Source organism: Erythranthe guttata, chromosome 1 (genome assembly GCF_056151865.1).
Source record: "Erythranthe guttata isolate IM_541 chromosome 1, IM_541, whole genome shotgun sequence".
NCBI lineage: Eukaryota > Viridiplantae > Streptophyta > Magnoliopsida > Lamiales > Phrymaceae > Erythranthe > Erythranthe guttata.
Window position 1 is genome coordinate 7,909,519 of NC_142533.1, and position 50,482 is coordinate 7,960,000.

At 35.4% G+C, this 50,482-nt stretch overlaps 3 protein-coding genes across 3 annotated transcripts; all 3 read right to left on the minus strand.

Annotated features, from left to right (window-relative positions):
- Positions 1–16,661: 16,661 nt before the first annotated feature.
- LOC105948609 (uncharacterized) lies at positions 16,662–20,375 on the minus strand. Its single transcript, XM_088819391.1, has 12 exons — positions 20,002–20,375; positions 19,826–19,910; positions 19,033–19,084; positions 18,918–18,938; positions 18,781–18,834; positions 18,536–18,586; positions 18,324–18,386; positions 17,991–18,056; positions 17,852–17,890; positions 17,534–17,656; positions 17,323–17,415; positions 16,662–17,150 (listed from the first exon to the last, which is right to left on the minus strand). Exons 1-12 carry the CDS (start codon positions 20,111–20,113, stop codon positions 16,848–16,850), a joined length of 1,062 nt encoding a protein of 353 aa, XP_088675517.1. The 5' UTR covers positions 20,114–20,375; the 3' UTR covers positions 16,662–16,847.
- A 4,921-nt stretch (positions 20,376–25,296) lies between these two features.
- On the minus strand, positions 25,297–28,018 carry LOC105948657 (RING-H2 finger protein ATL22). Its single transcript, XM_088819404.1, has 2 exons — positions 27,230–28,018; positions 25,297–25,688 (listed from the first exon to the last, which is right to left on the minus strand). Exons 1-2 carry the CDS (start codon positions 27,864–27,866, stop codon positions 25,528–25,530), a joined length of 798 nt encoding a protein of 265 aa, XP_088675530.1. The 5' UTR covers positions 27,867–28,018; the 3' UTR covers positions 25,297–25,527.
- Positions 28,019–28,625: 607 nt separating this feature from the next.
- LOC105948659 (PPPDE putative thiol peptidase family protein) lies at positions 28,626–34,046 on the minus strand. The gene is made up of 6 exons (XM_012971885.2): positions 33,605–34,046; positions 33,195–33,247; positions 32,348–32,620; positions 29,981–30,268; positions 29,569–29,649; positions 28,626–29,083 (listed from the first exon to the last, which is right to left on the minus strand). Exons 3-6 carry the CDS (start codon positions 32,508–32,510, stop codon positions 28,941–28,943), a joined length of 675 nt encoding a protein of 224 aa, XP_012827339.1. The 5' UTR covers positions 32,511–32,620; positions 33,195–33,247; positions 33,605–34,046; the 3' UTR covers positions 28,626–28,940.
- Between the last annotated feature and the right edge of the window lie 16,436 nt (positions 34,047–50,482).

Sequence of the window (50,482 nt, forward strand, 5' to 3'; positions counted from 1 at the left end):
CCACTTGTTTTTTCTAATTACTTTCACACCAAATTTTAACTAGCAGTACCCTCCTAATCAAGTACCTCTATATCTTTTTAATTGTTATTATTATCTTATCTTCTGTTTTTCAGTCTATTTTCCCTAATTCGTTTTTGCTTCATTTATTTTTGTTTTATTAACATCTCCATCTAAAACACAATGGGTTTCTCCCGACACCTCATGACTTACCCAATTATTATTTCATAATGACAAGTCAAAAACTTTTATATTAAAATTACCCCTAATTTTTCAACCACCCAATTCAAAAAATTGTAAATCTGATATAACCCCAATTTCATCAATTTTAACCCGTTGATCGGTATTGATTTATTTCTTTTACATCACTATATTATTGTGATGACCGCAATATTATTGTGTTAATCGTTATATTACTATGTTCGGCAATTATATTACCACGTTTGACAACTATGTTACTGTATTGACCTGCCAATCTATTTCTGGGATATGTTGTTGTGTTAACCGTTATTTTACTGTGCTAACTGGTATTATACTATGTTGATCGCTATTTTATTGTGTTGACCGATCAACTTTTCTTGTTTTTTTCTCCAGTTATTTGTTGTGCTGACAACAATTATAATGTGTTGACGTTATCATATTGTGTTAAAAAAAAAGCGCGATCAACGTTGTACATCGGTGAAAAAAGTAACGCTAGCTTGCAAAGAGAAGCTAGCGTTACTTTGTTGTACATCGGCAATTATTTCACGATAGGGGGGTCCCGTCGAAATACCAAATCCGTAGATGCATCATCATCGGCTATTTCCTCTCTTTTGTTACCATCAAGAAGAAAGATTTTCCGGCTTCGGCAATTCTTATGCCAAAAGGGAAGGATGACGTCTTTCCAACTAAAGCGGACGTGATGAAGACTCCAAGTACACTTCACGAACAAACTACACCACTGCCGCGGAGGGGATTTGTTCCTCCTATCCTTAAATAAATATTGCATGCTGGAACAAGAGGGGATTGAATAATTCCCTCACGCAGAATGAGGTCTTGGTCCTCATAAGGAGGTATAAGGTGAATGTTTGTGGATTATTGGAGACGAATGTTTGGGATGGGTTGATGGTCCGGAAATTCCGACATTGGGAGTAGGTTAATAACTTCCAGCTTCATAGGGCGGGCATAATACTTATCATATGAAATTCGGCCATGGTAAAAGTGCAAACATCGAGAATGATGGATCAAGTAATTTATTGCAAAGTAACATTCACAAGGCAAATTCAGGTTAGTTTTGTATATGGATTATTTTCAACAGTTTCTGGCAAGCCGTTGTGGGCATCATTATCGACTTTTGGGTAAGGGACTTCTCTGTCATGGTTATGTTTGGGGGATTTTAACACGGTGCGGAGACCGGTTGAAAAATCGGGTGGCAATGTGGTTACCCCTTATATGGTAAACGATATTTAGGAGTGTTGCTGTTTCAACGGTCTGGATGACTTAACTTATACGGGATTTTTTATATACTTGGTCGAACCATACTCTATAGAATAAACTAGACCGAGCTATGGTAAATCCAGAATGACTGCATACGTTTGGAGGAAGCTCAGCGACTTTCTTACCGTTTGGGAAAACATCAGATCACTCTCCGATTTTGGTGAAGTTGGGCGTGGATGGGGAGCCGGTCTCACGCCCTTTCCAGTTCTTCAACATGTGGTCTCTGCATGGGGAGTTCAAGTCCATTATACAAGAAGTTTTGACAGCTGGTCGCCGGGGGAGTCGTCAATGGGCGGTAATCAAAAGTTTAATGCCCTAAACTTCCCTCTCAAGAGCCTTAACCGAGAAGAGTTTAGCCACAAATCAGAATGGGCGGAATGTGCATCTTTGGAACTAGAGGAAACCCAAGGGTAGTTACACGATGACCAGCATAATGTCAGCTTGCAACGGGAAGTCTTAAACCGAGTGGCTAAGGCTAAGTTCTTGACAAATGCGGAAAGAAATTTCTACTAGCAAAAGACGAAGCTACACTACCTGAAGAATAGTGATCGACCTACCAATTTCTTCCATGGCATGGTCAAAAGGAACGCAAAACGGAATAACGTGGTATCTATTCGACGCGGATGGGACGATGGCCACGTCTCGTGAGGAGGTCCATGCAAAATTCCTAAAATTCTTCATGGAGTTCTCAGGAACACGAGAAACATGTGAGGCCGTTGATTTAGATGTGTTGAATTCAGGCCCACAGATACAAGAAAAGGACAGGGAGGCACTGGCTGGGACGATCCTTAGTTCGGAAAATAAGGAGGCATTATTTGATATTTCGGATGACAAAGCACCAGCGCCGAACGGCTTCACTGCCCACTTTTTCAAACCAGCATGGGAAACAGTTGGGCCACTCTTGACGGAAGCGGTTCAAGAATTTTTTAGGAGTGGCCCATTGCTCAAACAATGTGATGATACGGTGCTGGTCTTTATTCCGAAGTCAACACAGAAGTAAGGGACTTTCGACCCATCGCCTGCTGCAATGTGATTTACAAGGTTATGACGAAAGTTCTAACCAACCGTCTAGCATCCATTATGCCAAAGATTATTGACAAAGCTCAATCAGCGTTCCTGGAGGGGAGACTGATCACGGACAACATACACTTGGTGGAACACCTTATACGACACTATGAGAGGAAGAAGATTTCGCATAGGTGTCTGTTGAAGATGGACTTACGCAAAGTATATGACATGGTAAATTGGGAATTTCTTCAAGCTATACTGGAGGGCTTGGGTTTCCCAGTTGAATTCACGCGATGGATTATGCAATGCGTAACTTCAGTGTCATACATGATTTCGGTAAACAATGAGACGAAGGGTGTCTTCCCAGACATGCGAGGATAGAGGCAAGGAGATCCCCTATCACCATACTTATTCGTCATATGCATAGAGTATCTCTCCCGGTAACTCAATATATGCCCGATGGAACAAGAGTTAAATTATCATCCGATGTGCCATATGCACAAGATCACTCCCCTGATATTTGCCGATGATTTAATGGTTCTATCACGATAAGATGTGGAGTCGGTCCGCATCCTCGCCAAGATGGTCTTCGAATTTGGGCAGGCATCGGGGCTCAAGGCCAATCACAAGAAGTCAAACATATTCCTTGCGGGAGTCAAGCCGGGCGATCGAGCAACCATCGAAAATGAGTTTCATTTTGCCACGGGTGTTTTTCCGTTTCGATACCTCGATATTCCATTCAATGCCTCCAAACTATGGATGCTCAATTATCAACCATTACTGGAAAAAATTGAACAAGAAATAGGGGTGTGGACTCGCCAAACACTCCCCTACGCCGGCCTCTTGAAAATTTTGAAAACAGTGGTTCAAGGTACGTGTTGCTACTGGTTGTCAATATTCTCGATCCCCCACTAGATTATAGAGTATATTGAGCAACTTTTTAGGACTTTGTTATGGGGTGAGGCAGCACTGAAAGTAGCATGGCACAAGATGTGTAAATTGAAACGGACTGGGCCTTCTCGATTTGCATGACTGGAACCGAAGTCTTCTCATGAAAAATCTCTGGGATTTCTACTTGAAGAAAGACTCTATTTGGATATAGTGGGTTAACGAATTCTATCTCAAAGGTCGAACCATATGGGAGGGGTCACCGCCAATTACAGCTTTACCCTTATTCAAGAGCATCATCGAGATCCGGGACGAACTGGTGGGAGAATGGGGACTATTCAATTACTTATTGGCAAGCTAGAATCTTGTAAGGAGCTTGGCAAACTGAACGTGAGCAAGGTTTACGATTGGATAAGGGTCAAGGCCCCGATCAAATCATGGGGTAAACTACTTTGAAATTCGTCGATGACTCCAAAACACTCGTTTATTCTATGGATGGCAGCAATGGATCGCATGGCCACAATGGACCGGGTGGAGCGAATGTGTTCTCCAATCGAACACACTAAATGTGTCTTGTGTGGTGTGGTTAACAAAAACAAGAAACACCTTTTCTTTAGATGCAGCATGTCGAAAGAGGTGTGGGACAACATTCGGGTGTGGTTGGGGATTAGCCGGTGACCGACCACATTGGATGTATCACTCAAATGGCTCAAGAAGAAAGTACGGGGAAAGTCGTACCGTAGCAAGATAAAACGATGTGCACTGGCTAGCATCGTCTATCACATTCGGGAGGCTCGGAACAAATGTAAATGTGAGAAAATCGAAACTACTCCGAAAGATCTAACGAAGAAGATCAAAACACACGTTTATTTTGCAATGTTTGGCCAACACCTGGAGCTTGGTGTTTCGAGGACGGGCAGACAACCGAGCAGCCTTATGCACCCATGATGGAAGAGTCGAAGAACTAGTGACTAGGGTTTGGGGTTACCCCATGATATAGTATGTTTTAGTATGTTTTATTTTTCCTTTATTGCATTCTTTAGTAGGTTCTACAATATCCTCACATATGCCTGTTGTAATTGTCTACGACATTTTCGATTTATGATATTTATATTTTGATAAAAAAAGAGTAATAAAAAAATGTATTTTTGGCTTAAAACGGTGGCCAACGGCACAAAAATGTCATTTCAACGTTCAACGGAATTGATAAAAATGTTGTAGAATTAGAGTTTGAATTATGAATTGAATGTAAAATAATGTAGGGCTGGGCATGAGTTGGTTTTATCGGCCAACCGACCCACTTTCAACCCGCTTCTTTTTGAGCTGATAATATTTTTGGACGATAATTTTGTTGTCGGGCTGATAATTTTAACCGACTTTTTAAACAATTTTTTTATTATAAAAATTTAATTGTAATTCTTACTTTTTTTAATGTTAAAATAATATATAAAGAAGTTAAAACTCAAAAACTCAAAACACAATTTTATAAACCTCCTCGTACTATTTCTATTTTATAACTTTTATTTTATATTCTTCATTATATATTTACTTATTGTAGAAGCTTAATACAAAAAAAAAAAAAAAAACTCTTAATTATAAAATTAAGATTTTTACAACATAAGTTTTCCCAAATTTTTTGAATATCCTTTGAAAAAACTTTAAAAAACATGTTATTATTGTAAAAAAAAAAATCAATAAATAGATGGATACCAAACAACCACACATTGTTTACCGGATAAAGTCGATTGCCAACCATTATTCGACCCATAATGGCTGGATCGATAATAATTTTCAATTTTCAACAAACTCGGGGGGTCGGGTCGGATAGGTAATTAGCCGATAATTGCCCGACCCGACTCATATCCAACCATAACATGAAGTGTATTGAAAGGGTTCAGGGTAATTCCGTCCAGATATGTATCTATGGGTTTATATGAGAAACTAATATTTGTAGGGACCTATTGGATAATATTTTAGTACTTATGGGCTTAAAGAAAATTATCCCCTTTTTCACATATTTTTTTGAGGAAACTACAGGTAAATCCCCAATGCAAAACACAAAACGCAGATCAGTTCCTAGGTAGTTTCCCCAAGCAGATCAGTCCCTACCCACGCGCCTAACATGCAGATCAGTCCCTAATGAAATGTACAAAGACTAAAATACCCTTTACTTTATATTAATTTTACATAATTTATTTTCAACCTCCAACGCGCTGTTTGTGTTACACGCTCTTTGCCTATTACATTTCAAAAATCAAACAACAAGAAGGAAGCTAAAAAGGCGCAGAAAAAACAACCGTTATCAGTTTATACCCATTTCCAGACAAAAAAACAACAAAGAAGAAACAAAGAACAAAGAACGAAGAATCAACAAAGACACAGAAAAATAATAAAGTGAAAGGAAAAATAAAAATAAACAAACCCATTTCCAGACAATGGTGAAGCAGAGTAAACAACAAGGTTTGATTTTTTTTATTTTTTTTTCATTTTCTTGGAAACAGACCCATTTGGGTGTTGCTTAAGATTGCAAAAAGGTTTAGTTGTTGTAGCATTGCATGATTTTGAACATATCCACTCGTGAGTATTATGCCTCGACTTTGTTCGGTGTTTCCCCTAATCATTAAATTGGTTCCAATATCTGTTGTTTTGTTGTTTGGGTTTGCAAAGATCATTTATTTGTTGTCGAATTTCATGATTTTGTAACACTTCCCTCCTGGGTATTATTCTTCGGTGACATTAGCATGTCCCCAAAGCATTTTGAGTCCTAACGAGGGTTTCATATAGGATATGGGAATAGGCTTATTGCATTTTTCATACTGGTTCTATAGTATGTGTCATGCGTAGTAATGGTATTAATAGTGCATTTAGATGGTATTGACATAGGGTACTTGAAGTACTATCCCGAAAGCATTTAATCCTAACAAAGGATTGATGTATGATGTTTGATGGTTCTGTAGTATATGTCATATGTAATAATGATATTGCTATTGACTTTGGACGGTATTAACACGGGGTACTGGAAATATAATGTTTGATGGTTCTGTAGTATGTGTCATATGCCACAATAGTATTGCTAGTGCCTTTGGATGGTATGGACACAGGGTACTAGAAGTATAATGTTTGATGGTTCTGTAGTATGTGTCATATGCCACAATAGTATTGCTAGTGCCTTTGAATGGTATTGCTAGTGCATTTGAATGGTACTGACGAGGGTACTGGAAGTATAATGTTTGATTGTAATGTAGTATGTTTCATATGCAACAATGGTATTGCTAGTGCATTTGGATGGTATTGAACGAAAGTACTGAAAGTACTGATAGTGGAACTTTATTGTACGTTGTATTTGTTATAATTGTACTTTTATGTGTATGTAATTATAGGAATTAATGTAAAAGAAGATAGTAGCAAGCTAGCAGTAGGCTGTAGGTGTTCATCGATCGCTTTTGAAGCAACTATGGAAGGTGTGAAAAAGCTGATGAATAAACAACATTATGAAGAACTGAAGAAAAATCCCTTCTGTCACTACATGGACATGCCTAAAATAAACCACAGCTTGCAGGGGTTGCGGCTCTCATGCAAGCGTACAATGTAAAAGATCGGGCTGCAAGACGAAGGCGTGTCAAACCTATGTACTGTTGTTTAATTACTGAACATAAGAGTACGGTAAAGTTAGGGTTATTCATGAATATAGTACGCTTTGTTCACCAAGTAAGTACAGTGTATAAACTTGTAAAATTCGGGTTATTCGTGAATATAGTATGCTTTGTTTATCAATTAAGTACAATGTATAAGCTGGTAAAGTTCGGGTTATTCGTCAATATAGTACGCTTTGGTCATCAAATAAGTATAATGTAAAAACCGGTAAAGTTCGAGATATTCGTAAATATAGTACGCTTATTTCATCAAGTAAGTACAATGAATACACATGTAAAGTACAAGTTATTCGTGAATATAATACGCTTTTTTCATTCATAAAGTATATGTTTGCCATTCATATAATATTTTTACACTCTATATATTATTGTGGGGCCAATGCATCCATATAATCGCATTTCAAGACACAATTCTTCATTTTAAGACTATTAAAAATGAAAAGAGATAATGTGGGAGTCGATCAACATCGATTATGGTAACATTTGAGGAAAACATTAGTTTTACATTTGAGCATCGTACACTTATATGAGTATCTTGTATAGTATATGAGTATCATGTATGAAATTCAACATATTTATGGGATCTTGTACTCCAAACACAACAATAATGCTCACCTACCTGAAAATACTCATTTAAAACATAATTATGCATCTCCCATACTTATTGATCGTTAAAGTGTCAATAAAATTGGTACAACTCAATTCATCGCAAAATATAGTGCGCTTTGTTCCTTCAAGTAAGTACAATGAATACACATGTGAAGTACAAGTTATTCGTGAATATAGTATGCGTTGTTCATTCATAAAGTATATATATACCATTCATATAGTATTATATAGTATTGTTACAATCTATATATTATTGTGGGGCCAATGCATCCATATAATCGTATTTTAAGACACAATTCTTCATTTTAAAACTACTAAAAATGAATAGAGACAATGTGGGACTCGTTCAACATCGATTATGGTAACATTTGAGGAAAATTTGGTTTTACACTTGAGCATTGTACACCATGATTTAATATCATGGTGAAATATTTTCTTCTTTTTCCCCTACCTAGGGTGAAAGTCGGATGGATCGGATCGAAATTAGTCTTTTCAGAAAATTTTCAAAAAATTTCGGTAGTACAAAATCAATTCCAAAATTTTCGAAATCTTAAAAAATTGTTCCAATTACAAAAGGATATATATATATATATATATATATATATATATATATATATATATATATATATATATATATATATATATATATATATATATATATATATATATATATATATATATATATATATATATATATATATATATATTTGTTTTTTTTTTTTTTTTCAGCCATTTTTTCTAGTTACTTTCACTCTAAATCTCGACTAGCGGTACAAATTAATTACCTCTATATCTTTTTAATTGTTATTATTATCTTATCTCATATTTTTCAGTCTATTTTCTCTAATCATTCTTTGCTTGATTTATTTAATGATCAATTTCATATATGTCCGCATGGGTATAGCTCACAAGGTCCTAGGATCAAATCCTGACGGCCACAGTGTGGGAATTTCAACTCCAATGAGGATTGGTTCCTTGTGGGTACCAGGTCCGGGTCCACTACCTTAACGGGCCGTTGAGTCACCATGATTTACATTTCTCCATCAAATACTTGGTTGGCCAAGGGATGGGGGCTCTGGAGGCGAGGAATTTCGCCTTTTAGTACAGTTATATTTATATATTATTTTTTCAGAATGAGTTTATATTATTAAATTTATATAAATATTAATGTTGCTACCGATATCACTAACACATTTTATTATAATTGTTATTATCATGTATTAAACTAATTATTATTTTCATTTTTGAAATACTATTCCGTGCAAAATGATATATAAAATATGACTTCCAATATATATATATATATATATATATATATATATATATATATATATATATATATATATATATATATATATATATATATATATATATATATATATATATGGTTCAAAACTTGTAAGTTACTTTTGCTATTACGTGTTGAATTTGAGATCACCTCTAGTATTTAAGTCATTTGAAAGTGTCGACTATGGCCATTTTTCTTTTATTAACATCTCCATCTAAAACACAATGGGTTTCTCCCGAAAACTCATGATTTATCCAATTATTATTTTATAATGGCAATTAAAAAAAATATATTAAAATTACCCATAATTGTTCAACCACCCAATTCAAAAAATTGTAAATCTGATATAATCCCAATTTCATCAATTTTAACCCGTTGACCGCATTGATTTATTTCTTTTACATCGCTATATTATTGTGATGATCGCAATATTATTGTGTTAATCGTTATATTACCGTGTTCGACAATTATATTACCGCGTTTGACAACTATGTTACTATATTGACCTGTCAATCTATTTTCGGGATATGTTGTTGTGTTAACCGTTATTTTATTGTGTTAACTGTTATTATACTATGTTGATCGCTATTTTATTGTATTGACCGATCAAGTTTTCTTTTTCTTTTTTCGATTATTTGTTGTGCTGACAACAATTATACTGTGTTGACATTATCGTATTTTGTTAAAAAAATGAACGCAATCAACGTTGTACATCGGTAGTCATGCCAGAAAAAAGTAACGCTAGCTTACAACGGGAAACTAGTGTTACTTTGTTGTACATCGGCAATTATTTCACGATGACCGGTCCCGTTGAGATATCAAATCCACCCAACTGGATGGATTTTGTTCAAATTCGAAACGGACAATGATAGGATGACGATAATGGAGGCGGGGAAGTATAATTTCGGTACTTCCACTTTGTACGTTCACACCATGCTTAAATTCTTCAACTTTGGTATTCGGGAGATGGTGTACGTTCCGATTTGGATTACGCTCCGTAATATCTCGGCGGCGTTGAACAACCAAAAGTCATTTAGTATGATTACTCAGAAGATTGGCAGATAGGTCCAAATGGACAAGATCACAAAGGAATTGGGATGTCTTGGTTACGCATGGATTTAGGTGGAGGTGGATGCTACGAAACCTCTACGACAATCATTTACGTTGATTAACTCTCTGAACCAAATATATGTGGTCCCGATCGAATATAGCTGCATACCAGCCTATTGCACTAAATGCAAGACGATCTCTCACACGTCGGAGAAGTGTAGGGCCGATGTTGTGAAGAAACGAAGCCGGGGCTGGAAAAAGGAAGCAACCCATTTGCCACCGGTGGAAGCTACAGCCGCGACTCCCTTTGAGCCTCTAAAGTAGGCATTGGTTGCAATTATCCCATGGATGGGCACCCGCACGGTTTTTGAAGATTCGAGCGTTAAAGATGCATCGGATGTAGAGAAAATAGCCGATGATGATAATCTACGGATTGTTATGAGGCACCTGTGAGAGAAAATGAAGATTTAGAGAAATACCGGGACTTGAAATCTCCTATGGCTCAGACTTCGGCCGATAACCCTTTTGATACCATCAAGAAGAAAGATATCCCGACTTCGAAAATTCTTATGCCAAAAGGGAAGGATGGCGTCTTTCCAACTAAAGCGGACGTGATGAAGACTCCAAGTGCACTTCATGAACAAACTACACCATTGCCGCGGAGGGGCTTTATTCCTCCTATCGTTAAATGAATATTGCATGCTGTAACGTGAGGGAATTGAATAGTTCCCTCATTACGAATGAGGTCTTGGACCTCATAAGGAGGTATAAGGTGAATGTTTGTGGATTATTGGAGATGAAGGTTTGGGACCTGGGAGTTTTGGATGGGATGATGGCCCGGAAATTTCGATATTGGGAGAAGGTTAATAACTTCTACCTTCATAGGGCGGACATTATACTTATTATGTGGAATCCGGCCGTGGTACAAGTGGAACTGGCGGGAATGACGGACCAAGATATTCATTGAAAAGTAACCCGTCTGGTGTCACATTGGTCAATTGAGGTTAGTTTCGTATATGGATTGTTTTCGATAGTTTCTCGCAGGCCGTTGTCGTCATCATTATTGTCTTTTGGGCAAGGGATTTCTCTACTAGGGTTATATTTGGGCGATTTTAACACGGTGCGGAGACCGGTTGAAAAATTGAGAGGCAAGGTGGTTACCCCTTATATGGTAAATGATATTCTGGAGTGTTGCCATTTCAACGGACTGGATGACTTAACTTCTACGAAACTTTTCTATCCTTGGTCAAACCATACTGTATGGAGTAAGCTACACCGAGCTATGGTGAATCCGGATTGCCATTTCAGCAACTTTCTTACCGTTTGGGCAAGGATCGGATCACTCTCTGATTTTGGTGAAGTTGGGCGTGGATGGGGAGCCGGTCTCGCGCCCTTTCCGGTTCTTCAACATGTGGTCTATGCCTGGGGAGTTTAATTTCATTGTACAAGAAGTTTGGATAGCTGATCGCCGGGGGAGTCGTCAATGGGCAGTAATAAAAAAAAATTAATGCCCTAAAGTTCCCTGTTAAGAGTCTTACCCGAAACGAGTTTAACCACATACCAGAACGGGCGAAACATGCATCTTTGGAGCTAGAGGAAACCCAAGGGCAACTACACGATGATCATCATACGCTAGTTTGCAACGGGAAGTCTTAAACCGAGCGGCTAGGGCTAAGTTCTTGACAAAGACGGAAATAAGTTTCTACTATCAAAAGGAGAAGCTACACTACCTGAAGAATAGTGATCGACCTACCACTTTCTTCCATGGCATGGTCAAAAGGAACGCAAAACGGAATAACGTGGTATCTATTCGACGGACGGAAGGGACGATGACCAGGTTTCGTGAAGAGGTCCATCCAGAATTCCTAAAATTCTACATGGCGTTCTTAGAAACACAAGAAACATGTGAGGCCGTTGATTTGAAATAGTTGAATTCAGGCCCGTGGATTCAAGTGGAGCACAGGGATGCATTTGCTGGGCCGATCCTTAGTTTGGAAATTAAGGAGGCATTATTTGATATTTCGGATGACAAAGCACCGGGGCCTGACGGTTTCAATGCCCACGTTTTCAAACAAGTATGGGAAACGGTTGGGCCACTCTTGACGGAAGCGGTTCAAGAATTTTTTAGGAGTGGCTCCTTGCTCAAACAATGGGTTAATACGGTGTTGGTCTTTATTCCAAAGTCAGCACAAGCCCAAAAAGTAGGGGACTTTCGACCCATCGCCTGCTGCAATGTGATTTACAAGGTTATCGCGAAAGTTCTAAACAACCGTCTAGCATCCGTTCTGCCAAGGCTTTTTGACAAAGCTCAATCAACGTTCGTGGGGAGAGACTGATCACGGACAACATACACTTGGTGGGACACCTTATGCGGCACTATGAGAGGAAGAGGATTTTGCCTGGGTGCCTGTTGAATATGGACTTACGCAAACCATATAACTCGGTAAATTGAGAAATCAAGCTATGCTGGAGGCCTTAGGTTTCCCAGTTGAATTCACGGGATGGATTATGCAATGCGTAATTCGGTGTCGTACACGATTTCGGTAAATGATGAGACGAAGGGTTTCTTCCCTGCCATGCGAGGATCAAGGCAAGAGGATCCCCTATCACCATACTTATTCATCATATGCATGGAGTACCTCTCCCGATTACTCCATATACGTCCGATGGAACAAGAGTTAAATTATCATTCGATGTGCCATCTGCACAAGATCACTCACCTGATGTTTGCCGATGATTTAATAGTTCTATCACGAGGAGGAGATGTGGAGTCGGTCCGCGTCCTCGCCAAGATGGTCTTCGAATTTAGGCAGGCATCGGGGCTCAAGGCCAATCACACGAAGTCGAACATATTTCTTGCAGAAGTCAAGCTGGGCGATCGAGCAACCATCGAAAATAAATTTCACTTTACCACGAGTGTTTTTCCATTTCGATACATTGGTATTCCACTCGCTGCTTCCAAACTCTGGGTGCTCAATTGTCAACTGTTGCTGAACAAAATTGAACAAGCAATAGGGGCGTGGACTCGCCAAACACTCTTCTACGCCGGCCACTTGGAAATTTTGAAAATAGTGGTTCAAGATGCGTGTTGCTACTGGTTGTCAATATTCTCGATCCTTCACTCGTTTATAGAGTATATTGAGCAACTTTGTAGGACGTTTTTATGGGGTGAGGCAACACCGAAAGAATAACGGGGACTGGGCCTTCTCGATTTGCATGATTGGAACCGAAGTCTTCTCGTGGAAAATCCATGGGATTTCCACTTGAAGAAAGACTCCCTTTGGGTACAGTGGGTTAATGAATTTTATCTCAAGGGTCGAACCATGTGGTCACTGCCAATTACAGTTTCACCCTTCTTCAAGAGCATCATCATAATCCGGGACAAACTGGTGGGGAGATCGGGGACTACTCAATTACTTGTTGCCACGCTGGAATCGTCTACGGAGCTTGGGAAACTGAACATGAGCAAGGTTTACGATTGGATCAGAGTCAAGGCCCCGATCAAACCATGGCAGCACTGGATCGCATGGCCACAATGGACCAGGTAAAGCGAATGGGTTCTCCAATCGAACAAAGTAAATGTGTCTTGTGTGGTGTGGTTAACAAAAACATGAAACGCCTTTTCTTTAGATGCAACATGTCGAGAGAGGTGTGGGACAACATTCGGGCGTGATTGGGGATCAGCCGGCGACCAGCCACATTGGATGCAAAAATCAAGTGGCTCAAGAAGGAAGTATGAGGAAAGTCATACCGTAACAAGACGAAACAATGTGCACTGGCTAGCATCGTCTATCACATTTGGGAGGCTCGGAACAAGTGTAAATTTGAGAAAATTGAAACTACTCCGAAAGATCTAACGAAGAAGATCCAAACACACGTTTATTCTGCAATGTTTGGCCAACACCCGGAGTTTGCTGTTTCGAGGACGGGCGGACAACCGGGCAATCTTATGCGCCTATGATGGAAGAGTCGAAGAACTAGTGACTAGGGTTTGGGGTTATCCTGTGATTTAGTATGTTTTCTTTTTCCTTTATTGCATTCTTTAGTATGTTCTACAATTTTCTCAGGTATGCCCGTTGTAATTGTTTACGACTTTTTTGATTTATAATATTTACATTTTGATAAAAAAAAGAAAAAAAGTAATAATAAAATATATTTTTGGCTTAAAACTGTGGCCAACAATAGGAAAATGTTAGGTCAATGGTCAACGGAATTGATAAAAATGTGGTAGAATTAGATTTTGAATTATGAATTGAATGTAAAATGAAGTAGGGTTGGGCATGAGTTGGTTTTATCGGCCAACCGATCCACTTTCGACCGATAATATTTTTGGACGATAATTTTGTTGCCGGGCCAGTAAGTTTAACCGACCCATATATATAATTGGATCGGTCGGTGGTTTTCAGTTTACTCAAAAGTCGGTTGGTCAGATAATATCGGCCAACCGACTTTTTTAATAATTTTTTATTTAAAAAAATTAATTGTAATTCTTACCTTTTTAATGTTAAAATAATATACAAATTTATAAACCTCTTTGTACTATTTCTATTTTATAATTCTTATTTCATATTCTTCGCTATATATTTACTTAATGTAGAAGTTTAATAAAAAAAAAAACTCTTAATTTTAAAATTAACATTTTTACAACATAAGTTTTTCCAAAATTTTAAATATCTTTTGAAAATGCTTTTTAAAAAATTTTATTGTTGTGAAAACATAAAAATAAAAAATCAATAAATGGATGACCGATAATACCAACCAACCACCCATTGTTTACAGGACATTGTCTATTGCCAGCCATTATTCGACCCATAATGGTCGGGCTGATAATAGTTCTCAATTTCAGCAAAATCGGGTGATCAGGTCGGATAAGTAATTGGCCAATAATTGCCCAACCTGACCTATAACCAACCCTAAAATGAAGTGTATTGAAAGGGTTAAGGGTAATTCCATCCTAATATGTATCTATGGGCTTATAAGAGAAACTAATATTTGTACGAACCTTGGAGAATCTTTTAGTACTTATGGGCTTAAAGAAAATGGGGCTTAATATATAGGTCTCTGTTGACAAAACTTATTAGAATTGAATGACAAGCTCAACTAAACTTTGCTTCATTACTTTATAAAATTCATTCCAAAGATACCCCTCCACTCACAAATTCAAAATATGCATTGAGTAATTAAACTTCATTTTATCATTTTCTTATTCTCCATTTAATATTTTTATTTTTCCATCAAACGTTTTTTAATTTTGTTTTTATAGAACACCCAATTATCTTTTTTTTCTTCATTTTAGCATTTTATACACCATTAATAAAAAAAAAATCATCTTCTATATATAATATTGAAAATTAAAAAAAAAAAAAAATCTTATTTTTTATTTTATTTTTATAATTCATATTACATGTTTTTTTAATTTTTTTTCTTTAATTTTTTGTTTATCTTCTATCTATCAATAAATGTAGTCATCTATAGTGACCGTAGTCACTATCGTCACTTGTAGGCTTCTAAAACTTGAATTTCACTTTAAAGCACATCCTCTGTCTGTTCATATACACTACTAACAGTCTGTAGTAGACTATGGTATACTATGGTGTACTAAGGTGTATCACAGTATAATATGGTTTACTACAGTATACTATTTCAAACCCTAACAGCAAACAACTCTAAGTCGTCGCCAACCTTAGCAGTAGATACAGCCGCCGCGAAATTCTAGCAGCCAACAGTCGCAGCCGCTGCAACCGTAGTCACCTACTCCCTTTTGGAAAACCTAGATCCGCCACCAACTCCACCTACGAAAATGGATCTCCATAATCTTCGAACCTTTCATCCTCTTCCTCTTCATTCCGTAACCCTAGATCCGCCATCATTGCCCTCACTGCCATAGTCATCGCCTCCCATATCGCCATAACCACCCCCATCGTAAATATATCAAGCTCTCTTAATTAGTGGTAAATATATATATAAAAAAAACCACTTATTGAAAGAACAACAACAGAAGCTTGGTTTCATCATGTCCATGGCGGTAGTTCTGCAAGAAATCTCGAGCACACCCAAATTCACTCTCAAACATCGTCGAATTAGATTCATCCGACAATGAAGCGGGTCTTCTCTTCTCCACGCGCCGCCTCATCCTCCTGCCGCTAGCCATTCTCGCCAGCAAAACCTGTCGCCGCCGCCGTCAATCCCAGATCCAAGTCTCGATGTAAAAGAGAGCACCGCTATAGAAAGAGAGAAAGAGAGAGAAAGGGGTGGGGCGGTTGAAAAAAAGATAAAAGAGAGTGGGAGAAACAGAGAATAGGAAGATATAGAGAAACGTGGTTTTTATTAGGTATATCAAGGGTATTTTTGGGTTAAATAAAAATAATAGGATGTGGGACAAATTTAATTTTCAAATAAGAATTTAGTTAAAACATTATATTTAAGGTTGTGCCTCACATCTAATTATGTTTGGTTTGAGGGTGTCTCAAATATTAACCCTAAAGAAAATTGTCCCCCTTCTCACATATTTTTTTCTACCCTTCTAATTATTATTTTCTTTGTTTATCTTTATTTATTCTTTTAAGGGCAAAGTTCACTTTGCACCTGAATTATGAATTGTGGGGTGTGTCGCAAACACATTCCTCAGTTACAAAACATACCAAATACCCCCTTATATTTATTGGTCAAATTTACAAAAATGTAAAGACTACTTTTGTAATGTTTTATTTATTGCTAAAAACATAATAGTGGCGATCAACAGCAGTATAGTGGTTGAAGAGTATTATGTTCAGTTAACAGCACAACCAGAAGAATATAATTCCTGCTAAGAATTAATATTGTAGACTTAATCTGGCTTTCGTACGCGGGCCAAAACCACGAACACAAAAACCGAAAGATTAATGATCTTTTGTAAGACCAAGCAGCTCCCCGAAGAAGCTCTTGACAGGCGACGGCCACTTGTAAGAAGATGATGATTCGTCGAAAATTACCCCCACAGAAGATCCAACGGCTTGTGGTTCATCATCATCAAGAAAACTAGTTTGTTTCTTCGATGTTTCATCCTCTAAATAAGGAACAACATATTTCTTCATATCATCTTTGGAAATTCCGAGGTGATTTCCCGCCACCTTAATGTACTTCACCCTTCCGGCTTCGGTTAATTCTTTCAAACCGATCCAATCTTCCTTATAAAGCTTCGTCTGCACAAGAAAAAAAAATGTAGTGTTTATTACAAAAGAACCATGCACGTGCATTGAAGGGAAAATACAACGAAACCAATTTTTTGCTATTTGGGGCCGTGTATTTTATACAACGAATTTTCAATTTAAAAGAGAAAAATAATAATAAATTTATTAACAAAAATAGTAGTACCTGCTGAGGTGGCAAAATAGGATTGAAGGCGCCATCAGGATAGTATCCAAACCAAGAAGTCTCCTTTGGTATTAAAACGGTATCGTGTTCAAACTGCTCATCACACACAGCGAAATAGAGTTAGATACAAAGTATGTATCTATTACAAAAACCAACCAAAAAAAAGATACGGAAACAAGGAAAACAATATAGCGGAGGAGGATTGAAATACCATAATAAGGACAAGATTTTGCAAGCTAGTGAATCGTTCTTTGTAAGTGGCATTTTTCTCGTCGGCATGTTCGTTATTAAGCTTCGGTAGAAACCTACATTTGCTTAGGTACCCCTCAATATCCTGTAAAATAAAAAAAAGAATTGCGATATTTAGCGGTTAACGATTTCCAAGACAACCCAAATCTTTTCCAATAAAATATTTAAAATTGAGGCAAAAGGGCACTCGAGTTTTGAAGTTCATAATAATTTAGTCGTATTTACCACACACAAAAAAAGAAAAAAAAACAAACAAAAAAAAGTACGCCGAAGTACTTACATTAGGCATCTTAAGATAACCACTTGGAGCCAAATGAGCCTGCAAAATTATATATATAGTAGCTAATGAAATTGGAAAAAAACGTAATACTATTTGTTTGATAGTATCAAAGAAACAAAGAGGGAGTGGAGTGCAATACTTGGATATAGTCGGAGTAAATCTCCGATTTGATCAAATTGTCGGCTATGATGCAAAATATGCCGGTCTGTCGGAACAAATCATTGCAAAAAACATACTCGTCAATTTCATTAGCAAATCAAAGAGCCTAAAATTAACTTCTTTTTTTTTTTTTTTTAATATCTTTTGTTCCAACACATACTACAATCTTGTAATGACGCAAATAACTAATTGAGCTCGCGATCAGTAAATTTGCATAATAAGTAAACAAATCGCAAAATAAATAATAATTGTGTTTTATCCAATAATGTAGGTGAAATTCGAAAAAGGGTACGAATAAAACGGTAACACTTACACCACATAGAGGAACTGAAGCAGTACCAGCATGCGGTCCTCCTAAAGAAACGAAATTCCTCACCTGTCGTCAAATATACGATTTAGACTTGTTCATCATAAATAGTAACACAGAGTTTCTAATAAATGTAACACATGAATTTGAACATACTGAAATAAATAAAATAAAATTAAAATTAATTTTATTGGTTCAGAAAAATGTTAGGTCCTTACTGGGGGTCCACCTTCACACAACTCGATAACACCTCGTCCTATCAAGTTACCCTGCATGAACAACCAACATAATTATTTTTATAAGATTGATGCCATTTATCTTCTCAAGAACTTATAAAAGTTGAAAATAAAATATCCCGTTTAACTTCTCAAGCGCGCGCGCGCGTGTGTGTGTGTGTGTGTGTGTGTGTGTGTGTGTGTGTGTGTGTGTGCGTGTGTGTGTATGTAGAGAGAGAGAGAGAGACCTGAGAGAGACCAACAATGTTGTAACCCTCTTGTAGTTCTTTCATTTGCTTCACCTGAATTTTAGTACAAAATTGTCAGTGCGTAAAAACATACGTTAATTAACAGCTAATGTATTTCAAACATGATCTTTACGTACCTTATTACATACGATTTCAGTCTGCGGGTAAAAATGGAAGCAAAATCAAATCAAAATCAGGTTACATAATCAAATATGAAACCGGAAAAATATTATGCTCTTTTGTTTACATTACCTGTTCTTGTAGCGGCTTAAACCAAGAATCCCACGATCCATCTCCAACTTCTCTAAACGGTTTGAAAACAGACATAAACATCATTTTTTACATCGTAAATTCATAACTATAAAACCGTGGCTACATAATTTCAGTTTACTTAGAAAAGAAACAAAAAAAAAAAAATTCTCGAAATTGTGAAAGTTACATATAAGAAGGTTACACGGATAATTGCTCATATCTTACAGTACAATGATCATTTAGTATTTTCAAGATCAAATAATTTCTATCCGAATCCGAAAGTTATTACTTATAATCAATCGATTTTCAAGAATTCTGCCAAACACCGTTGCCTTTCCGAATACTATAATAGTATCTCAAAATCAAGGATCTGAATTAAACCCAAATTTAAGAAAGATTTTTACCATATCCCGAAGCAAAAAACCTAACAACGTGTAATTCGAAAAGTTATACGTTTCGAGTGCAATAAAAGAATTGAAAAATGCGCCTAACATCGATCCACCCTTAAAATATTTTTAGAAATGTGATGTAATAAAACATAACAAATATCGAAAAAAGGAGATTGCCACAAACAACTATTCATATATAACCACACTAGATTTTTATCTCTGTTTTTTTTCTTCTTGCATAAATAAAACTGAATAAAAAACATGAAATCGGTAAGTTACCAAACAATCTTTCAGACAAACCCAAAATACAAATATGAAGAAAACCCAAAATTTACCCACACTATTCAAACAATTCTTAACAATAATAATAAAAATAAATTAAAAAAAAAAAAAGAAATTCATACAAGCAGTATCCTTTAGAATTGGACCAGTCGTTGAGCTCCTGTGTGAACTGCTTCATTCCTTTGTTTGAACACTGATCTCCAATTCCTACCACACCATTTATGAATTATTTAATTAAACAAAATAAATAAATAAATAAATATAACTAAGAAGCAGAAAATAGACATAAAATAATTACCATGGAGTACGATGAATGGAATAGAAACAGAAAGATGGATGAAACTGAGAATTAATGAAAATATTGTGGCTGATGACAACAATATTGACTTTGCTCCCCCACAAAACCTCATCTTTTTTCTCGATTCTTTCTTGTGTGGGGGTTTTGGCCTCTCTCTCTCCTCTTTCTCTCTCACTCTCTCCAAGAACTTTTGCGGGAAATCTGAGGGGCAATCTGGGCATTAATAAATAATAATGATTGATGGGCATTAGTTGGTTTTTGCAGAGGAAGAAATGGTCGGTAAAACAACCTTCAGTTGTGGCCAATCAGCGTTCCGGATTACTTATTACCTTCTTTATTTCTACTTTCTTGTTTTTGTTGCCAATATCTTCTACTTTTTTTTAATGTGCATTTTCTTTTTATTTTGTTTATAGAATTGTAGAAATGAAGAAAATTTAAATATATGGTAATTAAATTGGGTTAAATAAATTAATTATATAATATTGAAATTATTAGTTGTAAAATTTAAATTACTAAAATTGCATCAATATTCACGTCCTGCAAATATGAGTATACTAATACTAAGCCCGTATGGGTATAGCTCAACTGGTTCCGGAGGTGGTAAGTTGGTGCAAGGTCATAGGATCGAATCCCGGCAGCCGCAGCGTGGGAATTTCACCTCCAATGAGTTGGTTCCTTGTGGGCACCAGGTTCGGGTCCGCTACCTTAATGGGCTGTTGAGTTACCATGATTTACATTCATCCATCAATCCTTGTCGGGCCAAGGGATAGGGGCCTGATGGCGAGGAATTTCGCCTTTTGGTGCGAGTATACTAATATTATCATAGTAGATTATAATTTTATTAGTTGATCAGCAAATCTGATTTGCTATGAAAATTATTAGAGAAAAAAGACCGAAACATATAATAATAATTTATTTTAAAAAATTATAAATATGTTATTAGGGTTTCTTAGATTACTCCGTTTTTTACTTTTATATGTAAAGATATCATTCACCTTTTTCGAAAAAAATATTTATAAAAAAATTAATATTTTTTTATAAATTTTGCAATTTTTTTTCAAAAAAAAATGTTTTTTTTTTTCGAAAAAAATATTTTTATAATATCTTTTATTTTTTGATTTTTTTTTCAAAAATTTTTTCTTTATATTTTTCAATTATTTGTTTTAATTTTTCAGATTTCTTTTTGTTTTTCTATATTTTTTTGGATTTTATATATTTTAAATTTATAATAAATAACTATAATTTTTTTAATTAAATTGCGTCTTTGTGATAAATATATCAACTAGAAGGAATTTTTGTCATTAATAATCTAATTATAGCACAATAATTTAATGGGGCTATTTGTTAAACACCTCCTATTGAAATTTTACTTTTTGATAAAACCTTAATTTGTAATTGATATTTAACATAAATCCATTACTAAAAAACCTTATATGCCCCACTAATTAGTATAATTATTTTAAATAAAAAATACAGTGAATTAAATGCAAAATCCATTCCAAAATCGCATTACCTAAAATTCTTCCTAATATTTATCTCCCCAAAATCCTCCCAATATTTTTCCATCTCTCCACAAATCTCGCCCCCAACTTTCCCGATATCTTGAAAATCCCTTTCATCTTTTCTTCTCTTGGTCTCCAAATACTGCATTAATGGCTTCACGTTTACTGTTAGAAAATCTATTATTTTCGGACAAAAACTTCTTCTCTTTAGGTCAAACAATATACATATATTGGTTCAACATCACACAAGCTTTTTCGGTAAAAAATTGACGTGTATTACATTGGAAATGGCAAAATTCACTTTGCGCAATGGTGGATTCAATAATATGGGAAGGTCAAAATCCATGGATTTAATAAGGGAATGGCAGAAACAACTCTGCACGCGAAAACCACTATGTGCGCAAAAACCACTTTGTGTACAAAAACCACTATGCGTGCAAAAACCACTCTTACATTTTTTTTAAGCGTCAACACGTGTACAGTGCATACGTACTGAGCCGCTACATCTTGATGTGTCGAAAACTTGTGAGACGGGGCTCGATGCATACGTACACATCTTTCATTGTAGATAAATTTGAATTTGATTTTTGTTTTTTGCTACAACGTTGAGGGCTTTGGAGGCTTTGATGGTGGTAGGGAAAGAAAAGGACGAACGATCAATTTTCAAAGTCATACGAATTGGATGAACTTTGCATACTTTGGTGGGGCTAGGGAATGAAAAGAAAGAACAAATGTTCAAAGAAAAGAGAGAACAAATGTTCTAAGTCATTTTTGTCTTCTCTCGTGTTTGTGTGTGTGTGTTTGTGTTTATGTTGCAAGAGAATATATTGTGTGTGCATGTGTGAGTATTCACTGGATAATTCAAAATTTAAGCTAAGGGTGTTCGAAATTTTATACAAAGAAAATATATAAATAATAAACACGGAAAAAAAAAAAAAAGTATTGTTGTTTACAAATACAAATAAAAAGTTTAAAAAATATCTTTCGATGTGGTCTCATTTCTTGAAAAAAATTCTATCACTTCGTTGACACCAACATCGTCTAATATATTATTTTCAATGTACGACACCAAAATATCATTCAACACTTGATCACCATACGATTGCGTAGTTCATACTTGACAATCTTTATTGTAGAAAATACCTTTTCCGCTGATGTCATTGCAACCAACAAAATTAACGACAACTTCAATAGCATGTACATCAATATATAACTAATACTCTTTCTCTTTACAACCAAGTTTTCAACAAGCCTACTAGCCTCCAAAATATTTGAAAAGTCTTCATCATTTCTAACATCTCTAATAAAATTTTCAAGTTGATCTTCAAGCACGATAAACCACAATCATCAAACTCGTCTGGATAAAATTCAATTAATTTCACCAAAGCCTTTATATCAAAAGCAGAGAACGTGTTACATGGATAAAAACACGATTTCAAACTAAGTAACATCATATTAGTATTATCAAAACAATCGTTTAACTCTAAAAGTTGAAGATCTATCATAGTTAAAGCACCTCAACCTGGTAATAATTTAAGTTTGTAATTTGTGTACCTCTCCGGGATACTCTGCCATGTTGAGTAAAACAAAAAATTATCATCCATGTTTGGGAAAAGAATGTCATGCTCAACACAAAAGTGTGAAGTTTCTTGAAATAATTTGTCCAATCCATCTTCTCTCAATTCATGCAGTGGATCTTTAGCAAAAGTAACGAGTTTAGTGGCATTTGCAAGGTCTTGGTCATTCTTCTGTTGTGTTTGTCATAAATTATTTGAAATTCCCAAGACCGATCTCATTAAGTTCAGAACAAAGGCAAACTCAAAACACTCAACGTTTCTTAAAAGAATTATGACTTGTCAACATCATAACCATTATTTGCTAAATACTCCAGTACATCAACCACCGATGGGAACAACTTAATCATACTCAAGATTGTGAAATAATACGAATTTCAACGTGTATCTCTGAGCCTTTTTAAAATAGTTTATTGATTCAAACCACTACCAGTTACAAAATTATCATTAAAAATCTTTTCTCACAGCTTTTCAAATTGTTTCTCGTGAAGCAACTCTTGACATTTATAAGAATCTCCAATAATATTTACTAAAAATGCAAGAGAACCAAAAACAACACACACAAGAGCCAATAAAAGTTTATGCAAAACAATGACCATAAAAAGCAGACTTGGTTTCTCTCTATATTAAACTCTTCAAATCATTAAACTCTCCTTGCATGTTAATAGCTCCATCATAACCTTGGTCACACACACGTGATAAGTTAAAGCCAAACGTTTTAAGAAGAGACTGAAGTGAAAGTATCGGACATCGTTCAGTAGTGTTTGGAACATGAACACCGTCAGTAAAGCGTTCATTAATTTTTCCTTCATTGTTCACATAACGTAAAACAACAGTCATTTGTTCTTTAATGGAGACATCGCGTGCCTCGCCAACCAACAAAGCAAAGAAATCATCACCAGTGACAAATAATAGTCTTCGAGACAAAATGGGCAAGTGAACTGATGATTTGTTTTTTAATATCTGATGCTTTCATTAAGCAATTTAGTTTTCCAAAATAAATCACATTTATGTAGGGACTCATTTGATTCATCATGCCTCAAGATATATCTAATGGCCTTAGTTGTTGTACGCAATCAAATGTAATAGTCCCGTTTAGATTATTTAGTTGTGTTCGCAAGAGGAACATCTATATGACTTTAATTATTCATTAAATTTTGACAAGCTATGTAGCAACGATGATGGAGACTATCATAATTTCCTTCGTGTGTTCTCAAACTCTGTCTTGTGCCTATTCTTATAACCTTCACTAGCAAATTTATAATCATCCTCTTTTGCACTTTCGACGGCCTTAAAAAAATAGCAACATAAACAAAATACCTCGCATTTACTTTTACATATATTCCAACCAACTACCGAATTCACTATACCAAACCACACTAAATCTACGTTCTTGTTCATATAAAATAGATTGAGGAAATATATAGAGTCTAGATTGACGAGGACCTTTCTGTAAAAAAAATTTTCTCTCTCTCTCATTGAAGCTTAAATTTTAAATTTTTTTATGTTTTTTTCCAATTCAACCAAACCAAATTAAACAAATTCCCTTTTACCCAATCCTTATAATTTGTAAATTGGTGAAATTGTTGCTAACCTGTTGCGTCATAGGATTAGGGGTGGATTGGTGGCGGAAATTCTATGTTGTTTCGCCGGAGTTGACGGAGGGGAAACACGATGAAATTTTTCTTTTTGTGTAGCGTTATATATTCTATGTGTTTCTCTTTTCTATGTGGCGTAAAACAGAGGAGATAAAAGTTCTCAATAATTTTGGAAGATTTTTAATTTTTTATTAAATTTCAGTAAAACCCATGTTTAATTATAAATATAAAATAAATCCCAAAATTATTATAAATATAAAAATAAAATGTAAAATCCGAGCTACATATGTCACTGGATGTAGGGGTGCATTTGTATCCGAACTACTCCATTTTGTATATATGTTTTTTTAATCTGATTTTATTAGTTAATTTTAATTCATTTTTTTTGAGTAAATTCAAGTCCATTATAAGGGGACGTAGGGGAGGGGGAACTCGAACCCTAGACCTTTACCTAGTTGGTAAAGACTAGGTACCAACTCTCCTATTGGTAAAGACTAGTTAATTTTAATATTTCTTATTACAGTTAAATTGTATCAACAAAGACAGTAGAATTATATTAGCATATAAGTGATCAACAAATATATTATCCCAAAATATTAGATTTTTCTAATCATTTGAATATAACACCAAAAGCCTCCCATTATTTTGAATTGCTAGAAAACTTTATTAGTAACAAATCCTTTTAAGCAGTGAGTTTTTAATGGATAGTTTGCCAAAAAACAATTGAATCACAAAGGATTTTTTGCTATCAAAAGTAACATAAAATTTTCTTAACAGTTCAGAGTAAAAAGAGTGTCAAATGTAATAAACTCCTACTTACATCTACAAAAAAATGCAACTAAAATATAAAATTCAAATCTCCACATAATTATATTCGTCCAGTAATTCTTCAATCTCCAACTGATCACCAAACGTTTCTTGAACCATTCTTGCATTAACTTCTTTGTGATATCGAGAGCCAGTTGCATAGAAAAGCATCCCGACTACGAAAATGCTCGCGATTAGGCCTGATACTGCAAATTGATCAATTGTTGGAAAATATGCATTAGTATTGATGTACACAAATCAACCATATATGCAACTAAGGGCAAATTACGAAAACCCCCTGAATTAAGGCCTAATTACGAAAATTGATCACGAATGTATAAAAATCCATATTCAGTTCAGTTGAGTGATTGAAGTATATGAAACACAAGTTGCTTAAGTACCTACAAAGAAAAGTGGCCTTATAATGGTCTTAAAACACACGCACTAAAGGTGACGCGCACCCTCGACCTCCTACAAAATTCGACTTATAGGCATAAATCATAATTAAGTATGTTACAGCTTGGCTTATAAATAGGGGTGCAAGTTGGAACGGATTTTCCAATTTCCGCCGGTTCCGATCCGAAATGTTCCGATTTTGGAACAACTTTTTCCATTCCGACTTCCGAAATTTTCCGATTTTTTTGGACTGGAATCGGAATTATATAAAATCAATTTGGAATTTCCGATTTCCGATCCGATTTAATTCCGAAATTAATTCAGAAAAATTCCGATTTTTTTTCCGAAAAATACACCTATAAATAGTATATAATATATAATATATGTTTTCCGAAAAATACACCTATAAGTTTTGTTTTAGGATTTTGACATAATGAATTGTTGTTAGAAGTTTTATTGGATATTATGATGTGTTTATTTTTATTTATTTTTTTGAACTGAAATTTAGTAGTTTTAGTTTTACTTTAATCGACGTGTATGCTCTTATTTTCGAAAAATTATGAACATTTTAGATAATTTCGGCTAACTTTTGAAATTTTAAAGCTTATGTGATTTCCGATTTTTTTCCGAAATTCCGAAATTTCCGGGCCTTTTGGAATTGGAATGAATTTTTAGATTCCTAAAATTTTGGAATTGGAATTGGAATTGATTTTGTGCTTCCGAAATTTTTTGGAAATTTTCCGAAAATGCTAATTCTGATCCGATCCGATCCATCCGACTTTCACCCCTACTTATAAAGCATGCAAAATCATGTAAGAAAAGAAAATAAAAAGTCTAAATTCATTTATGATAATATTAATTAATATGTACTTTGTATTATGGTCAAGATCAAATTTGTAGAGATGTTAATTGAGCAGGATATTTCTTTTGCAGTAATAGGAGACTTTACTGCAAAAAAATATTAAAATAAAAGAAAAGAAAAAAAAAACTATATTAATTTCATTTAATATTTACAATTTGAATAACAATTAATAGATTTAAAAATAAATTGTAATTACTAATTAGTACATGAAAGTTAGGTAGTTTTTGTAAACCACTAAAATTAGTCAAACCAATACACATTCCCTTTGCTGTACTCTAGTCAACTATATCAAAAGGAAAAGTCAATGTGATAATAAAGATAGTGGCATCCATCATCTAATTAAAAGGATCACTTGTTATTATGTCAGGTTAAATATGATTATATATAAGCTGCAACAACATTATAATAATCAAAAACTATGATTATATTCAAGAATTAATTGCTTAAAATTCACAAAACGAAATGTTTCGAAAGCAAGAATTCACGTACCTTTCAATGATTTATCGAGCATAGGAAACCGTTCACATAGGAAACCGAGCGTACAATGAGACGAGGTCGCTTCTTCTCCATTGTCGAGGCCAAACGAATTCCACGTCAGCCCAAGACCAAAACTACTATCAGAGAGATACGGACTGTACGAAAACGGTATCTCAACGGTTTTCACACAACTACACGAAAAGGGCATCGAAGAAAAAGACGATTCCACGACGTACACGTGGTGTTTAGTACCACTTAGGCATGGAACTTGTTCGAAAGAACCAACAAGTTTGGAGGAACAGTTGATGTATTTGTATCGTTTGAGATCATAATAATAACTGAATGGAGTAAGAGAGAGATTTAGATTCAAGAAAACTTCATGAACGCAATTTTTCGGGTCCAAAAGACCGAGTCTTCTAGTTTCGTAAGATATTGACTTGACCACCAAATCTCCGTAAGTAGGAAAATGGATCATTGTTCTGTTTTCTCTGCAGAATAGATTGAACCCTGTGGGACCGCTTTGATTCGGATGATCAAGGCCGTCGATCCAAAACGGGGACCGTATTTCGGGAGAAGAAACGATAGTCGAATTGCAAGCTTTTGCAAGTAGAAAAACGCACAGGAGTTTGATAAGGATGAAGAAATCCATGTGGAAGAGTGAATGAAATTTTCAGACAAAAGTGATGTAAGAAGCAAAAGAGATGGGATTGTAATAAAGAAGGTGAAGTGTTGGGAGAGCAAAGAATGAAAGTTGCTATTGGCAGATGGGATTTTTGGTATCTTTATTACCAAGACCAAGACTCTTTATGGGAAAGTATTCCGAAGATGTTATGTAATGAAGGGGTTTTGTTCATCGATTTTTCGGTCAAATGGTCCTCTTGATGTAACAACTTGACCTAATGAAGTTTCATATAATTGTATGCAAAATATATATAATATAATACACAATGTTAGTATTTGCATAATCTAACATGTCCTGAAGCAATCAAGATTCAAGAATCTATACATGTATGTGTATATATATTGAATAATCAAAAATCTTGACCCAGTATAACAATAAATCATCAGATCAGATCCATAAATTGAATAATAAAAAATCCTTAGCAAATAGTTGTCACATAGTCTAACACTCGAAGTGAGATTCTTAACACATTAGTGACGATAATATTCCAGTGCATCTCGTACACAAGCTTTAGAATCTAGGAAAATAAACTTTACTTCGATCAATTTCCAAAATCATCACATTAAAATCAAAGAATATACGAGACCATAATGTAAAAAAAATCCCAGAAATAAATCGGAAACAATTCCTGGGAAAACAGAGCAGTCACTCGCCAAAATTCAGATGTGAAAAGCAATCATTAAAACAACATAACTGAATTACAAGAGAAGACGAGACAGGGTGGAGTTATTACAACATTTTTTCATTAAACTACGAAAAAGAAAAAGAAAAATATCCAGTTGAGAGAGATTTCACACAAAAAAACAATTCTACAACAAAATCTGCAGCAAACAGCTAGAAGAAGAACGGAACCAAAGTCAGACGGAACATACATTTAAGCGAATGATACACGCATGTACTTGACTAAAGGCACTTGAAACAACTCGGTGATGTTTAGCTATTGAATTTATAGAGATTTACACATTACTTGTACAAAATACCACAAACAAGACACAAACAAAACCAGTGAGTTTTAACATTGTGAAAAAAGAAAAACGAAAATCAAAGAACATCTTTTGCTAGCCTCACTGGTTTGTCTTTCAAAAAAGCTACATCACTGTTTGGTGTCGTTATCAGATGATGATCGAGATCCTCCCCTTCACTCTCTCCTATTACGGACGATTCACCAGAATCACTTCCATCTTCTGTTTCGGAAAAAAATCAAGCATTTAAATTACACAGTTAAGTAGAAGAATACTATATATCATGCCTCTGAATCATATGGGAATAAGCTGGCAAACTGGTAATAGTGTTATTTTGACAAAAATCGTCTACACGTTTGTTTGAATCAAACCAAAAGAGTGTAACCAACAAATATTAATAAATTACTTTTACTAGTGACAAGTTTTCACAAAAGTCGTAAAATATCCCTCTGATAAGATTTGAGAAAAGATAAGATTTCAACTCATTAATGCATTTGTCAGAAAGAGCTACACATCCCTCTGATCTTGTATATGGCATAGTAAACATTCAATGTAACAACTATAAAGTGAAGAAAATAACATTTTAAAAATGTTAACGATTGTTTGGCCCATATCTTTTTAGAAGAATTTCTTGAAAATTTATAAGGTTATTTGGCATTCACGTCAGGCATCAAATCAGAGAGAACATAACATTTGGAAAAACATACCTGAATACATTTGATTTTCAGGATGATGTCTGACCGTTGTAGCCTGGATACTTTCAGGCAGCAGACAATTACAGAAAGAACCTGAATTTAAAGATGACTAATGTAAGACAAGACTATTAGAAATTCCACTCAAATTGTATATTATTTAAGGGGAAAAAAAAAAGTTAATTCTACTGTGCCTGTAATTTTCATGCATAAACGCTGGTGTTGGGGTTCATTCAAAGATAAGCAAGCAATATGGGCAACAAATGGCTCAGAAGTACCAAAAAATGTCTTGTATATATATATATATATATATATATATATATATAAAATAGCATCCTAATAAAGGATATTATTTTGCCCGTGACAGGCATCATACCGAAAAGTTTGTTCCAGATATTTATGTAAGAGAACAGATTATCATTCTTACCTACTCGAGCCAATCGATTCACCCACCCAGGTATAGGTTTTCCAGTTAAGCGCTCACAGACTTCATCAGTGAAATGATTGCAATTCTTTGAAATTAAATGGTATGTATCCCCATGATAGCTGTTGGATAGATGCTCCATGAATGACCGAAGTTCTGAACGTGACATTTCAGTGCTGCCCAGCAAAATTGAGCGCCTAAAGATAAAACCTGGGCAACTTCTTGGTTCAACCTCGAACACACCGCTGGTTGGGTACTCATGAGCTCCAAAGCCATATTCCAAGCCATGTACTATTCCACAAATGTTTTATATTAAGTACTGTTTTTGAGTTAATAAAATTATAGGACAATAGAAAATCTAAATCAAGATGCCGTTACATTAAAGTTAAAAACGAAAAAATAAATAAATAAAAAAGAAGCATGCAAGAGTTCTATTGGTCTCAAGTGGTTTTCCACAATTTGATCATACCCCCAGGCAAACTTTTGTTACCTAATATATCAACTTTTGCTTCACCCTTTCTAGCATCTATTTTAATTTTTAGCTTTAAACTGTAAAGATTTATGTCACGTCAATTAATAAAGAATTGATTGAGGAGTATAAAGTAATACCAGTAACACTATGCATGACATTATGGCACTAATAATGATGGATATGCAATTTCAGGATTCTAGATTCAAATAATAACAGAAACCTCGTTGCATATAATATATAATTGGTTTATAGAACAGGAGCCATGAATATGCTGCTTTAATTCAGAAACTGGAAGTATATGCAAACTACCAAGGAAATAAAAAGAGAAACAGCAAGTAAAATTTCGCAAAAGAATATTACTTGAAATTATAAAGTGAAGAACTAGGCTTAAGGGACTAAACAAAACTGTGAGTAGTTTGAGTATCTAGTGAACTCACACATGACTTTCATGTCATCAATCATCATTCAACTGTAAACAGCTCAATGAACGAAGGACGAGTTGTTGAGACGTACTATGACATACATTATTGTTATGTAACAGTCAAAACAAATAACCACATGATTGGCCCAGACGAACTTAACTGCATATATGAGAGTAAAATGGCTATCGAAAGAGCCTTGCCAATAACTCATTAAAGAATCTTTACCCTAAAGATCAGAATAGGCACCCCAAATACATATTGCATACTCTAACCACTATTCCATTCTTTCATGTTTGTCAGATACATCACTCAATTAACTTAAAAGTTGAACATATCAGAAATGAAGTGGCTGGTTACACGATACCTCAAAGGATCTTCTCCACAAACCAGTGCTACAGGACACTGTCATATATCTGTGTCACTAAAATAACTGAGTGGTACTTGGGATGTCGAACAAGGATTCTTTCTGATAGCTTCAAAGATATAAATGCCAAAAAAAAAAAGAACTATGATCAATGGGATTCGGAATCTCTTTTTCTGTTTCTCATAGAATCTGTTGTTTATGGAAAATATGGAACATAAACTCATAAAAGAATGTAACAGTGAACATTTTAAAAGCAGATTTCGGGGTTTTGAAAATCAAAAACTAGACGTACAGCCTTCGGTAACATAATTGTCGACTAATTTCTTATGGCAGCACTCAGTCAAAAAAATATAACGTGTGGCAATGTAACTTTTCAAATTTTAAGAAACAGCCTAAAAACTAAATAACTGATTGGGTTCCTACAAGAAATGTTTCAACCGAGGACGAAGTCCCAATCCTAATAAATCATCAGTAATCACAAGGTAACTGATGGTGCTCCAGAAAGCAGAAGCTAAGCAAAATGGTTCTTTCTCGTGTTCCTATGGTGGTCTTCACACAGAAGCATCAACAATGAAAGTAGGATAGCAGCACAAAACAGCGAAATAAAGTACTGCTGTCACATGAAACCTAACATAACAATATTTCTAAAGATGTATGAGCAGGACTAATGACCACATATTGATGAAAGTATCTTCCATACATCAACCAGCTACCTCCCAAGTTATAGAACCAAATGCATCTCAATCTCAAAGCACATAACTCATTTTTTTATTACATTCTTAACTTCAAGAAAAATAAGTTTTTTAACTAAGTTCTACAATCATGGAATTGTCAATTGTGTCGCATTATACTATGTCCGCGAAGAGTACGCCACTGCTACTTACAGCATTAACTACCATGCAACTGGTACAAAAAAAAATGTAAATTCTACTATAGGAATTTAATAATGTTCCTACCAAAACACTTGCCGAAACTCGTCAAAATGTATTAAATGACTATAATACTAACAATGTTATGTAAAAGATGAATATCAGGAAAGTTTAGCTTGACAAAATATAAAGGTGCATAAGGAAGTACTCAACTATCGTTTCAAAAGGAACAGTTGATTGTACCTTCAATACCGGAATGATAGATTCCGAGTCCGAACCAATAAAGGTAGTTGTTTACAGGAGTGAGATCATATACATTTAAGTATAACATCGCCTGACTTTTCTCTGTGTTGTTCTGCTCCGTGGGTGAACTATCTAAGCTGGATGAAACTGGAAACAACCGCATTGTATCTAGCACCGCTCCTCACCACCAATCAATGATCCAATTTATACGTATATTTATACGTGTTTCTATATCCCCAGCTCAGCATCCAGCAAGGAATAACCTAAAAAGCCCTGATTAAAAGAAAAAACAAAATCCAAATTAATTTTGAGACAAGTTAAACATTTACTGTAAATTGACAAAGCTCATTGAGTACCCTTATTGGGTGTGCTTGTACCGTACCCACCCTTAAGCGGTGAGGTACAAGACTTATGGATTAGGTGAACTTGACCCAACCTAATTTTCCAGAACCAGGTTTCATAGAGAAGTACGTACCAAAATTGACACAAAAATGTTTTATTAAATAAGAATAAGGCTATACCCAAAGACCAAAAACATGAGAGCTATGCAAGAATTAGCCCGAAAAGCTAGAAAGCATGGAAAATGAAATGCATACAACATTTTTTTTCTTTTATTTCCTACTAGGAAATAATTAACCTCCAAACAAAAGTGACTAGTTGATCTCTCCCATCCTTCAAGAAAATCATTCGAATAGTAACTAAATTCAACACAGAAAAGCAGACGAATTCACGATCAGATGTACTTTCTATCAACAAATACATTAACTCGCTCAATACATCCAATTAAAGATGCATATGAAGACCATGAAAACAAAGAAGAAGAAAAAAAGCTGCACTATGAGTTCACCTGCATTGCAGTGATGAACTGCTTCAATCGTTTGGATCCGCAATTGCCCAAACCTTCAATCGAAAACAATATGTATATTAACATTAAGGGAAATCACAATACTAATAACTCCTAATTAATTACTCGCCTAACAAAAATCAAAGCTAAACACCAACCAATAATGGCAATTAAAAATTCTTCAAGATTAAAGAGAGCGTAATTCAGTTTGGCCATAAATTCGGGAGAAAAAAAAAAGTATCCTCCAAATTAACAAGAAAATCGATATCGTACCAATTGAGAATCGACAAGGATCTTTTAAAAAAAAATTAGAGAATTGTATAATATCACTACGAACGCAGATGTAACAAAATGAACGAAGAGAAATCGTATAATATCACTAAGCAGCCATCGAAGACGAAAATTTAGCTAACCGTCGATAAAACGTCCCCCTGAAAGCTGCGGCGGAGGATGAACGGTGGCGGAGGCTACGATGAACTCCGGGAAGAGAGAGAACCGAAATGCGCGCTCGTCGGCAGTGCGTAATGAATGATGGGAGAGGTCGCGATGCAGCGGCGGTGTTCGGACGATTAAAGAGGCGGCGGTGCCAGGATCGCTCGGGGGTGGTGGTGGGCGGAGGGGGGAGGAAGAAGAGAGGCACAACAAAAATCGATCCAGATCAGTAAAAATGGTGGTGGTGGGTTTGATTCGATTGGAGCTGAACTAGAACCGTTGGATTATTATCAGATCCAACGGTCTGGGGCCTTTTGACAAAGTCAACGGGCTGAATTTAAATCTTTTGACCCGACCCATTTGATCAATTGTGCCCGGGGCATGTCTATGTATTCAGTAAGGGGTGGAGCTACTTGCCTAACTAATTTTCTCTTATTTGCCTAACACTATTTTTCTATAGGGGGTATTTGCAAAAGCTTTTGAATACACCATCACTTTTTCTTTTTCTTTTTTATCCAAATATAAAAAATTTATATCAAAGATCATTTGGACACATATGCATGCCTTTTGATTTATTTCCATCTAAATTGTAATACTGACAGTGGCGAATCCAGGATTTTTGCCAAGGGAGTTCGAAATTGCGTAAAATAAAAAAATTAAATCACTTTAAAAAAATAGTGGACCAAAAATTTACAATATTAAAATTGAACCTAGGACTTCTTAATGTTAGAAAGAGCTCTTTACCACCTACACCATTAGATGTTTTAGTTAAATTATGTATAACAGTAAAATTTATTTGCAAAATCAAGGGTGTGTAGCTGCACACCCTAGACCATAGGTAGATCCGCCACTGAATACAGACTCCTCTTTTTCTCATCAATCTCTTCTTTACTTTGAACTCGTTCAATTGTAGTATGATGCCCTCAACACCTCCCACTAAGCACTCAAGCCATTTGTTTTTCTTTTTTCTTAACGGAAAAAGAAACCGTCATTTCATTACGACTTCAACACACGTACCTTAGTACGAAGTTTAGAGGTACAACAATCAAAGGAACACGACAGATCCTCCAGTAGGAGTTCATGCAAAATTCAAAACATTGCCGACATGTAAAGTAGCGTTCATCTTGGCAAGATCATCTGCCACACCGTTTATCTCCTTTAGCAGTGTCAACGATTCCATGAGGAGTGTTTGGATGTTGCTGTGGGGATTCTTCTGCCAGTTCATACTAGACTACAAAAATATAGAGTCAGATTCGATAATAAAATGAGATGTCAAGAGTTCTTTAGCAACTTTGAGACCCATAAAGAAAGCACAAACCTCAGCTTTATAATTGCTAGTTCCCAATATTTTTTGCAAAAGCCGAAATAAATTCGCCTTTATTGTTTCTAATAATTCCTCCATTTTTTCGACTTTACCTAGATTAGAAACGGAGGACCCGTCGATATTCAATTTGAACTAGTTTAGCGGGGCAGGGATCCATTTAAGTTTATATTTGAGTATTTCTATGAAGGGTGCTGGCAATGGGTGTAATGTATTGGTTAACAGAAATCCAAATATTAAGTTGTTAATATTTATATTTCGAAGATAGCTACATTTCGAGCTTTCCGCATAAGCCAAAAAAGGACAGTAATTTTATTGCAAAAAAGGCATTTATGAGAAATTATATAAAATAGAATACAAAAATGATTATCAGCCAGATTATTGACTCGTGGAAGTTCTTTTATATATAGGTTCAAAGATTGGACATTCGAAACACAAGTGAAATAAGTTTCCGCTTGCATGTTACAAAGGACAAAGATTTTTATTTAAGATTTTCCTCTCAAACATGAAGTCAAAAGTGGAATGCAATTATGGGCCATTTGCCAAACAAAAAATTTAGCTCTAGGGAAAAATTTTAGGCTCCAAATGCTTCAAGGAAGGGTGGGGCCAAAGTTACAAATATCCTTATTAAGGATTGTTAAGTGTATATTTATACACTTAATTGTACCTTTTAATTGGAACTTTTGGTGTGTTTTAACGATAATTGGTGCTTAAATGGTTATTATTTGTATTTTAGGTGCAAATTGAAGAATTGGCAACTTATGGGGTGAAAACTGCAAATTTGGAGAAAAAGTGGGCCAAAAGTGAAAAAATTAGAATTCTAAAAGAATTGAAGACCGGACGGCCGTCCGGATTTAAGAAGGAATTCTCGCACGGCCGTCCGCGTGGTCGAGGTGGCGCAGTGAAGGAAGTTTAATTACACAAGGAAACCCGCCCTATTATATTTTTGCACCCTATTTAAAGGCCAAAAGCACACAATTAGAGTTATCTTTTATCTTTATTTTTTTACACGCAATTTAGGAACGGAGCAACGAAGACGAAGGCTTGACGAATCTTCTTCATAGTTCTCCCTTTATTTTTATTTTTCGATTTTCATGAACTTTCGTATTTTTATTATGCTTTTCGTAGAGAACATGAGTAGCTAAGTTTTTATTCTAGGATTTTATTGGAACCCTATGTGGTAACTCGAACCTGTTTTTCTACTTTTATGCAAGTTTAATTCTTCGATTATTTCTTCTATCTTGATCTTATTTAGCGCATGAACGTAGCTAATTTATGTTGCTATTAGTTATTGTTAGAATTGATTGACAGATCGTTTTAATAATTAGAACATGGATAGAAGAGCCTTCGAGTAGTTTTTCACCGAATGTGTGTGTTGATTGCATGTATTATCGTAGACATACAGATAATACCTTAGGTAGCCGTTTACGAGACTTGTTATTTAATGTTTTATTTATATTAGGTTTGCATAGACATATAGTGAATCTTTTATGAATAATAGACTTATAATACAGCGACAGCTGGTTACGAGTAATTTCGTGTCTTGGGTTAATAATCGGGAATCGTAACTTGCATGATAGGAGATTAATTCGGTGAAGAATTACCGCATAGGGGGAAGATAAAATCCTAGATCCGTTTTATATTGATATTTTCTCGTGTTTAATTGCTTTCTTAATTAGTTTATTTTATCTAGTTAATTAAATTGACAACCCTGCGTAGGCTGGATAAAAATCATAATTGCTAGGATTTGGTACTTAGGATTAGGTAATTTGCGTATTCCCTGTGGGATCGACATCCGACTCTCACGAGTCTACTTTACTAATTGTTTGCGATACGTACACTTGCGTGTTGGTATTTAGACTTTCGGGCCCTTCATCTTTCTGAATTGAGACCCGGCCCGGGCCCGGCTCGCGTCGTTCCAACAACCGGCGGGGAGCACCTCTGTATACGATCGCGCGCAGTAACTGGGAGTCCTATTACACTTAAGGCCAACTTCCATTCACCAAACCAAGGTTCATCTCGTGTAGTGATTGTGGACTCGTACAAGGATATTGGGTAGACAGTTGATGTATCAGACTCGACCCTATCTTTCGTAGCATGCATTCCCATCCGTGTCGCAACTGATTCGGTAAGCTACGTGTCCGGTGCACGGAGAACTGCCTTCGGTCCCCCAAACTGACTTACTCGTGGCAACCTTCCGGCCGCCCAACGACCTATAACGCTAGTCACTACTCCCACTAGGGCTAGTAAGTAAGCCTCACAAGCCAAAGCGGCGAAAAACAAATAGAATTTGCTAAAAAAGCCGGCTAACGGGGGTATTCCTATGTATGAGAACATAGTAATGGAGAAGGTAATAGCCAAAATAGGATTCGTTTTGGCTAGAGCGCCCAAATCCGCTATGTATTTGACACGGGTTTGCCGTAATGCTGAAACTATGGCGAATGCATCTATCGTCATTGATGCATAAATAAAGATAGCCATTAGTAGGGATTGAATTCCTTCTATGGTTCCACATGATAAACCAATACGAATATAACCTACATGTCCAATTGAACTATGAGCTAGAAGTCTTTTGACTTTCGTTTGGGCTATGGCGGCCAGTGCTCCTAAGATCATAGAAGCAATGCTGCAGAAAAAGAAGATTTGTTGCAATGTATCTCCATAAGAACCATAAATAGAAACACGTGAAATATTAGCAGAAATAGAGATTTTAGGCGCAATAGAAAGGAATGCTGTAACCGGGGTGGGTGAACCCTCATAGATATCAGGTGCCCACATATATAGAGTCAAAAGATATATTGAGTCCGAAGGGGAGGGGGTTTTTCTTCGGGGCTCGAGAGATGGAATAGATAGGGCCCCACAAGTTTTGAATTCGCCACTGGGGAATTCACACGAAAGGGAACGAGGAATTCTCAACGAGAAAAGTGCTCTCTGAACCGAACGTGAAAGTCGTTTTCCATCAGACGGCTGTTCCCGTAACTCTACTCTCGACTTGGATTATATATCCAAAAAGGTCCGCTCTCGGCCATTCCACACGCTGCCTAGCATAGGCGTGGTTATCTGAAGTGGATTCTCTCTTTTGTAGTAGATGCCGAACCTGCTGTGCCCCATTGACTAAGAAGGGGGCGGGCGCAGCAGCTACATGGACCCCTCCCTTTCTGTTGTTGCCAGCGCTTTCCCGGGCCAAGCCGGAATCTTGTAAAGGGCAGGCAAAGCCCGAAGGCTGCTATCCAAATAGGCCAAGGGATGACAAAAAGAGGGCGCTTTCCTGTGTTGGACTGAAGGACCTAAGAGTTGAGCGTCTTCTCTTAGTCTCTTAGGTTTCTTCCTCCCGCGCCCGCCGCCCGGCCCGCGTTATAGGGGAAGATTAGCAAAGCGGGAAAAGACAGATGGAGGGGGAGCAGCATCTTATTCTCTTCGCGAGAACTTCCGGATCGGAGAAGCATTTGGAACGGGCTCCGTGTTCATTTCTTTGGCAGAAAGGATCCAATCCATAAACACGGAAACGAAAGAAAGTTCGTTCCCTTTCGTCAAGTAGGTAAAGTAGGCATACGAACCACTTTGCCTTAGTCTCTATTGGAACAAAGCAAAGAAGGAGGCGGAATGGAGAAAGGAAAGGGACAAGGGCGGTCTTGCTTGGCGCGAAGGCTGCTGGTTCGGGGGTAGAGTACAGTACTAAAGGTCCTCGGACTTCCAGGCGGTTTTTCTTTTGGGCAGCTGTTCACCGTTGGATCTCGCCAATACACCCCCCTATAGTTTTCGTTACCGAGATATCCTTATTAAGGATCCATAAATAACCACTCTTAATGGTGAACAAATCATTTTTATTGAAAAAGTCCATACATGTAGTAGTAGTAGTAATAGTAGTAGTAGGAATGTAAGTAGCAAAAAATTTGGAGATGATAAATTTAGGAATAAAATGTTGAATTTTAGACAAATCTCAGTGCAGAGTAAAAGGATTAATAAGATCATATATAACAAGGGCTATGTTTGGACGCCTTCTCAGATTCTTTTCACAATTTCGGGAAATGAGAAGTATGTTTGGTTGGCTTTTGAAATTGAATTTTGATATTCTTTCGGGAAAATTAATTCCAATTTTCTCTCGATATGTGCACTCGGTTCTCAGACGTTGTCCCCCAACTTTTTCTTTGTAATTGAATTTTCTCACTCTCTCTCCTCTCCCCAACTCACTCTCCATCTACATTTATTTTCTTAGTTAGGGTTCTTCATCTCCTTTCTCTCTCTGTCGGCAACCATATTCGTCTCTACCCACATCCCGATTCTCTGATCAAATCAATAATCGTATTGAAGAAGGAATCCGATTCTTCAATTAACTTACTATTCTCTGTTGTTGTCTTTTTGAAAGTCTACTGGTCGTCACTGTTCCTTTCTGAAAAGGCTAGATATGGTGTAAGGGATTGAAGATTGTATTTTATTATATATGTGTTTATTCTCATTTACTTGCTTATAAATTGCATTTGCTGTGGATTATATGTCTTCATCTCCATGTAAAACACTTTTGCTCGTTCATTCCGACTCCAAATCGGCGTCCGACGACCATTTTTCTTCTGTTGATAGTAGTTTACCACCGTTTCAGTTTTCAAAGAAAAGGAAGCTACAGGTAATGGTTCTTCAGTTGGTTACGCAAATTGAGGTTTTTTATGCTTTTATGAACAAATCGATATTGGGTTCTTTGTTAAAACTTTATATAGAAGCATGAATTAATTTTTACAGTTTTTCTTCTTCGATCCAGTATGAATTGTCCGAAACTTATTTGTTTTAGATCTAGTATATTACACATTAATTCTTCCAGATCTGCATGAATTTTTTTTAAGATGCCTTTGATTTTGAGAAAAGAAATATTTTTTAAATATGATTTTATATTATGCTATGTTTATGTTTCTATTCTCTGTTAATGTGTTGTTTTTTGCCTCTTCTGTGAAGTTCCTGAAATTTTAGGAAACATATTCCATTATTTTGCTGTATATTTTATGATGATATCCATGAAAGGATGATTATGACCTACCCCGTATTTCATACATTATTTGCAAATTTTGTTCCTTCAAAACTGCCTTGGAGGTACATAACAGTGACAACCCATGACATCAATTGGAAAATAATGTGGTACTTCATATTTGACTAATTAACAGTCAATTATTTCACCATTATCCAAGTATCACCTATTTTATTTGACTGTTATATATGTCTTACAATTCTGTATAACTGACTTTTATCTGATTCTCTAATTTAGATGCCTAGAGGTGTAAGTAGTCAGAAACAAACTCGGTCTGACAATGCTCAATGGCCATTTGCTAATGAGGAATTTTTAATTCAACATAGCTATGACTATTACTTGCAAGGGCATTTACAGAACTCAACTTTTTCGGGGGTAATCTGGGGTATAATTGCTGGTCAGTTGAACGAGTCCACTAATCATCAATTTCAGTACACTGTCAAACAGTGTAGAGAAAAATTCACAAGAATAAGGTCACTATGGAAACTGTATTATAAATTGTTGAACACAGAAACTGGATATGGGATTGATGAACATACAAAGAAGATTACCGGTGAACCGGAAAGGATTGCCGCAGTGATTGATGTAAGTGTGCAGTTTAGTTATTTTCAGTTTATAATCTCAGTTTTCGATGGACTACCTTGTAATATATAAGTTTGTTTATTGAATAGGGAAACAAAGAGTATGCTAGAATGCTTAATAGTGGAATCCCTCGTTACGATAATTGCACCGAGATGTTCTACAGAACTTATGCAACAGGTTCACATGCAAGGTCTGGATGTCAGGGGCCACTTGACAGTGATGATGAGGAGACTGTTGGAGGTTCTATAAAACAGGTTTCTGGTGGCAAAAGGGCTAGCACTGAGTTTATGGCTACTTCAGACCAGGATTGTGGACCAAGTAACCGTAGCAAAACAAGCAATACAAGCCCTGCAAGAAGGGTAAAGTTAACAAGACAGAGTCCATGACCACAGTGATGCAGCAAATTGGTGGAATGATGGAGGCTAAGCAGAACAGCTAGCAGGTTAATTGTAATGACCAAATGAATGAATGTTATCGCATCATAAAGAGGCTGACTGGTTCAGATTCATCGCTTCGTATGAAAGCATTAACCGAAATTAAAAGCGCGACCATGAGGAGTTTGTTTCTGACCATGGATGATGATGATAGACTGGTTTGGCTGAGTACTTTGCAGGGGTGATATGGGTGCAGGGCTGATGGGTTTAAGAGGTTTTTTATGGGTGCGGGCTGCTGGGTTTAAGAGTTTTTTATTAGGGTCGATTGAACAATTTTTCAAGTATTGTTTTAATTATCAGTTTGTGTGCGTATTTTTAATTATCTATTTCTAACAGTGTTTCCTATTTTAATTCACTATTTGTTTATGTTCGAACATTTATGAATTATTCGTGGTTGTCTTCAAATTTATCATTATGTTTACGACTTTTAAAAATTCTTTTATGAAGGAAAATGTCTTCTGGGAGTGAAGGTAGCCCAGGTAGCCCACGAAGTCCAACAAATAATTCAGATGAAGAATCAAGTAATGAATCTCAAATATATAAGTTGATAATGGAAGTCGTGATACCGTATTTTTTTCCTATCGGGTTCCTCGTAATACGTCTATGCTTCGTGGAAATGATTGGGTAGGTGAGATACTTCACGGCCATGATGGAAGGTTTTATGATAATTTTCGAATGAACAAACCAACTTTCATGTCTTTGCTGCACTCATTAACAAGTCGAGGCTACTTAATACAATCGAAATACGCTCGAGTATCTGTTATGGAAGAGTTGGCCTTATTTTTGCGTACTGTTGGAATGCATCATCGACAATGAGATAGTATGGAGCGATTTCAACATTCATTAGAAACAATAAATCGTCATATTCGCAGAGTGATTAAGGCATTAAACTTATTGGCAATTGAGGTGATAACTCCTCCAAACTTCAACGAAATACATCCAAAAATTGTGGAGGAGCCGGACTTTGCGTTCTTCGAGGTAAGTTACTCTTACTCCATAGAGATATGAATTAATTTTTCAATTAAATTATTATACTGATTATTTAAGCCTTAAATACATACTTAACAGGATGCCATTGGTGCAATTGATGGAACATTAGTGCCATCATGGGTTCCTGCCTCTAGACGCAATGCATATAGATCAAGAAAGTCACACGTGTCGCAAAATGTCCTTGCAATATGTGATTTTGATCTTATGTTTACATACGTGTATGCCGGGTGGGAGGGAAGTGCTAATGATGTTTTGGTACTTCGTAATGCCATTGCTAATGATCCAAAGTTTCATTTTCCACCACATGGTACTTATTTATTTTCAATATACTGTAATTTATATTATATTGAAATTTAAATATATACTAAGTCTAAAGTGTCACAGGAAAATATTATCTTGTTGATGCTGGTTATACGAACTACATGTGTTTCCTTGCGCCGTATAGAGGTTGTAGGCGCCATATAGAAGAATTTAATAGAGGTACTCGAGCAATGACCGGACCAAACGAGATATTTAATTATACACATGCACGCTTAAGGAATTGTATTGAACGATGTTTCGGCATTTTGAAGAAGCGCTTTCCAATTCTGGCATGGGGAATGCCAAGCTACAAGATTCATAGGCGAGTGCAAATGGTCATTGCTTGTTGTGTCTTACACAACTATATCCGAAAGTTCAGTCGCGATGATGAAATTTTCAACAAGGAACTTGAACCGGAAGACGTAGATGTGGATACATTCTACCACAAAGGTCATCCAAGCCAAGCTATGGTTCAAGCTCAAGCGCTATTTAGGGATGGAATTACACATTCCTTGTGGGAACAATATTCAGCTTCTTGATCATTAAACATAAGGGGTACTCTTTCCTTGTTTGGCCAAACAAGGTTTTAACGAGGCCCCATTTTATTCATAAAAAACAATTTGGCCAAAAAAAGAGTCTAAATATGCTTATAGTTTGTCTTGTTAATCTTATTAAGATGTTTTTTGTTTGTACGATTCATTTATGTTTGTATTTCTATTACTTATGATCATGATTATCATTTCGTTATTATTATATATTTTTTTCAATTTTCATTAGTATGTTGACTATATTTTACTATAATGTTTCAATTATGATTATTATTCATGTTGCAATTATAGATAATTAAAGACATACGGAAAAAAATTACATATAATGATAACAGTGCATGATCATTATTGTGGTTCCAAAAGAATGAATATATAACAATAGTATTATCAAATAATTAAGAATATTTTATTATTCTTATAAATACCATCCATTATATATACAATAATACAAAAATCATTCAATCATTTAAATAGGTCAAAATAATCATAACTTAATCATTATTCTACTTTAATTTAACAATTTCAGACAATGATTTGACTGCTACAACTTTAATTTAACAATTTCAGACAATGATTTGACTGCTACAGTGTAAACTGTCTCCTTCCAAAATATACACAAACATACTTTTATTTTCAAATTCTTCTCCCAAAACATTTTTTCCCGAAATGTTTTGGAAAACTTACCCCAAAAGGGTACCAAACACAGCCAAGATTACTCAGTTCATGAGGGTTATAACATAATCAACAATTATAAAATTATCGATCCATTTATCAAACCACACGTTAATGCTTTACCATTTCCAACAATCCAAAAGCGACATTGTTTGATGTGGGGAATAGTTTTGTGTATATTCTTCCACATGTAACTGTGGTGATTTTTATATGCAACAGCATTCAAGAAATTAGTTTTACGAAAGTATCTATATTTCAATTAATGTTTATCATTTATAAGCCTCAATCTAAGTTTGTGAATGAATGTTTTATTCAATATGTGAAGGTTCTTAAAGCCCAGACCCCCTAAGTTTTTGGAGTGACAGATAGTATTTCATTTCATGAGGTTTTTCTTTATAGTATTTGATGAGGCATTGCACATGAATTTTTTCACAATACTATTAATTTTTTCGTCGTATTTTGAAAGAATTCATAGTATAAATATGAAGGGAATTAAGAACATAGTTAATCAAAGTAAGAAAGGAACTTATTGTATCACGTGGAGATTTTATTTTGAGCTTTAAGGATGATATCAAAAAAACACTCTTTCTTAATCCTTCCTATAATCATGGGTAACCCCTCGTACTTATCATTTTTATTACTAGTTTTTATGTTGAATTTAGTAAATATATTACACTGACTAATGACTCGAGTTCTCTTGGAGAAGAAAATTTTAGATTAACTCCACTTAATAATAAGCCCAAAATCTTGAGCGAATTGTTCTAATGTTTTAAATATAAAACTAACAGATTTATCATTAGTTTTGGAAACTAGGTTGATTGAAATTGAAAAGGAAATTGGTTTAATGGAAGCCATAACCTAAAAGAAACTATTTATGCAGTGGTTAAGTGAAATATGGAACGGGAAACCTTTTTCATTTATGTTTCTTGAACTCCAGTTGCTCAGCTGCAACCCTTTCCAATCACTAAATCCAGTCCATATAATATGCATAGAAGGAATCAGTAAATAAACTAATTCCAAACCAATAACAAGACAGTGTTCTAAGGTTTCATCAATTTCTGACAACATTTGTTGCCACAAAAATCATATCCTCTATATTATCAGATGGTGGGTTACTAAGTTGGAATTCATCATTTTTATTCTATTATTGGCAAATATCTCAGTCTAGATGGCCCTAAGGGGTTTAACCATTGGTGGCACCACTTTGTCTAGTTAAGACATTTCTTCAGTTAACTTGTCTGCAGCTAGAGTCTAAGTCTTCATACGTTTATCAGCCTCAACAATCCCAACAAGCTCCTCCTCGATAAAGGTTCTATCACCCTTGTGAACTTCCACATAATTACAATCCCCTCGGTCTAGACTCATTTATTGAAGTTGAATACTCCACATGAGTTAAATTCTCAGAGTTTATACATTTCACCGTTATGTTAGTGACAGTGGAACCTTCACAGATACATTCGTTGACTAGGGCTTCAACATCTCTATGCACAAAAGTTTGGGCTTGGATCTTCTTCTTAGGGAGGGATTGGGAGACATCCATTGAAGTCTGGACATCATTATTTTTGCTCGAAGGTGCATTGTTAAAAAAAATGCAAGTTTTTCTATGTTCGCTTCAGTGTCAAACCACAAATCAGCAAGGAGGGTCGTCGCAGGGTTCCCGATCGAAGGGGGTCACTTGCTGGCTTCATCTTTGGGCTTATTCATGGATTTACCATTGTTAGAGTAGGTGACCAACAAGTCAACTTGTGGTTGTGGTCTTTCCATTTATTCTTTTAATAAACAAATTTTTTTCGTATTAATGATAAAACACCTTGGCATTCTATATCTTTGTCCCTTTGTCTCAAACATAGATATAGTCCTTACAGTTATTACAAGTACTAGTAATTGATCTTTAGGATCGTGAGATATTTACTTTAGTATTATAACTGTTAAACGTGTTTCTAGTCGAAGGGTTACGCCATCAATGAGGACCTTTCCTATTAAGAGACAGCACTTAGTGTATGTGTACTGCATCTCATCAGTAAACGGTATTGTGATATCGGCATGCATAAGCGGGTGCTCATACGTTGACGAGTTCACTGAACTCCCTCACCCTAGAAATCTCTAAGTGGTTCTCAATAATCGAGTAGAGATATCTATGCTATAGTTGTACACCATTAGTCCTTATGACCTAGACATCACCGTGACTTCACTAGAGGACCAGCTGTATCATGACCTGTCCCTGAGTTCCACCGAAGACCGCCCCAAGGGCCAATGTTCGTGCAGTCCGAAATCTAGTGGGAGGTATATGCATTGTAGTCGGGGATTCGATCGCTAGAATAGTCTTGGATGTCCTGTGTGTTCTCATAGTTTGTAATGTCTAAGTCTCTGGCCAGAGCTGACTAAGTGATCATTAGAGAATTCGATTACAACACTTAGAACGATCGCACAACTATTGAACTACTAAGGAGATCTCGATGAACCAATGCCTCTAGTTCGATCGGGGCATATGAACCGAAGGGATCGTACTGTACGTTAACTATATCAAAAGGTTCTTGCAGGCACTTCATTTGTATCTAGGGAATCATGACGCGTAGTTGCTAGACGCCAATCTTGATTCATTGGGTGATTAAGGTGAAACGAGCTTCATCTCAATCGTAACTCTAAGGGACGAGTTTTGAGCACAAAGGGTTGTGGACCCACGGCTAGCTTACACCTGAACCATCGAGGATCACACTGCTCGTGCACTCGAGATCTTTGAATAAACGGTCAGAGATAAAAATATTTTATCTTTGCATGATTGGAAGTCAATATGATTGGGTCCGACATTCGTAATTTGGAATTATGAATGAGAATAAGAAAAAGAAAAGAATAGGCGAACATCTTAGTGAACTTTCTATATCGGGAAGTTTCCAAATTTAGAAAGTGCACTGAATTAGGTTTTCCACTTTTGGAAAGTTGGAAATCGAGAATTGTCACTCGTAATGACGAGGACATTATAATGATTCGGAAAATGTAATCGTTACAATTTTCTGATCATTGAATTGAGAGAAACGAGCGAGTAAAGAACTAACGAAGTTAAGTTGTTGGGTCCGGTCCAACTTAAGCACGTTAGGGCTTTTATACAAGACACTATAAATACTTGATTTATAAGTCTTGCGCACACACAGCATATCTCACAAAACCCTAGCCGCTCACCCCTCTCTCTCGGCCGATCTCACTCACGGCCGCCGCCGTTGCATCGCCGGAATCGGCCCCCCTTTTTAGTCGATTGTTGTGGTAGTTCTTTTCTTCCGTCTATTCTAACTATTGCGTGTCTAGTGCCACGTTTTAGTAGATCGAAGTATACGAGGTGAAATCCGAGAGGAGGATCATCGAAGAATCGAAGAACCGAGGAGCAGCCGCCGACGACGCACGCGCTCCCATGCGCCGCCCGAAGACAACGCGCGATCCTCACGCGCCGCCGTCGCTTGCACCGCCGTCGCCGCTCCCGGACTGCATTGAATTGTTTCCGTGGTAGTCTTGCTTAGATTCGTGCGCAAACCTCACGCTTCAAGAGGTAATTCTCGAATCCGGTGTTCGTTAGGTTTTAATTTAATTAGATTAAATTATCCATGTTCGTTTTTCATACTATGCTTCATGAATTTGTATGTTTTGTATGTTTACATGAAATTCATGATTTACTGCGAGCACGTTAAATGATATACTGCGAGCATGCTAATTGATTTACTGTTGATTAAATTAATTCGCATGATTGTCGTTTTTAATTTTCGCTGGAAGCGCAAAGGTACGCAATTAATTGTTTATTTATTCTCGGGCATGTGATTATGTGATTTAAACTTGTTTAATTCGCACAACTTTTTTGTTTTCTGCTGCGTACACGTGTCCGATTCCCAACACCCATGACTATAGATAGGGAAATGGAAGACCAATGAAAAACAACACTAAATTGGAGAATACGTGAATCTAGGATTTACACTAAAATCAGGCTCAAAACAAACAGATTAAGACAAAGAAGTAGAGAATATGTAGCCTATGAACTATTGAATATAGAAAATCTACATTTTACTTCGAATTTGGAGCAAGATTCAAAGATGAGACGCACTAAAGAGAAAACAATTAAAGCACATGCTAACGTTCGAATTTTGAAATTGCGAGGGAGAGTTTCTCTCACTAACTTTATGTCTCTCAAGTCAAAGCTCTAAGCATATATATATAACCACCACTTTATTTACAATACAAAATCCAATATTTTTACATTGGACATAAACATGAAACATCTACTTCTATTGTATCGCCATCCGTATCTATTAAATATGAACCACATTTCAGAAAAAATAATAATAATTTAAAAAAAGTTGAAGAAAAACGTAAACAAAAGTCATGAAACACAACCATCGCCTCCTCGTCTGTAAAATGTGTTAGGGTATAACTCATCTCCAAAAGCTAGCTCAACGAGGACCAATGTACATTCCACATATAAGTATTATATAAACCTAACAAATTTTCCATTGCGACAAACAACAATCTAACATCGTCATCAAATCGTTGTACATTTGAAAATGTAGCAACCAATTTTTGTTTTTTTTAAATCAATCAATATTAAAGAGGATGCTTTGAAAATCAAAAAAATTATTTTTAACTTTCCAATGTGAAGATGTATTCATGTTTCGAAATCGATAGTACAATACGAAATTGTACAAAATATACTAGGGTGAAAAGATTGGATCGATGAATATAATATTGCACTTAGGATTATGTGTTTTGAATGGTAGTGTATAGGTACAGTGCGGATCAAATTATAATCATACGTCATTTGATTACGTGTTTTGAATGCACTATAATATTTCTTTTAATAACTAGTAACATCTAAAATCCTACATTTCTCTTTGTCTGTTTATTGGGACTAGCAAGGTGGACGTACGTTGCACGTATCGGTGTTAATTTCCTATAGGTTGAAATATTGAAATAATATAATCTAATTTTATTTATTATGAAAATATAGAAATCACTTTTATACTTTAGAATTAATCAATACTTAAATATATAATGCTATAGACGGCCTGTTATTAATATTATTATGTAATTTTGGAATACATAAATTCTAAATACTTAGGGAATAAAATGAATGGTTACTATTCATGAATTTTTTGTCTTTAAGATATTTTAAACTTGATGAAACCATGATTATTCAATCAATGTCATAATTTGCATCTACTCGCTCTATGATATAACTTTGCAACCTCAATAACATTAGATTTTGAAATAGGAGATATTGTGTTGTCATTAAGTTGATATTTGTAAAAGGTTTTAGAAACAGATTTGACACCCTTTTTTTCACTCATAATCTATTTTCATGACGTTGGCAAAATGAATTTTTATTTGTTTTCTTAAAATAAATTATTTCAAGCTATAATTTGAAAAGTACCAATGTACCTGCGCCTTTTTTTTTTATATAATAATACTCTTGTACATAATTAGAATTTAATATGGTAATTTTTCAGCATATTTGCAGACACATAAGTTTTAGAAATAAATGCTTAATACAAATTTACAACAAATGACTTTTATTTTTTTATAACCTTTTGCGAAAACCACCTAAATCTTCTAAGTATTTTGTATTTTTTGTCAACTTTTCTTATCTGGCTAAAACTTATAAGTACTTGTGTCATTTCTTATTGTTTCAAACTCCAAATATTGACTATATATTAGAATGAAAACATATTAAAACTATAATCGAATACTAACCATTAAAACTAATATAAAGTTTACATTAATGAATAATATTAGTATTCCATATGTCCCATATTATTTGTCTTTTTAGAGAGTTTTTCTTATCCCAAATTATTTGTCATGTTAGATTTTTAATGAAGCATTAATTGCATTATTTTTAATTTTACCCTTTATCAATCCTAATTAATTAGTTGTTCAATAATTAATGTTAAGGATATTTTAGTAATTTTCTATATGTTTATTATAATTGATGCACATTTGTTAAATCTCTTAATATGTGCGCAACATCTACAAACGACATTTAAATTGGGACGGAGTAAGTGTTAATAACATTGGTATAAACAAAAATTAGTAAACTAAAATACTAACATCTGCCAATTGGTAAGGTAAAAAGAATAGATTAACTATTTAATATACAATTGGTTATTCAATTATTTAATCAGTATATGATTCACACTAAAAGAAATAATCTTTTGAGTGATAAAATTAAGTTATACATGATTAGACAAAAAATGTTGTCACTATGGTCATAACTAATAGAGTTATCATACAATGACAATAAAAGGTGATTGTCACTTCTATTAGTGATAATAAAAAATACATATCAAGTGATAACAAAAGAAATTAATAGTGACAACAATTTTTTATAAAAATATTGTCATTTAATATATATATATTTTGTAGGTACACGGTCATCTTCAGTGTGCTATTGAATTTATGCAAGAGGCCAAAAATCTCTTGATTTTCCATTATAAATGAATTTGACGTTTTTTTTGTCCCAATTAAGCTCTAAAGGCACAATAGCTTTTGTTTTTTCTTTTTCTTCTTTTTTTCTTTGGGTCGAACTGATGCGATCTCTTGTGTATCATAAATATTTCCTACGAAACGTAAGATCTATTCTTTAATATTTCTCTCTGCATAATCAAACCCTAGCACAAGACGACTATTTAAAGATAATAAAACCCTAGAATCCTAATATATATCGTATCACGAACCTACTCAATTGTCTCATTTAATTACTACAAACGTTACAAGACCATTAGATGACACATTTTTGTTCAAGGATTTCTAATATTTTCAATGAATATTAAATTATTACTTAATACTTACTTAATAACTAAACAATATTTATATTATCTAATAAACCTTAAAAAATTAGCTATAAGGGATATTTTGCACTTGTGTGGCTATTTTTTCAATTTTTTTATTAGAATTAAGTTTGGTATATTTTCATTAATATGATATTATACACTCAAAATGTCTAAAATATTTACAGGTGAGTAGTT

What these genes read in the sequence shown, in the direction of transcription:
- LOC105948609 (XM_088819391.1), bottom strand. Translation starts at nt 20,113, where the DNA reads ATGAGGTTTTGTGGGGGAGCAAAGTCAATATTGTTGTCATCAGCCACA. An exon ending in ACATTGTTGGTCTCTCTCAG is followed by an intron (nt 18,587 to 18,780) that starts GTCTCTCTCTCT and finishes TTGTTCATGCAG; the next exon opens with GGTAACTTGATAGGACGAGG. An exon ending in TGTGTGAAGGTGGACCCCCA is followed by an intron (nt 18,387 to 18,535) that starts GTAAGGACCTAA and finishes ATTTGACGACAG; the next exon opens with GTGAGGAATTTCGTTTCTTT.
- LOC105948659 (XM_012971885.2), bottom strand. Translation starts at nt 32,510, where the DNA reads ATGCGGTTGTTTCCAGTTTCATCCAGCTTAGATAGTTCACCCACGGAG. An exon ending in CTATCATTCCGGTATTGAAG is followed by an intron (nt 30,269 to 32,347) that starts GTACAATCAACT and finishes TTTGTGGAATAG; the next exon opens with TACATGGCTTGGAATATGGC. An exon ending in GAATCGATTGGCTCGAGTAG is followed by an intron (nt 29,650 to 29,980) that starts GTAAGAATGATA and finishes CTTTAAATTCAG; the next exon opens with GTTCTTTCTGTAATTGTCTG.
- LOC105948657 (XM_088819404.1), bottom strand. Translation starts at nt 27,866, where the DNA reads ATGGATTTCTTCATCCTTATCAAACTCCTGTGCGTTTTTCTACTTGCA. An exon ending in GCTCGATAAATCATTGAAAG is followed by an intron (nt 25,689 to 27,229) that starts GTACGTGAATTC and finishes ATCAATTTGCAG; the next exon opens with TATCAGGCCTAATCGCGAGC.